This window comes from Malus domestica, chromosome 09, assembly GCF_042453785.1.
Source record: "Malus domestica chromosome 09, GDT2T_hap1".
Taxonomy (NCBI): domain Eukaryota; kingdom Viridiplantae; phylum Streptophyta; class Magnoliopsida; order Rosales; family Rosaceae; genus Malus; species Malus domestica.
In genome coordinates this window covers 25,993,931-26,066,019 of record NC_091669.1, presented here as the reverse complement: position 1 = coordinate 26,066,019, position 72,089 = coordinate 25,993,931, and the positions used below count along the sequence as shown (strand labels likewise).

The following is a 72,089-nucleotide window of genomic DNA, read 5'->3' as shown; positions in this document are numbered from 1 at the left end:
TAAGCCGCTAACTTAGCTTCTCTCACAGCTTTCTTCGCCTCTTGCTTCGCTCTTCTATACCTTTCACCATTTTCATCAGTCCTATCCTTGTATAAGGCTTTACAACATTCCTTCTTAGCCTTCACCTTTGTTTGTACCTCCTCATTCCACCACCAAGATTCCTTTTGGTGTGGAGCAAAGCCCTTGGACTCTCCTAATACCTCTTTTGCTACTTTTCGGATACAGCTAGCCATGGAATCCCACCTTTGGCTAGCTTCCCCCTCTCTATCCCACACACACTGGGTGATTACTTGCTCTTTGAAAATGACTTGTTTTTCTCCTTTTAGATTCCACCATCTAGTCCTTGGGCACTTCCAAGTCTTGTTCTTTTTTCTCACTCTGTTGATATGTACATCCATCACCAACAAGCGATGTTGATTAGCCAAGCTCTCCCCCGGTATAACTTTGCAATCCTTACAAGTTATACGATCCCCTTTCCTCATTAGAAGAAAATCTATTTGTGTTTTTTACGACCCACTCTTGTAGGTGATCACATGTTCTTCTCTCTTCTTAAAGAAGGTGTTGGCTAAGAAGAGATCATATGTCATTGCAAAATCCAAGATAGCTTCCCCATCCTCATTTCTCTCCCCAAAACCATGGCCACCATGAAAACCTCCATAGTTGCCTGTCTCCCTGCCCACGTGTCCATTTAAATCTCCTCCTATAAATAACTTCTCCGTCTGAGCAATTCCTTGCACCAAGTCTCCAAGGTCTTCCCAAAATTTCTCCTTCGAACTCGTATCCAACCCTACTTGAGGTGCGTACGCACTAATCACATTGATGAGTTATTGTCCTATTACAATCTTGATTGCCATGATTCTATCTCCTACCCTCTTGACATCTACAACATCTTGTGTCAAGGTCTTGTCCACAATGATGCCAACACCGTTTCTCGTTCTATTTGTGCCCGAATACCAAAGCTTAAACCCTGAGTTTTCTAGATCCTTTGCCTTAAGACCAACCCACTTAGTTTCTAGATCCTATATTCCACGTTCCTAAACGCATTCTACTCTCTTGAACTCGACCCTTCTGTCCTAGCTTCTTCACCATCCCCCGTCTAATAGGATCAAAGTACTTCTTTTGTGTGTCCTGTGTAAAGTTGATAGGAGCATATGCTCCCAAACAACTTTGAGTGGAGTCGTTCGAAAAGAAGTTTCTATGGCCCCCTTGCTCATTTAACACTGCATCCGGGTGCCGATGGAGATACAGCGACCCTTGCTCACTTATCACTGTACTCGGGCCACACAGCGCGCCACTTACGGGTGGCGTCCTAGCTTTAGCGCGATTTCGTTCTGGATTCATTGTCATAAGGATTCGACGTAACTGTGGAGTGCCGGCTGTCGACTACCTGACGCCCTCCCCCTCCTCCTTTATCCGGGCTTAGGACCGGCAATGTAAGATAAACTTACACAGGCGGAGTTGAGGAAAGAAGACAGTTTTAACAAATTTTAGAACCTAAACAGATGGCATATGCCACAACTAGAAGGCTCTTCTACTATTTTGGATGACCAAATATCATGTGCAAAGCCAATATTGCAACCAGGTTGAAATTTCATTACTCAACGCAAATAGGATTGATAAATTAAGGTCATTCAAAATGTTGCACAATCAATCACTCTACTTTCTTTTCAATAAATGATTTCACAGTTCCCATCCATCTAATGAACTCAGTTTTATCTTTGTTCTTCATGTATTCGTGCAAGAAAATAGTCAAATCATCGTTTATACTCCTCGCTTCCAAGAATTCATAAAGTGAGTCTTGCAACTCATCATCAAGTTCCCTGTACACGAACCACAAAAACAAATAAAAAGTAACATTTAGAGAGCAGAAGAAAATATTTTGAGACCCAAGTATAAATCAGCTTTCAGACTCTATACTCTATAAATATAGAAAAAAAATATACAAAAGGAAAAAGAACAACAACCACAAACAAAAACAAAAGACGGGAGACAAGGGACAAGACACAAAAGAGTTCTACAAAATTCAGATGAATCCAAGAATTTGTCTCAACCTCTAACAGTTTTTTATGTTACTAATGTTCCTCAGATAGTAATATATAAATAGGAGATTAAATAGAATGTCATACTTGAACTCAGGACCCGCATAAGGCTGAGCTGGCATCTTCTCAGGTTTTCGGATGAAAAGCTTGTTGATCTCTGTACTATCTAGCCAAGCTGAACACATGATCTCCAACACATTGCCGCCTTCCTTCTTGAAGATATTAACAATCATTGTAATGTGAAGCTGCACATCGTTTCCAAGGCCAGCAACACCTTTGGAATTCGGAGCAGGAACAGATCAATCAAACATGGTGGCTTCAATCGTAATGTCCTCTTTCTCTCCAAATTTTCTCTTCAAGCTTATCCATTGCTCACCAGGCCGGTTGTCAACTGTAAACGACTTGAATTTTGTAACTTACTGAAAAGCAGAAGGAATTCAGAATTAAAACCCGAACAAATCAACTCCCTAATGAACAAAGGGAATTTTTTTTCTAGAGATTATTTAAGAGAACTTAAACTCCTAATTCCAAAAACTAACCGCTGACCATAAACTTGTGATTGTCGAATCTAAGTACGGTCCTTGGAGGGAAGGATATTTAGATTCGGCCTCTTAATCCTATGATCTATTATCTCAGGAAGAAATAACAACATCTTGAATACAATCTATGATCTCACGTTGAGGATTGCAATTCATAATTATGTCAAAAGTTTATCTCAAGCTTATGTGGTAGCTTGTTTCTGGCTCGGTCTTAATTAACGAAAACTTGTCATTATATTTTATAAGATTTTACCAGACACCAATTGAATTGACTCCCCCATGCAACTTTGAATATCAGAGTGCGCAACGAACAAGACTAACAAAATAAGAAATATTATTGATAACAAACGAACTGAGAATGCCGAAACGGCTATAAAACTCTAAGAGACTACATTGTGGCTAACTTGTTTTTCGAAAGAGTTACAAAGTACCATATATATAGAAAACTAACCTAACTCTAATAGGCAAGGAAACGAAACCCTAATACTAACGGGCTAAGCCCAAATTCAAATAATAAATAAATAACTATTTTCCAACACCCCTCGTCAAACTCATGGCGATACACGACATGGGTTTGCCAAAGTAGATGCGGAAGCAAAACTCCAAATTTCAATGCCGATGCCGATGCCGATGTCAAATTTCCATTCCAAGTTCAAGCTACCATGCCCAATGCAAGAATACATGGGCCACAAAACAACCATATTTTTTCCTTCCTTTTTTCCCCAATTTTTTTTTCTTCCTTCTTCTTCCTTTCCGTGGTTCTTTTTTTTTTCTTTTCTTTTCTCCTTCGTCCCCTTTTTTTATTTGATGAGGAATCTTCTGTTGGAAATGTGCCCTAAAACCAATCATGTGATGATACTTTACGGACATTTCACATGTTAAACTAATCTAGTTTAATATCAAGGGCAAAGATTATTGTTTTAAGCCGTCTCATATAAATGTTATATGCTTAAACGATAAGTCCAAGGAATATGTAATTAGGAGAATGTAATTTAAACAAGTTAGATTTATGAGACCATTCTCTTTCGTATACATATCCTAAACGTTCCTGATCATAGGATTGCCAATTGGGCATTGACAGTCCGTTAAGATCAGTACGTGCTGTGTCTTCTCTCATGGAGAGTGACTGGTCTCGAGTCATTGGTGTGATTGACACCAAGACAAGCATGTAGGTGCTCAATAGCGAATGAGTGCACTGAACACGATCAACGAGGAGTTCTCATACTCATGTCACATGAGAACTCATGGTTGGGATAATGCAAAGTAATCCTTTGACCTAAGGCATTATAGTTGTCTTGTGGTTAAGTCCTTGATCTTTGACTATGTCAAAGTCACTCCATTCGAGGGTGTCCACGGCATAGTTGGGGTTAAGCCACTTAGCCATGGAGGCAAGTGAATGCGCAACAAGGGATCTCTAACCTTCAAACCGTTTGAGGGAGAATACTCTTTAATATGATTAAGAATCTCTGGCCAGAGTATGAATGAGATTTAGGAAGTCATTCCAAATCACATTCAAGGTAATCATATAAGTAAATGAATAACATTGGATAGTAGACATGAATAAACTATCAAACCAAACAATGTGGTCAAGAGTATTGTATTAGAGAAAGACCGTATTGCATTGTAATCCTAAACTGAATAGGTTCTCCACCTCTTCTGATTAGCTTGGGTAACCATGACATACTGCTAGGTGTCACTCATGGTTTGTGGAAGCCCTAAACGTGTATAATCACTAAAGGGAGAATTGAAAGTAAGTTTCAATTCACAATCGATCGTTAAGAGTAACAATCGCCCACTGCCTCGCTAAAAGGAACCTAATGGATCGTACACCGTGTAAGGTAGAGATTGAAGAAACAACGGAGATGAGTAAGGATAATTAAATGGTTTAATTATTTATTTATGGCTAGAATTAATTAATATGTTAATTAATCAAACGAATAAGTTCGTTATAGACTTAGGGTTAGTTTTGGACCGCAAGGCCCAATGGGATTTGAATGTCAAGCCCATTAACTCAAGTTGTATGACAACTTGAATAAACAAAGGGCTTGAAAGCCCAATAAACCCTTAAGGCCGGCTATTTAGAGGAGGGTAGTGAACTTGCTTTAATTACAAGTTTGCCACTCCAATGAAGGAAGGTATAAATATGACTTTATAGCCAAAATTCATTTAGGGTTTCTTTTGGGGAAAGGATGAGAACACAAGCTCTCTTTTCTCTCTAAAGAGGCAGGCCACCCTAGAGGAAAATAGCTACCAATCTTACTTCCTCTAGGTCACTCATTTCTTCTTAAAATCTTACCTTGGTGTGGAGACTTACAGGTTCTCAATTTTGAGAACTTGGAGAAACCTATTCTTCCATCCAAATCCATGGATCTAAGAAGCAAGGAATGAAGGCCCTATCTCTTGGGTGATTATCCTTTGCTTTTGCAAAGAGGAATCTACAAAGGTATAAATTTCTCAACTCACTTTCTTTTGAGTTGAGTCTTGGTTCACCTAACTACTAGGCTTTGAATTTCATGGGTAATGTTTTGTTTTTGAGTGCATGCAAGCATGATTCCGCCTTTAATTTGTTAATTGCATGCTATAGATGTTGCTCAAATGAACATGTTTTTCACAAAATTTCCTTCAAGTGGTATCAGAGCCTAGGTCTAGTAGTTGGTGAATCCTTTTGGGTTTTGTAGTTCATAGTTTTTTTTATTTGAATGTTGTAATTGTTACAAGCTTTATTCTTGCTTCTTTGAATGTAAATTTTGTTAGAAAATTTGCCATCTCAAATGTTGTAGATGTAGTTCATATGAGCATGAATTTTGGAGCTAAATATTTGGTGCCATGGTTTTGGGAAATTCGGCCAAATCTAAAGGGTGGATTTTTGGGTTCATGTTTGTCTTGTTAAAAGTGTTTTAAGGTGACTTTTGGAACCCCTATGTACCCTAGTATGGTTATATGTTATTTCCCTTAAGTTTGAGTGTTTTTGGGATGTCTTTGGGTGAAAAATGTTCATGGAGCTTTTATGGGTTTTTTCATGAATGTTCTTCATTGTTCTTGATGTTTTAGCCAAGAACAAAAAGTTTGGTGTTTTGATTCAAAGTTTTGATTTATTTCATAAAGTCTTTGTTTTGTGCTTTTTCAAATGTTTAAATGTGATTGAAATTTTGAAAGGTGATAGAAATGGTGATGGGTGTGTAAGAAGTACTTCTCTTACACACACACCACTTGCATGAATTTATGTCACACACCTCTTGCACCACTTGCACCACTTGCATGACTTTATGTCAAACCTACAAATCAACACACACATCACTCCCTTCACTCTCTATAACCGGCCACCCTATTAAAATAGGGTTCTTTTGGGGCTTTTATGCAATTACATAAAGTTTTGATACTTTTGTGTATTTGCAGTTTGACCCAAAAGTTTACGTATTTACGTAAAGGCCCAAAATCATTAAAGGACAAATTGTTTTGTTCTTTTAATGAAGTTTTTGAATTTATTGAAATTTTTGGGTTCTAGTTGTAATTACATGAAGTAATGGACTTTTTTGTTTTTACAAAATGAGCTCAAAAGTTTAAGTTTTGCAACATAGCCCAAAAAGTTGAGGTTATTGCATTTTGGCCCAAATTAGGTTGAGAACAAAATGGTTTTGTCTCTTTAAATGAGAATTGGATTTTCATTTCATTTAGCTCCATTTAAATCAATTCTATGGATACAAAAACCAAATGACAATGTTGCATTCAAAGTTTAATTAGTTAAAGCGTTAATTAATTAAAGGGTGATTATGAACCTAAGCCTACGATAATTGAGCTATGTGAAAGGCCGTCTCAAATTTGTTTGAACCATGGGAATGTGTAGATTAGATTTTGGTTGTAATTTGATATGATCAAATGTTGTAAAAGAGCATAAGCTCTTCTTTACTTTAAAGTAATTTGTTTTGATCAAATGTTGTAAAAGAGCATAAGCTCTTCTTTACTTTGAAGTACTCATTTTCTTGTTTTATTTGATATGCATGAAATTGGAGTAGTTGGGTCCAACGCCCAATAGGAGAAACACGCCTTAATATGATTAAACGCGTAACTAAAATCAATCACCATCCCTAGACCGAGATTCAACACGAGGCTCGTGTTGGATCTAATCAAAGGTTCTTAGTCATCCTAAGGCCCTAAGGCAACTATATAGTCCATCAATGAATGCAAACCTTATGTTAGTAGTACCATATACTCTTGCTTTAAAAACCGTTTTACAAGCTTAGTGGGAGTATTATATACTACTAAATCAATCACATGGACCAATAGTTGTAATAGGACCAAATTGTTTTAATAAGATTAAAATGAATGCTTATATGTGATGAGACCTAAAACCCTCAACCAAACCATTATTAAGTTGATAAGCGTGAGAGTGCTTTGTACACTCTTTCGTGGCCTTCCACCGTGGTAGGCTCTGATCGTTTGTGACTCGTACACCGACTTCACCCTATAAACCCTTAAGGCCGGCCATTTAGAGAACGGTAGTGAACTTGCTTTAATTACAAGTTTGCCACTCCAATGAAGGAAGGTATAAATATGACTTTATAGCCAAAATTCATTTAGGGTTTCTTTTGGGGAAAGGATGAGAACACAAGCTCTCTTTTCTCTCTAAAGAGGTCGGCCACCCTAGAGGAAAATAGCTAGCAATCTTACTTCCTCTAGGTCACTCATTTCTTCTTAAAATCTTACCTTGGTGTGGAAACTTAGAGGTTCTCAATTTTGAGAACTTGGAGAAACCTATTCTTCCATCCAAATCCATGGATCTAAGAAGCAAGGAATGAAGGCCCTATCTCTTGGGTGATTATCCTTTGCTTTTGCAAAGAGGAATCTACAAAGGTATAAATTTCTCAACTCACTTTGTTTTGAGTTGAGTCTTGGTTCACCTAGCTACTAGGCTTTGAATTTCATGGGTAATGTTTTGTTTTTGAGTGCATGCAAGCATGATTCCGCCTTTAATTTGTTAATTGCATGCTATAGATGTTGCTCAAATGAACATGTTTTTCACAAAATTTCCTTCATCTTCTCCTCTGCAAGCAAAACTTTTTTTTTTCTCTTTCATTTTTCTTTTCCTTGCAAACAATCAATACCAACTAACAAATCTAAAACGAACGACGACGGAAACGAGCAAACAGATAACAATTTGAAGCAGATTAAATCCCGAAAGATCAAACCTGCTCTGATACCAAGTTGAATATCAGAGTGCGCAACGAACAAGACTAACAAAATAAGAAATATTATTGATAACAAACGAACTGAGAGTGCCGAAACGGCTACAAAACTCTAAGAGGCTACATTGTGGCTAACTTGTTTTTCTAAAGAGTTACAAAGTACCATATATATAGAAAACTAACCTAACTCTAATAGGCAAGGAAACGAAACCCTAATACTAACGGGCTAAGCCCAAATTCAAATAATAAATAAATAACTATTTTCCAACAACTTTCAGTACCCAGAAACCTAGTCTAAAGGAAAAGTTAACAGACTTTGGAATACATTTCATTTGTGCTTTTGGATTGTGCCATTTTCTTAACAAGTAACCATTTTTGCCCCAAAACAGATAAATGCTTTTGAATTTATCAGGTTGATAAAATTCCTCCATCACACTGATATGAGCATAGTTATACGACTTAGTTAGCTTGTTCTTGTGCAATTATGTTGTTATTTCTTAGTTAATTTAGTATGTCAAGCCATTTTCGTGTGTTTGTAGGTCCAAAGGGCTAAAGTAAAAAGAAAGTGCTTTTTGGAGCTTTTCGAAGCAGTTTTGGGCTTGTAATGAATATCACATGCATGTAGCAAGAGGGATGGACAAAATTGAAGACCAAAAGAGGCTAGGATTATGCTGAAGTTATGAAGAAATCAATTCAAGAAAAGAAAGTCAAAGATCAAAGCAAGAAAGAAGGAATGTTAGCCGAGTTACCTTATTTGGTCCTAACCTTTCCTATTCCTATATCACTTAAATTCCAGCAGCAAGAAGGGTTCCAAAATAGTTTGGGACACTTAATTATATGTTTCTAGAAGGCCTAATCCCATTCCTACTTTGATGCCGCACCAAATCTGCAAGGATCATTCCTTGCCGCACAAGGGGAACACTTTCCCTTTCTTTTTAGGTTCCTTTCCCTTTCCTAAGTCCTTTGCCACACCTTATTTCTGTTTCCCTTTGGATTTTGACTTTGACTTAGCCTTTCCTAATAGATTTAGAGTAATAAATCCTAAAACATTAATAAAAACTTTCTTTCCTTTTCCCTTGATTTTTTGCCGCACCTTAGCCTTTATTCTCTAGGGTTTGGACATATTTTGCTATAAATACAACCCCTTACCATGACCTTTGAACCATTCAGAAACTCACCCATTCCCCACCATACAAACCACCACTCAAACCTTCACCCAACCCTTGTGTCACAGCAAAGAAGAGGAAGGAAGACTCTTGGACATGCTTGCCAGTCAAGTTGGATTGCTAGAACGCTTTTAGGTGTTTTCAATCCTTTGTTTTCAATGTCTAAATTTATGTATCTTTGTTATGTGAACATGAGAGGCTAAACCCCTCTTAGCTAGGGGGAATTTCGAAACCATGAATATACTTGCAATATGATTTGATTACATCCAGTTGTAATTTCATAAATTGTGAATTCAATTTACTTATCTGTTTGAATTAAAACTTATTTGTGTATGTGGGTTGAGAGTGCACACTTAATTTGCATGCATAAATCTGATGCTAGGATATAAGGGAGTTTCACCTAATCGTTATGAACTTATATTCATAAGTAGTGGAGGTTGCTAGTCACAATCGTGTTAAGTAAATTCCTGGCATATGTATCATGCGCTTTCATAGTTACGAATGTCTTGTCAATACTTATGATTTTCATAGAACTTAATGATCTTTGATTGTATCTCTATTATGCGCTTTCATGTAAGGAACTTTTGAAGAATAATTTGATTGCAATGCGCTATTTCCATCCAATTCAATGACATAAGGAAAATCTGAGGGTTAATTTAAGCGTACCTAATTAACCTGGGGTGTTGAGATTTATGGTTTATTGAAAGAACAACTGGAAATTGATTTTGTATGCAAGTGTGTCATGTGTGGAGAAGGACCCTCTAGCTAGCCCATCATCCATAGTTTTTCCCAAATTCGTGCAAATCTATCTAGTTTTAGTTTCTGTTTTGTTTTTACTTTATTTTCGTCCAAAACCAAATCCCCCTTTACTTTAGTATGTCTAATTAGTTAGAATCTGTTTTAGTTTGTGTTTTTAAGTATTTTGAGTCAAGTAAAAACCAATTTTCATCCAAATTCATGTTGGAAATGTGCCCTAAAACCAATCATATGATGATACTTTATGGACATTTCACAAGTTAAACTAATGTAGTTTAAATATAAAGGGCAAAAGGTTATTGTTTGAGTCGTCTCATATACATGTTATATGCTTAAACGATAAGTCCAAGGAATATGTGATTAGGAGAATGCAATCTAAAGAAGTTAGATTCATGAGACCATTCTTTCGTATACATATCCTAAACGTTCCTAATCATAGGATTGCCAATTGGGCATTGACAGTCCGTTAAGATCAGTACGTGCTGTGTCTTCTCCCAGGGAGAGTGACTAGTCTCGAGTCATTGGTGTGTGTGACATCAAGACAAGTACGTAGGTGCTCAATAGAGAATGAGTTCACTGAACACGATCAATGAAGAGTTCTCATATTCATGTCACATGAGAACTCATGGTTGGGATAATGCAAAGTAGTCCTTTGACCTGAGGCATCATAGTTGTCTTGTGGTTAAGTCCTTGATCTTTGATTATGTCAAAGTCACTCCATTCGAGGGTGTCCACGACATAGTTGGGGTTAAGCCACTTAGCCATGGAGGCAAGTGAATGCGCAACAAGGGATCTCTAACCTTCAAACCGTTTGAGGGAGAATACTCTAGGATATGATTAAGAATCTCTGGCCAGAGTATGAATGAGATTTAGGAAGTCGTTCCAAATCACATTCAAGGTAATCATATAAGCACACGAATCACATTGGATAGTAGACATGAATAAACTATCAAGCCAAACAATGTGGTCAAGAGTATTATATTAGAGAAATACCGTATTGCATTTGTAATCCTAAACTGAATAGGTTCTCCACCTCTTCTGATTAGCTTGGGTAACCATGATATGCTGCTAGGTGTCACTCATGGTTTGTGGAAGCCCTAAACGTGTATAATCACTAAAGGGAGAATTGAAAGTAAGTTTCAATTCACAATCGATTTGAAATGGTTTTAATCGCCCACTGCCTCGCTAAAAGGAACCTAATGGATCGTACACCGTGTAAGGTGGAGATTGAAGAAACAATGGAGATGAGTAAGAATAATTAAATGTTTTAATTATTTATGGCAAGGATTAATTAATATGTTAATTAATCAAATGAATAAGTTCGTTGAAGACCTCGGGATAGTTTTGGACCTTAAGGCCCAATGGGCTTCGAACGTCAAAGCCCATGGACTTAAGTTGTATGACAACTTAATGAATAAAGATTCACAAGGGCCCAAAAGCCCAAATCCCTCAATTGGCTGGCCATGTTAAAAGAATGGCTTTTTGGTTCTTTAGGTCACTTATTTGAAGGGACTATATAAAGGACTTTATAGCCTAAATTCATTAAGGGTTTCACTTGGAGAAAATTGGAGAGAACATGTCTCTCCCTTTCTCTCTAAAGAGGCCGGCCCCCTTGGAGGGATTAGCTAGCAATCCAACTCCTCCAAGGTCACTCATTTCTTCTCCAATCTAACCTTGGTGTAGAGACTTAGAGGTTCTCAATTTTGGGAACTTGGAGAACCATTTCATCCATCCAAATCCATAGATATAAGATGCAAGGAATGAAGGCCCTCTCTTTGGGTGATTAGCCTTTGCTTATGTACAGAGGAATCTACAAAGGTATAATTTCTCAACTCACTTTGATTTGAGTTGAGTCTTGGTTCACCAATCTACTAGGCTTTGAATTTCATGGGTAATGTTTTGTTTTTGAGTGCATGCAAGCATGATTCCGCCTTTTAATTGTTAATTGCATGCTATAGATGTTATTCAAATGAACATGTTTTCACAAAATTTTCCTTCAATTCACTCTTAGTGTCTATTTTGAGTCAATTAGCTTGTTTTGTGCTGTTTTGAGTCAATTGAGTTGTTTTAATGTATTAGAATCTAGTTTTGCATTCTTTGAGTCTAGTTTAGTGTTCCAAGCTTAGTTTTACGTTTTCAAGTCAGTTTCAATTGTTTTAGCAATCCCTCCTAATCCCCTGTCTAGAACGATCCCTACTTACATATATACTACAATTGTCAACAAGAGGGTTTAATTTGTGTGCTTATATATTTCGCATCAAATTTTTGGAGCCGTTACCGGGGATTAGCAACTTTGCTAATCCCTTGGATATTTTCCTTCCATTTATTTCAATTTGCTTTAGTTTCTGACTTTGTTGTGTTTTCTTGTTTTTAGGTACTACTTTATGACTAGAAGTTCTCAACCTGTTCGTGAGCATATTTTTGACTTTGACAATGATTTTGAGAGGACTTTGAAAAGAAAGAGGAATCAACAAGAATCTAATCCATCTAGCCCTGACCCCGTTCTTGAAGAATACGAAGTACAAGTGGAAGAGGAGGCCACGGCTCAGATTTTAGAAGAAGTACAAGACATGGCAGCGGACAATCGAACAATCAAGGAGCTTTCTACTTCGGGATTGGACAATGCTACACCCTTATGCATTCAATACCCCATGGCAGCTCAAGGCAAGACCGAGGAGTTTGAATTGAAGTCCAGTTTGTTGCACCATATCCCGAAGTTTCATGGGCTGTCCATGGAGGATCCAAACAAGCACTTGAAGGAGTTCAAAGTGGTGTGTTCAAGCATGACTCATGTCAACGTCGATGGAAGCATATTGAAGATGAAGGCTTTTCCCTTTTCTCTCTTGGAAAAGGCTAAAGATTGGTTGTATGAACTAGCCCCCAGAACTGTCACATCTTAGGAGAGCATGAAACGAGCGTTCTTTGAGAAGTTTTTCCCAACTTCTCGAGTCATTCTTCTACGGAAAAGGATTAGTGACATTCAGCGAAACCAAGGTGAATCATTTCCAGTGTACTACGAGCGATTCAAGACCCTTGTTGCCTCATGTCCTCAGCACCAAATGAAGGAGGAGCTTCTTCTTTAATATTTCTACGAAAGGCTTCTACCAATTGAACGCCAAATGCTAGATGCCTCAGTGGGAGGAGCTTTGGTGGACAAAACACCCGTGGCTGCCAAGACCCTAATTGCCAATCGAGGCTTAAATGCACAACAATATGAACGCGTTGGACAAAGAGAGGCCCCACGACAACAACCCCAAGTTAATGAGGTAAGTGCAATTTCTGAAATTCAATCTCAATTAGCTAACCTCACTACTCTTGTGTCACAGGTTGTGGATGGATCAAAAATGCAAAATGCAGCCATATGTGGAGTGTGTTCGATGCAATGACATCTCAATCACCAATGCTCTCAATTGATTGAGAATGGAAGATGGGAAACCCTCAATGCCATGGGTTTTCAAGGCCACAATTAGCAACATAATGACCCTTACTCCAACACTTACAATCTGGGGTGAAGAGATCATCCAAATTTCAAGTGGAGAGAACCACAACAACCTGCCCAACAAGGAGGATTTCGGCCACTACCCCCTGGGATATACCCAAAACCCTACGCACCAACGCAACCTTAACCACAACCTGCCCAAACCAATCCAGGTACATCCATAGATAATGATCAAATTGTTCAATTACTAACCTCTTTGGTGCAGGGGCAGCAAAATCAAAACAAAACAATGCTCAATCAAGCTAAGGAGGTGGACGAGTTGAAGAAACAAATGGGCCAAATGGCAGAGTTCATGGGGCAATTCAAAGAGCAAGGCAAACTGCCTAGCACAACCATTGTGAATCCAAGGGGAGGATTTGAATCCGCCAAGGCCATTACGTTGAAAAGTGGAAAAGAAGTTGGAACGGACCCCCAACTATCAAAATCTGCCCAAAAAGAGGATGAGAAGTTGCAATTTGAAGAGGAGAACCATAACAATGCCACGGCAAGGAATGCATAACCCTTGCCGCAGCCTCCTACACTTCCTAATCCACCCAATCTGTACACCACAGGTAAGAAAGGTTCAAATTCTATTAATTCTAACCCTATTCCATCCAATGTACCTTTCCCTCGCAGATTTATGCAAACACAGAAGGAAGAAAGTGACAAGGACATTCTTGAGACATTTAGGAAGGTAGAAGTCAATATCCCACTCTTAGATGCAATCAAACAAATCCCGAAGTACGCTAAGTTTTTAGAGAAGCTTTGTAAAACAAGGAAACGGATTCGGTAGAAAGAGGTGGTACATGTGAATGAGAATGTCTCTGCAATGTTGCAAAGAAAACTACCACCTAAATGCAAAGATCTAGGTAGTTTCACTATCCATTGTGTCATTGGTAATACAAGGTTTGAACATGCTATGCTAGATTTAGGTGCATTAATTAATGTTATGCCATATCCTGTTTATGCATCTATGAATTTAGGAGAACTTAAAAATGATGGTGTTATTATTCAATTAGCCAATCGATCTAATGCCTACCCAAAATGGGTTTTGGAAGATGTTTTGGTGCATGTAGACCACTTGATTTTTCCTGCCAATTTCTATGTGCTTGACATGGAGGATTCAGCCCATTCTCCACCATCGTCAATCTTACTTGGATGGCCATTCATGAAAACAGCTCAAACCAAGATTGATGTGGCCAAGGGAGCGTTAACAATGGCGTTTGGTGGCGATATGATTAACTTTAAAATTCTTGAATCTCTAAAGAATTCTAATGATGTTCATTCTTGTTTTTCCATTGATGTAATTAAAGATGTAGGGCAGGAAAATTCAACACCAATTAAGAAGGATGAATTTCGAACCACCAAAGATGAGGGAATTGGAGTGGAGCACAAAGAACACGCCACTAACCTCAAAATGCACAATCTGGCCGAGAGCACCATAGAAGAATTTGTTGACAATGTTGCCACTTCATTGCAACATATTGGTGAGGCATCTAGTCTGATTTCAATTCCCATTTCAACTAATAGGTTGTTACCTTCTTTGGTGCAGGTCCCCAATCGAATCCACGATGGTGGGAGCATTTACATTGACTTTAGGAAGCTAAATGCCACAATCAGGAAGGATCAGTATCCTCTTCCATTCATATAGCCAAATCAAGGGCAATTCGAGGAGCATGTGATGGAGGAAACACCCCCTATGCCGTGGGGTCTAATGAAGCATAAATGAAGGTCTTCGTCTGGCTGCACGACGTTAAAGCAAGCGCTTCTTGGGAGGCAACCCATGCATTCAACAAAGGAATGATGGAATTTTCACTCCAAAACCATATTTGCGTTCCTAAAACCCTTCTCTTTACTGTTTTATTTTGCTATGTTTGTTCATTGTTTGTTTGTTTGCTTTTGTGTAAGTTTCTGTTTTGAAACATTGAGGACAATGTTTGATTTAAGTGTGGGGGGTAAACAAAGTATTTTTATTGAAAATTCGTGGGTTTTTATCACCTAACCCCTTTAGAGTTGTTTCTCACTGTTTTAAGTGTTTTTAGTGCATTTTGAGCTATTTTAGTGTGTTTTGAAAAGAAAATTCGAAAATTTGAAAAAAAAAATTAGAAAAAATTTTGAAAAACAAGCCAAAAAGAGTTGTTTTTGTGTGTTTGTGTCTTAGGGTACCTTCCAACACACTGATGAGGATTTGGTTTTTAATTGCATGACTGTTGATGAGAGTTACAAACATGGTTGGAAGTTTGATATGCTATTTGGTTAATACTTGGTTATAGTTGATGTTTACAAATTCACATGTAATCACAAAGGAAAAAAAATCAGGTTTTGTAACATGCTTGAAGGAAGGAACTCAAAATAACGCTACAACCCTGTGCGACTTGAGCTTAAACGTTATTTGGAGAGTTATTAATTTGTGCATTCTTGTTTTCTAAGTCGTTGCATGATCTCATTATTCTTTGCTTGGTTGCTACTTAGAATGCGTTTTTCATCATTATAGTTCCAAATACTAGAACTCATGCCCGTTTCATTCAAAACTTAAAATTGAGTGCATAACACATAACAAGATGAAGTTGTTTAGTAGTTACCACCAGAGCCAAAAAGCCTTCATCCCATGCATTTGTTTTGTAGGTTTAACCCCTTTGAGCCTTGTTTAGCCTATTTTCTTTGTTAGCCACATTATCCCTACCTAGCCTAGAATAGGACTATCCATACCCTTGTTCTTAAAGTATAAGTGGAGCATAACTTAGAGAGAATTCACTTTGATCAACATTTATGCAGAAAAACAAGTGTGGGGGAAGGGTTTTCAAAGTGTGTGTTTTGTGTGCCAAAGTGAAATAAGGCACGGGTTTGAAAAAATAAAAGAAAAAAAATATATGTGAAAAAAAAGTGGAAAAAGAAAAAGAGTTCTAAATAAGTGAGAATGAGCTCACAAGTGTTGGTTGTTGAAGAAAGGGTCCAAAAGATTGAATCTGGCCCTAACTGTTTTATGAATCTTCTCTTTGTGTTTAAAGTGGATTTTTGCATTCAAAATTGAATTCTAAGTGTCAATTTCATTACTTTGCTCACTATTGCTTTAAGAACATTTGTCTATCCTTACCTTTCTTTGTTAGCCAACACCCTAGCCTCGTTACAACCCTTAGACTTCAATATTGGGTGTTATGTGTTTCAATCTGTGGAGTGTGAAATTGGTATGAGCATATGGAATCTCTGGTTCTCATTTCTAAGTAGTGGCATTCCGTTCATGAGATCATATATATACATGCATTAATAATTCCAGAAATTGCTTTCTTTGTTATAAACATATGTGAGTACTAGTTTTCATGTTTACATCAATCTTCTCACATATACCTAGTATAAGGAGTGTAGTCAGAAAATCTTGTGTGAAAATAAGAGAGAATCTGGTGAGGAATTGGGGGAATTCTCTAAGACATGTTACTACATTGAAAATGTTGTTTTAATTGATTAAATGCAAGCTAGTGAATGGTAACTATGATTAAGTGTATGCTCGAGGGTAAGGATTGCTAAAATTCATGTGAGTAGTGATCTTTGGCATGTCATGTTCATTGGAAATCCTTGAGGCAAATGTTGGAAGGTCTAGGTTATGTTTTGTTATGTTTTGTTTGTTTTATTTGTTTTGTTTTGCTCGAGGACTAGCAAAAGCTAAGTGTGGGGGAATTTGATAGGAGCATATTTATACGACTTAGTGAGCTTGTTCTTGTGCAATTATGTTGTCATTTCTTAGTTAATTTAGTATTTCAAGCCATTTTCATGTGTTTGTAGGTCCAAAGGGCTAAAGAGCAAGAAAGTGCATTTTGGAGCTTTTTGGAGCAATTTTTGGCTTGGAATGAATATCACACGCATGGAGCAAGAGGGATGGACGAAATTGAAGACCAAAAGAGGCTAGGATTATGCTGAAGTTATGAAGAAATCAATTCAAGAAAAGAAAGTCAAAGATCAAAGAAAGAAAGAAGGAGTGTTAGCCAAGTTACCTTATTTGGTCTTAACCTTTCCTATTCCTATATCACTTAAATTCCAGCAGCAAGAAGGGTTCCAAAATACTTTGGGACACTTAATTATATGTTTCTAGAAGGCTTAATCACATTCGTACTTTGATGCCGCACCAAATCTGCAAGGATCCTTCCTTACCGCATAAGGGGAACACTTTCCCTTTCTTTTTAGGTTCCTTTCCCTTTCCTAAGTCCTTTGCCACACCCTATTTCTGTTTCCCTTTGGATTTTGACTTTGACTTAGCCTTTCCTAATATATTTAGAGTAATAAATCCTAAAACATTAATAAAAACTTTCTTTCCTTTTCCCTTGATTTTCTGCCGCACCTTAGCCTTTATTCTCTAGGGTTTGGACATATTTTGCTATAAATACAACCCCTTGCCATGGCCTTTGAACCATTCAGAAACTCACCCATTCCCCACCATACAAACCACCACTCAAACCTTCACCCAACCCTTGTGTCGCAGCAAAGAAGAGGAAGGAAGACTCTTGGACTTGCTTGCCATTCAAGTTGGATTGCTGGAACGCTTTTAGGTGTTTTCAATCCTTTGCTTTCAATGTCTAAATTTATGTATCTTTGTTTTGTGAACATGAGAGGCTAAACCCATCTTAGCTAGGGGGAATTTTGAAACCATGACTATACTTGCAATATGATTTGATTACATCCAGTTGTAATTTCATAAATTGTGAATTCAATTTACTTATCTGTTTGAATTAAAACTTATTTGTGTATGTGGGTTGAGAGTGCACACTTAATTTGCATGCATAAATCTGATGCGAGGATATAAGGGAGTTTTACCTGATCGTTATGAACTTATATTCATAAATAGTAGAGGTTGCTAGTCACAATTGTGTTAAGTAAATTCCCGGCATAAGTATAATGCGCTTTCATAATTACGAATGTCTTGTCAATACTTATGATTTTCATAGAACTTAATGATCTTTGATTGTATCTTTATTATGCGCTTTCATGTAAGGAATTTTTGAAGAATAATTTGATTGTGATGCGCTATTTCCATCCAATTCAATGACATAAGGAAAATCTAAGACTTAATTTAAGCGTACCTAATTAATATGAGGTGTTGAGATTTATGGTTTATTCAAGGAACAACTGGAAATTGATTTTGTATGCAAGTGTGTCATGTGTGGAGAAGGACCCTCTAGCTAGCCTATCATCCATAGTTTTTCCCAAATTCGTGCAAATCTATCTAGTTCTAGTTTCTGATTTGTTTTTACTTTATTTTCATCCAAAACCCAATCCCCCTTTACTTTAGTGTGTCTAATTAGTTAGAATATGTTTTAGTTTGTGTTTTTAAGTATTTTGAGTCAAGTAAAAGCCAATTTTCATCCAAATTCACTCTTAGTGTCTGTTTTGAGTCAATTAGCTTATTTTGTGATGTTTTGAGTCAATTGAGTTGTTTTAGTGTATTAGAGTCTAGTTTTGCATTCTTTGAGTCTAGTTTAGTGTTCCAAGTTTAGTTTTACGTTTTCAAGTCAGTTTCATTTGTTTTAGCAATCCTTCCTAATCTCCAGTTTAGAACGATCCCTACTTACATATATACTACAATTGTCAACAAGAGAGTTTAATTTGTGTGCTTATATATTTCGCATCACACACACCACATAAACTAAATTTCCCAACAACCCAATTCTCGAAACAAACCCTAAGAATGTTGCCTTCGAAGGCCGATTTGCGCATTTCGGAGATGTAAGTTCGTCGGCATTGCGGTGGTTGGAGCGAAGGGCTTATGAGAGACTTGTTTTTCATGTGCCAAATGCAAACGTGGGTATTTTCTGAATTGGAATTTTGGAAGATGAAGAAAAAGGAAAGGATTTTCTCAAGGATCGGATTAGGCGCGCCATGAAAGGAAAGTTTGGAATAGTTTGCAGTTTCAGACGTTTTTAGGGTTTAAGGTAGGTCCTGATTTCAACCAGATTTAGGGCTTACTGTCTTTGGTACAGCCCTTTTTAAAAAGTCCAGCCCAATTATGGTCATGTTCTAGACTGCGGTGTTATTTTAGAGGAAGAATTGGCTCTCTAAGGATTGAGGAGAAACTCCTTCTTAAGATACTTTGTAACTTATTTATATAATTTTATATTTGTGATTAAAATTGTTCATATTATAAATTACTATGTAAAGATTACACACCCCGTCCTAAAGGAGGGCATGCTGGCCGTCACATGAGAGTGACGTAACCATTTACACAGTTCGGAAGCTTTAAAGATACAATTACTAAGATGTAACACCCGAGGGTGAGTCCTACTTTTGTGAATTCTGTCAGAACACCGTTGGATTTCTCGTGGCCACCAAAGCTCTACTATCTTGAACCTGGAGGGGCTCAAAACAAAGTTAAGTGGGTCAGTAAAACAAAGTTTTTCGAAAATATTTCATTTAATAACATTTCTAACCTCTCACTGTAAAACATGTATACTTTCCCAGAAAATAACATAATATGCATATAATCTTCATATATCTCAAATCACAATTCTTTATCAAAAATCAGAAAGTATGCCATGCTATAAATGTCAATAACAGAATAAGAATGCAACATTATAACAGGTGAAATAAGGAATCAACACGCCTTGATTCTAGGATCGGGGTGTGTCAAAAGATCACCTTTACGAAAAATCAATTAAAATTTGGATCGTTTAGTCATCGAATTATATAAAAAAATTGACAGATTTGTAAAAGCATTATGAACCGTCTATCTACTTACTAAAACTGATTGATCTTAGTTTTAGTTTATTTTTTGTATATATGATCTTCATAGAGTGATTATAATATGAAATATTCTGATCATAAATAAAAAGTTATGTGATAGGCCACGAAGTATTTGAGAGGAACTTCACTTTAATCATAAGGAGTCTAGCTCTTTTCTGTCTTTTTTCGTCTAATTGTCAGATTGAATCAAACGGAAACAATAGACAAGATTAAACAAGGGATGTATAAAGAGAGAAAAATAGTGTGGTATTATCATTTTTCCTAAATTACCAAGACAAATACACCATTATTCTCCTTCGATCTATTTAATTTAATACCCATAAATAAATAGAAGACTGTAAAGGTGAAAATAAGTGTGGAATCACTTCCACTTATTTAACAATAAAATACGATACAATCGTTTCATGATTAATCCATGAACGACGTGGATAAATCTCTCTTTACTCTTTTTCAGTTTTTTGGCTAAAATATACGTGAGATTGGCATAACTCTTCACTTTGATTCCTGATAATGAAAATCAATAGAAGTAGCCTCTCAGTTTGTCCACTATAAATCATTTTGTCCTTTAGTGAAAAAATCTGTCAATATCCTTGTTAAGTGTGGCAAATGGTTTGACAAAAATACTCTTAAAATGGTGGTTACGTGGTCGGTCATGTGACAATTTAACGTGAATATTGACAGATTTTTCACATGAGGACCAAACTAATTTACGGTGGACAAATTCATGGACTACTTCAATTGATTTTCATTATCATGGACCAAACTGTGAAGGCTAAGTCAAAGGTTCTGCCCAGAATCCCTCCTTTCCTACACTAAATCCCATGGCAGAGCTCCATTTTTTGGCTGCGCTCCTTAAGTTTTTTCCTTGGTTTCTTGCGCGATCTTAAAATGGTAGGGTTCTTCGTGCATGTTAAAACGAGGTGTGCGGCTCAAGGTTGAGTATTGTCAATGCATGAATCTAGCGAACTAGGTTTTAAATCTGGTTAGGTTTGAAGTGTTTGAAATGGTTTGTAAGGAAAAGGTAAGGAATTATCTCTTACAGCCTTCCCACATGAGATTAAAGTTGTGGTAACACACCCTAACCTGGAATGTTCATTAGGACTCCGAATCGAGATGTGTTGGCCGACACCTGGAAGATGACGAAGCCATAAAGTATAATGATGTGGAAAATATGAATAAATTTAAACCTAAAAGTACCTAAAGACAAGAAGGCGCTGTGAGTGGGGATGAGCTCATTTCACACGCGACATCAGAGCATAAGTAAAGTACAATAGTGTGGGTAAGGATCATACCCTCGAAGGTAGCCACCTATACTGAGATCTGCCACGAATCCTCGTTGATACGAACTTTCAGCATCTAAAACCTGGAGAGGCGCAAAACAGAAAACGTGAGTGGGCAAAAACAAAGCTTTTTCAAAACCATTTCTCTTTTCCAAAAATAATAACCTCTCACCATAAAACCCGTATAATTTCCCAGAAAATAATACTACATATATACGTAAAAACAATGCATAAAGGCAGTAAAAACCAAGTATGCCATGTCATAGCATTTCAACAATGAAATATGTAAGCCAGGTGAAATAAATCAATGTAAAATGATATGTCAGCCGGAGTCACCTAACGTGACCTGTACGACTGAACCTATAACTCATTAACCAATTCTTGCACACGAGTCGGAACCACCTAATGTGATCTGTACGACAAGCTGGGTGTAAATAGATATGCTCAAGTGCTACAATCAAGTGAAGGCTATGCAATAAATCACAAGTCACCTACAAGTCGGAACCACCTAATGTGGTCTGTATGACAGGCTGGCACCTACCTTGGATCCAAGGTAAGCGTACGGTACGGGAGGTGAACGATCACATGAAGGCTGGCCCTGGCCCAGGGTGGAGCACTAACATGGGGGTGCAGGATAATGAGCACTAAATGCATCTAAACATAACCATACACACTACAACACTATCATCAATATGCACTCACCTGAAGCTTACTTGGGCATCCGCAGTATCATGCAATAATATGCATATCTATACTAATGCATATACTACAATGTAATGCAATTGACGTGGCATTTAAAACGTAAATCCATTTAAAACAATTTCTGGGAAAATGGAAAACATATATACATATATACAGAAAACCAAAAACTCACTCACCTGGAGACCGCGCTACAACTCCCTAGCACAAACATCAAGGCGTTATGAACGATCATCACCTAGAACAATTATCAAAACATGTCTTAGAATTCTTGTCAATAGAACATGTAACTTACATATCTTATTCAGGAAGATCCGTACGTCGGATTCCCGATTCGTAAGTTTCTAATATCCTCAAATATTACATACTACAACGTATCAAAGTTTGGTGACGATCCAACGATCGGATCGTTGATTGCTATAATAATCAAGCAGCGGACCTTAATGGAACTACTTTCAAACGACATAAATTCATTAATCAAACGTCATCAATGGAATCAGGGTATTCAAATTTAGCCTAGGAAAGTCAGGGGAAGTCTCGACCCACGCACCACCGCACATGCTGGTCGGCCGCCCCTACTCGCCGAAAATTCAACTATTTCTAAAAATTCCCAAATTTTACAGAAATTCCCAAACTTTCATACCTGTGACTAAGGTCAATTTGGCTTGGAAAAGCCTCAATTTCATGAAAATCCACCAGAACCCTAGGTTTGGGGTGTTTTGATTCGTCCTTAAATCAACTCCGCCGCTCCACCAATGATTGGGCATTGTATCTAGGCTCAAGGGAAGTATATTGGTGGCGGCAATTGAGAGAAATCATTGCAGAAATGGTGGATAGCCACCAAGAACACCATGGTGCCGCCGGTGCTCTTACCACAAAACCAAGACCAAATCTTGTCCAATTTGTGCAGAAAATCGAAGAGGAATGATCGATGAGAAGTTCCCAAGTAGTGGGTCGGTGCAATTCGCCGGAATTTGACCGAGGAAAGCATCGAATTTCATGCATTTCCGCCGGGTTGGGTATGGGTCATGGTGAACCCGACGGTTGTCCTCCTCCTCTTCTTCTCTCATTTTTCTCTTCTCTGATTGATCACCCTCACATCTCTCCTCTTCTGATTCGCCTCACCCCTCCCTCTTTTCTCTCCTTTATCCTCCATCTCCACCGCCCAACTTTCTTCCTTTTAATCTGGGCCACACACGTGGCCTTCCTAATTTGACTCCAGAAATCTGGAGCATTCTAGAAAATAACCAATTTACTAAAATACTCGTGGCTTTAAACGTTAATAACTCCTTCGTTATAACTCCAAATTACGATCCGTTTGCTCTCACGTGTCTGTAATGACGAGTACTACAAGGATACACCAAGAAAATGAATCTTGCATGACACAACACGGCAGTCAACATGAGGTCAACACTTTGCCTCGAAGGGCATTTTCGTAAATTCACTTATTAAAATTATAAAAATCATCATTTTTAGGGACGGGTCATTACATGTGGGCTTGGATTTTGGTGCTCCCAAGCAGCCCAAAATTTTCATAAACTTTAATTCCGTACAAGACCAATGGACTTTCATAACGGTCCACACCACAAGTCACTCGATAAGCCATGTTATGTGGCTAGAGGGCAACTTAAGCATGTTGGGTTTTGGCGTGATTCGGTGTTTATGTATTAATATTATAAGCTTGTTTGATATAGGTTGAAATAATGAATAAACATGGTATTGCATGAGCTTAGCGTGATTTTTCGAATGTCCAAGTTGTGAATTATCATTTTATTGGTATGGCATGATTGTGAATTTGCAAACCCGTCATGTTGCACTCGACGCATAATTTAAGCTTGGTTTGTGATGAATATAGAATGATTGGGCTTTCTAGTGAAAAATTTTGGGTTCCAACAACTACTTCTTTATCACTAGCAGAAAAAGTGAAAACAAAAAATAATAAATGAGTTGGTTATCAAACTAGATTGAAGTGTTTTCAATTTTCATTTTTGCATTATTCCATACACATTCCTCTTAACATTTTCCCATCATCCTATTCCTTCACTCTTTTTCATTCCTCCATTATCCCACATACATTCCCTCTATCTCTATAGCGGAAAAAATGAAAACTAAGATTGCTCATGAATTGCAAGTTTTGTTCCATTTGCCTCTATGAACTTCCAATATGACTCTGAACCCTCTAATCTTTTAGTTCGTGCAAATGGCCCCTTGTCTTTTGTACTAATTTTCTTGGTGAATGTAACATTTTGTTCATGTATATGCCGTTAAAAGTTGGTCATGCATATTGCACGTAGTGGAATTAATAGAAAATTTGCAATAGAATTAACGATGGAGGGAATATTGAAACGAATTGAAAGTATAGAGGGTTCAACATAAAATAAAAGTTCAGAAAACAAAATGAAGCAAGGTGAAAAATTCACTTAACACAGGCATTCTTTACACTCTAAAATCTCAAGTATTTACAATTTCGAACTGTGTATAACTTTTGCTATGTTTGGATAGGGGCACTACTAAAGTATGACTAATGAAGTACTCAAATACTTACTACAAAGACTCTGAACAACGAACTTTCAAGGTACCATTTCCAAATTGATTATTTGTGGGTTACCTTAGTTTAAGTCCCTCGTCCAAATACATTATGAGTGGTTAATTTGAAAGCGGAAAATAACTATTTATTAGCATTACATATCCCATATATATGTCGAAAACAATAATACATGCATCCCCCAATGCGGGGATGCACATATTCCTCCATTAGTGAATAATGTATCTGACCGAATAAAGGCAACGATTGAAATTTTCAATTTCTTATTCTGCATTTGAAGATCACTTCTACAAAAAATCATTTCAATTGGAAATCTTCTAGTCCTTCAAATGTATATAACAAATCGACAGTATAGGTACCAAGTAATATATTCATGATGAACCGTCCATTTATTTGATACGTCTGGATGATAAAACGATCCCCATTCGAATGCTTTTTGTAAGAGTAATCTTTAAATGAAGATTAATAAATTAAACTGTTCCTATCGTTAATTTGTAGAGTCAAGATGCATTATTCACAAATGGAGGATATGTGCATCCCTCACGTGAAGGGATGCAAGTATTATCCTGGAATGTAACCTATGACTGCATAACATAACATGATGCTTTGTTATGAATACATAAAGTAATAAAATTTGGCAGGTGATTTATGCACACTTTTTTTTCTTAAACTAAAATTAGAGCCAAAGCCTCAACTAGTGACACATGCAGACTTCAAAAAAACAAAACAAAAAAAAAAAAAAAGAAGAAGAAATTTGTGACCTATTCTCAAGGAAGAAAATATCGGTAATATCGGAAATATCGGTAGTCCGAAAACACGGAAATATCGATGGAAATATCGGGATAATATCGATATCGATAAAAATTACATGGAAACCACGGAAATTGTAAGAAAAACTTGGAAATTTTTAATGAAACTTTGTAGGATGTTTATTTAGTCAATTATCTATTAGTTTATCACAAAAAATTGGAAGGAAATGCATTGCATGATGGATTTAACTGATTTAAATTGATTATATAGCGAGCTGGCAAACATTGTGAGTGTAGAAAATATGTAGTAATTAATGAAAGAAGTTTAAACACACCATAATCATTTATATATAATTAATTAGTACAATATTTGGAGGTTTTATTTAGGATATTAAAAAAAAAAAGGGAGTGAATAAAATGATGAAGAATAATGTGCCGAATTTGACAATTTAAATTTCTTACACATAAGCATGCGTCTAGGCGTTGAAGTTCCAAATTATAGTATATCAATTAACAATTGAAAATCAATACATTGAATAAGACTAAACTTTAATTTGGATGCCGATTATGTTTTTTCAAGTTGATATAAAGTAAAAGTATTGAATTTTGGAAGCCAGGAGTGTGTCAATTGAATTTTGGGCGGCGTGCAAGGTATCAATCTCTTCGTCTCTTCGAGGGCTACAACTTTCCTTTTTGTTTCACTCAATTTCGTTGCGTATTGAAAAAGTTATACTCATTTGAATCTTACCCAGTTTCCGGCGACCTCAGTAGCTTTCGAGGCAATTTCCGGCAAAACCACAATGAGTCAGATGTCGTTTGAGGTACCATTCTCTTCGTCTCTTCGAGGGCTACAACTTTCCTTTTTGTTTCACTCAATTTCGTTGCGTATTGAAAAAGTTATACTCATTTGAATCTTACCCAGTTTCCGGCGACCTCAGTAGCTTTCGAGGAAATTTCCGGCCAAACCACTGCGAGTTGGCCGGTGTTAAAGGTATCAATCTCTTCGTCTCGTCGAGTAGTACAACTTTCCTTTTTGTTTCACTCAATTTCGTTGAGTATTGAAAAAGTTATACTCATTTGAATCTTACCCAGTTTCCGGCGACCTCAGTGACTTTCGAGGCATTTTCCGGCCAAACCACGACGATTCAGACGTCTTGTGAGGTACCATTCTCTTCGTCTCTTCGAGGGCTACAACTTTCGTTTTTTTCTTGCTTGATTTCGTTGAGTTTTGACAAAGTTATGACCGTTTAAAGTGGGTGTAAAATTTCGGCCGAAATTTTGATTTTTTCTCCCATTGGGCGAGTCCCACATCGCCCATGCAAGGAAGTGAGCAAGCCATTTTTCCTATAAAAGCCACACTCCGCTGTTGAGATATCCAAAGCTTGTTTGGTTTTTGGGCCATGATCAAGTGAAGTATGTGTTGAGTTTACTTAATATATTTAAGTATTTTTTTAATAAAATATTGCGATATTATCGATAATTTTGAAAATATCGTGATATTTTCGATATTATCGATAATATCGCGATATTTTAACGAAAATAGGTTGGATAGTTAAAAAAAATTCGGAATTTCAAAAAACCGATAATATCGGCGATATTTCGCCGATATTATCGATTTTTTCTTCCTTGCCTATTCTTAAAAATTGGACTTTTGCTTTTTGACGGGGAAGATGACTAAACAATTGGACAAATTTACCCTTCTCTCTTTTGCTTAGATGGAAAGCCCCACAAGCAAATATTTTGGATCCCCAAATTTACCCTTTCTCTCAAAGCCAAAACCGAAAAAAAAAAACATTGGTATTGTTCCCTTTTTCCTAAAAGGGTTTAATTGAAAAACAAAAAGAGAAATTTTATTTGAAGTCATATAAATTATTTCTACACCCAACTTAAATTTTAATTATAATTATGAAGTGTCATTTTTTACATATTACATAATTACTATAAAATACAAGATGTAATTAACAATAAAACTAAATTTTATCAATAAACCCACATCTAATAATCAAATTATTACTATCACCCATCTAAAACCGACATAAATTGTGTCGGATATAACCGACAGAGAATAAATTAATAAAGAATAAATAATAGCATTTTATGTCCGATAAAACCGACAGAACTTGTGTCGGTTATAACCGACAAGGAATATATTAATAATAAATAAGACCATTTTCTATCGGATAAAACCGACAAAAAAATATAAAAACAGACAGAACTTGTGTCGGTTATAACCGACATGAAATTTATTAATAATAAATAAGACCATTCTCTGTCGGATAAAACCGACAACAAATAGATGAATAAAAAAAATATATATAAAAGTGACATGCAACATTATCCCTTCTCCTTCTCCTCGTCATTCTTCTTCTGCTCGGAATGACCCAACATGCTTGAACCAGATTCTGCAACAATGAGCTAATAAGGTACACCATATTCTTCACTTCCTACAGTTCATCCTGAAAATACAAAGCAATGAGGATCAAATTGGTTAACCATCTTCGTCCACTGATTGATGAAATGGCGAAGAGTATGATTTGGCACCATGGATGGATTGTGAAGCTTCTGCATTGTGACAGGACATGAGAGATTACCTGAGGAAAGCCATTTTTCGATGCTCGCCTTGTCGTAGGTTTGGCCTGTGCAGAGAGTGATTGGATTTTTGAACAAGTCTACATTGATTGGGCATTTGAACAAATGGGGAAATTCTCATTTCTTCAACTTGTTCATTCATATATGGACAATGGATGAAAACCCAACTTGAACAAATTTACAAATGCGCGTGTGTGTGGTGGGGGGGGGGGGGAGAATAACATTACCAACATGCAAAACATGAATTAAATCATAGGTGGAAGCATGTGGAAGGACTTACAGCGCTTTGCTTGTCTCTGTGCTCAAGGGATTGCATAGCTTTTGCCTGGTTCATCCATGGTGATTGAAGCAAGAAGGAGAAGGAAATGAAGAGAAGAAAAAAGGGGGAAGGGAGAAGCATCGGCGCAAGGAAAGAGATGGAGGGGTTTTATTTTGAAATATTGTCATTACTGTCGGTTAAAATTGACAAATTTTGTTTTTTTAAAATAAAAACGGACATAAAAGTTTCATTACTGTCGGTTATAACCGACAGAAACAAAATGACGGCAAAAATCCCCCCAAAATTCCCTCCGAAAATTTTAAATTCCCCCCCCCCCAAAATTTTGTTACGATTTTAAAAAATAAAATAATAATTGTTTGGTTTAGTAAATAAATAAATAATATGTATTTAAATAGAATACGTTTTTAAAAATTAAATAAATAATTGTTTGGTTTAATAGATAATTTTTACACTTTTGGTTTAATAGATAATAACCTATGTAAAATATGCGATAAAGAAACAAAAAGAGAATTGTACAATGAAAATGTCATCACACAAACTAAATATTGTCTAATCAATACTTGAAAAACATAAATAAAAATTTAACACAAATTACTTTTCCCACTTCAAAATTTAGGCAAATTTAACGGAGATATGCATTCTGCGAAAATAGATTCCATGATCTAACCGTCAAACTTGTTTGTAGATACTACAAGATCGCATACGTAAAAAATCGCAAAAAAAAACATTCAGATATTAGGTAACAAAACAAAAGTTTTTTACGGTTATGAATGAAAAATCACAATTTAACGGTTATTTTAGCTTCGATTTTAATGATGTTTTACAGCAACACTCCTCGACCTTATAAGAATGCAATGAATAAATTTGATCTTCAATTTAAAATATTTACACTAGTGGATACCACAAAATCTTATTTTATACTTAATGGAAGTATAATACTAACTCAAAGTGTTTGTTTAATCTACCGTTTTGACGCGATATGCATCTTACGAAACTTTTTTCAACGATCCAACCGTCAAACTTATTTGTACACACTCTGAGATTGCATACGTAAAAAATCACAAAAAATAAACATTCAGAGATTAGGTATCATAACAAAAGTTTTCAACGGTTATAAACGAAAAATCACAATTTAATGGTTATTTTAGGTCCGATTTTGATGATTTTTTTTAGTTACACTCCTTGACCCTATAAGAATATAATGAATAAATTTGATCTTCAATTTAAAATATTTACAGTAGTGGATACCATAAAATCTTATTTTATACTTAATGGAAGTATAATATTAACTCTAAGTATTTGTTTAATCTACCATTTTGACGCGATATGCATCCTACGAAACTTTTTTCAACGATCCAACCATCAAACTTATTTGTACACACTCTGAGATGGCATACGTAAAAAATCACAAAAAACAAACATTCAAAGATTAGGTAACATAACAAAAGTTTTCGACGGTTATAAATGAAAAATCACAATTTAACGGTTTATTTTAGCTCCGCTTTTAATTATTTTTTACAACTACACTCCTCGACCCTATAAGAATGCAATGAATAAATTTGATCTTCAATTTAAAATATTTACACTAGTGGATACCACAAAATCTTATTTTATACTTAATGGAAGTATAACATTAACTCTTAAGTGTTTATTTAATCTACCGTTTTGACGCGATACACATTCTACGAAACTTTTTTCAATGATCTAACCGTCAAACTTGTTTGTACACACTCCGAGATCGCATATCTAAAAAATCACAGAAAACAAACATTCAGAGATTAGGTAATAGAACAAAAGTTTTCGACGATTATAAACTAAAAATCACAATTTAACGGTTATTTTAGCTCCAATTTTAATTATTTTTTACAGCTACACTCCTCGACCCTATAACAATGCAATGAATAAATTTGATCTTCAATTTAAAATATTTACATTAGTGGATACCACAAAATCTTATTTTATACTTAATGGAAGTATAACATTAACTCTTAAGTTATTTAATCTACCATTTTGACGTGATACACATTCTGCGAAACTTTTTTCAATGATCTAACCGTCAAACTTGTTTGTACACACTCCGAGATTGTATATCTTAAAAATCACGAAAAACAAACATTCAGAGATTATGTAACAAAACAAAAGTTTTCGACAGTTATAAATGAAAAATCACAATTTAACGGTTATTTTAGCTATGATTTTGTTGATTTTTTACAGCTACACTCCTCGGCCCTATAAGAATGCATTGAACGAATTTGATCTTCAATTTAAAATATTTACACTAGTGGATAATCTTTTATACTTAATGGAAGTATAACATTAACTCTTAAGTGTTTGTTAAATCTATCAATTTGATAGGATATGCATTCTACGAAACTAGTTTCAACGATCCAACCGTCAAATATGTTTGTATATACTCCGATATAGCATGTGTAAAAAATCACAAAAAAAAAAAAACATTCAGAGATTAGGTAACGGGACCGTATGTGAAAAAAAAATATTTAAACCATTTGTTGATTTATTTATAATCAATATAACATTTTAAAATATGAAGCAAAAGAATTGAAAAACTTACAAATTAAGGGGAGAAGAAGAGATAGATTGAAGATGAAGAGAAAACGAGTAAAATGAAGATGAGGAAGAAAACGAAATCTGAAAGAACAACAAATTGAAAAGTGTTTGGTGTAAAGTGAATTTTTATCAATTATAACCAACACAATACTAAAATAATAACCGCCAGAATACTAAAATAATAAAATAATCAATTGTTGTCGGTTATAAACGCCACCGTTAACCTAAAAACCGCCACCAGTAACTTAAAAACCGCCAGAATCTGTCAAAAATATTTTTTTTTTAAATTCAAAAATACTGTCGGTTATAACCGACATGAGTTTTATAATATCCATTAGTAATTATCCGTCAGGAATTTATGTTGAATATAACCAACAAGATTTTTCTAATATCCATCACTAATTAAATGATTTGTCAGATATAATTTATCCGACATTATTTTTCTAAATCCGCCACCATCATCCACTATCTAAAGCTAATATTGTAGTAGTGGACTTCCCAGTCCATCCTATAGAAAATTGAGGCAATCACTCCAACGTTAAGGCAAAGGAGACATAAGATGTAGATTATGTACTAGTTAAAATTGGTCAAGCACAAACCAGATTGATGATATTTATGTAAATATTCATAAAACTAAATTCAAATGGCAAAGAGCATAGGCACCCATAGAAAAATTATGGGTTATTGCTAAAATGTGGTAAAAAGTTAAAGGAAAAAAAATAACAGAAACTTTTGAATAGCAATTTTGTCAATCATCTTTAAGGCCCCGTTTGGCACACCGTATAAGACATCGGATAGTACTAATAATACGGAGTACGGTGTTTGGTGTCCAATTGTATTAAATAGCCAACGGATTAAACAATCTGGTCCCACCTACTTTATACGGTAAACACCCACTTGTTTATCCTCTCCAAAACCATGGGACAGTTTAGTCGGGTCCTTCCTCTCCAAACGCAGCCATGTTTCTGCTCTAGCATAGCCGTCCTTCTCGATGATGATGATGTTGCCTCCCACCTGGTCCTTAGCCTTCGTGACTATGACAATCAGAACAGCGTCGCCGTGCTTGGTAGCCAGCACCTGAGCGACGTAGAGCCCACTGATTCCACCGCCCACCACCACGCAGTCAACAGAGGTGAACATCTTCTTCTTCGTTTCCCCTCCCTTTATTCTTCCCCCTCCTTCCCATAAATCCCAAAACCCAATTCCTTAGTCGGCGAACCTGCAAAGCAGAAACTAAAAAAAAAAACGATGGAATTTGAAGAAGAAGAAGAAGAATACGGGAAGAAAGAGAAGGATTGGGAAATTCAAAGATTTGAAGAAGAAGAAGAAGAATACAGGGAAGAAAGAAGAAGAAGAACCCGATTGTAGCTAAATGGTTATGGTTCGCTGAATTCAAAATAATACTATATCATTGTACTAAATGGTTATGGTTCAAATTCCATCATATTCTTCTTCTTCTTCCTCCTCAGTTCTTCCAGCGAACCCAGTCCTCCTTAGTACTTTTGCTGGGCTGATTTGTAGCTAAAAAAAAAAAAAAGGATTGGGAAAAAAACGATGAGAATTTGAAAGGTGGGTTTTGCTGGGTTTCTTGTTGCTGCCTTTGTGGTGGGGTTTCGTTCAGGGAGCAGACGGGGAAGAAGAAGAAAGGATAGAGAGGGAGGGATTTTGGGGGGGTTTGCGGCGGAGAGATCTGGGAACAGAAGAAAGGATTTCCGTTTTTTTTTTTTAATTTTATTTTAAGTTTGATTCCTCCTATCCGGTATAATACCAAACACAGTATAAATAATACGGTTATTAGTCCGAAACTGCACCAAACGCCCGACTAATTTAGTCAGTACTATCCGGTGGCTATTTATCCTATCCGACAGAAATAGTCAGTACAGTCCGAGCTGCCAAACGAGGCCTAAGTGTTTTTTTTTTAACATCAAAGGGAGGAGTGCAAGAGATTCAATCAAGTGTGAAAATCACCGGCCAAGTTTTTTTTTTAGGGTAAAAGACTGTTTACCACCCTCATGTTTCGTGGTTTTCAACATTTAGTACATCAAGTTTTTTTCGTCCCAGAATCATACCTAAAGTGTAAATTTTGGGACAGTCTCATACATCTGTTAGTCAAACTGTTAGTTCTCCCGTTAAGTGATGACGTGGCGTCCTGATTGGACGCCACGTGTCATTAAAAAAATAAAAAAATTATTTAAATAAAAATAATATTAAAAAATATTTAAATAAATATTTAAATAATAAAATAATAATAAAATATTTTTTTTTCCTTCTTATTTTCTTCTTCTTCTTCTTCTTCTTCTTCTTCTTCTTCTGGGTTCGGTTCTCTCTTTTTTTTCTTTTTTTTTTTTTTTTTTTTTTCCTTCTTCCTCCTCCTCCTTCTTCTCCTTCCTCCTCCTTCTTCTCCTTCTTCTTCCTTCTTAAGAAGGAAGGAGGAGAAGGAAAAAAACAGAAAAAAAAAAAAAAAAAAAAAACCGAACCCAGAAAAGAAGAGGAAGAAGAAGGAAGAAGAAGGAGAAGAAGAATGAGGAGGAAGGAGAAGGAAGAAGAAGAAGGAGAAGGAAGAAGAAGAAGGAGAAGAAGAAGGAGGAGGAAGGAGAAGGAAGAAGAAGGAGAAGGAGGAGGAAGGAGAAGGAAGAAGAAGGAGAAGGAGGAGGAAGAGAAACCGAACCCAGAAGAAGAAGAAGAAGAAGAAGAAGAAGGAGGAAAGAGAAGGAAGAAGAAGGAGAAAGAGGAGGAAGAAGAAGAAGGAGAAAGAGGAGGAAGAAGAAGAAGAAGAAAAAAAAGAAAAAAAAAAGAGAGAAACCGAACCCAGAAGAAGAAGAAGAAGGAGAAGAAGAAGGAGGAGGAAGGAGAAGGAAGAAGAAGGAGGAGGATGAGGAAGAAGGAAAAAAAAAAAAAAAAAGAAACCGAACCCAGAAGAAGAAGAAGAAGAAGAAGAAGAAAAAAAAAAAAAAGAAGAAGAAGAAGAAGAGAAGAAGAAAAAATATATATTTTATTATTATTTTAATATTTTATTATTTAAATATTATTTAATATTATTTTTATTTAAATAACTTTTTTATTTTATTTTTATTTAAATAAATTTTTTATTTTTTTAATGACACGTGGCGTCCAATCAGGATGCCACATCATCACTTAACGGGAGAACTAACAGTTTGACTAACAGATGTATGAGACTGTCCCAAAATTTACACTTTAGGTATGACTCTGGGACGAAAAAAACTTGATGTACTAAATGTTGAAAACCACGAAACATGAGGGTGGTAAACAGTCTTTTACCCTTTTTTTTAACATTGTAACAAAGATTTGAAGCCGAATATTGATATAAAAGTTGTAATCATCCAAAAGGACACAATGAAGAGAGTAAAATTGCTGATGGAATTGGCAACAATATGACCGCAAAGGGTGATGGGCCAGACATCAATCCCATACCTAAACTTGTATATATAAACCTGTCAAACAAAATTGCAACTGATGTTTTTCTAACAAATGCGAAATATAACAAGATTAAAGAAAAATTGCAAGTAGCCTTTGACCTTGAAGTCTCGAAATCAAACTCAGTAAAAACCAAAATCAGGGAATGCATAAATCAGAATCTAAATCATATTGATTTGGTTATTCTGTAAGAGAAAAAGTTATCACAAATTCACAAGAAAGAAGACAAATTCAACAAGTTAGTAGTATGGGTGTAAAGATAAATTTACATATTGAATTGAGTTTATGAGGGCAGTTTAGGTGTGACAACCCGTCCCAAATTTTACTATTTTATAAATCTTAAAATGTGAATTCACGAGAATACCCTAGATGTGAGGGTATTGACTTTCGTGGACCAACGTTTAGTGAGACGTACGAAATATTTCTATAGCGATCCAAAGCGGGTATATTACTATCTTATGTCTTTCTTTATATCCGTGCATTCAAACCATTTTAAAAAAAGAAGGTTATTTGATGGAGGAAGAAGGAGAAATGGAAGAGAAGAAAGAAATCAAGGCATTGGCTGCCCAATCAGAGTTGAGGGAGACGGACCAGTTAGGAGAAGAGGGGAGAGAGACGGACCAATGGGAAGGAAGAGAGACGAGACAAAGGAGAAAGGTGCAGAGCACCCAACCTGAACCCTTTCGGTAACCCATTCACCTGCACCCAACTCGGTTTCGAAACCGATGGAATTCTGGCAGTTTTGAACTATTTTTCAGGCTAATTTCATCCCATTTCCACCAGCAATCATCACCATACCTCTTCCCCTTCATTCTTCTATCAAGATTCGATGAAAATTGGATCAAATCTGTGACATTTGGCGAAGCTGACACCGACAAGTCTTGTGTCGATTCTCCCATTTCTGAAGCAATTTCTTCCAAATTCCACCACCAGTAGACTTCCCTTGAAGCATAGAACAATGCCCAATCATTGGTTGGAGTATCAGAGTCAAATTGGGGATGAATCAAGAACACCCATTTCTAGGGTTTCCAGCGGATTCGAGGCAATTTGGAGCCTTTCCAGGCCAAATTGGACTTGGTCACAGGTATAAAGTTTGCTATATACTCTTTGAGATCTTCATTTCTGTAATTTTTGAGAATTTTTAGAAATAGTTGAGTTTTCCGACGAGCCGGGACAGCCGACCGCCACCCGCGGCGGCTGGAACGACGGTGCATGGCCAGGGGGCCGTCGATGTTATTCTTAGGCTAATTATATGCCTTGAGCTCAGTTTTTGTAATTGTGTGACGTAGGTTGATTATTGGAATCTAAATCCTCTACATTACTTGGTAAATATATGAATCGACGATCTGACTGTTGGATCATCACCAAACTTTAATATGTTATAGTACGTAATATTTAAGGATCATATAAACTTACGGATCGGAAATCCGACATACGGATCTTCTCGAATTGGAGTTGTAAGTTCATAAAATAAAATGTTGACTGCCATTCGGTTTTGGGCAATTAGCGGAGATCGAACCGTTGGATCGTAATGAAACCTTAGGATGTTGTTCAAGAAGTATAATGTGGATCTTTGGACGCAACAGATCAGAAATCCGTGATGCAGATCTTCCGAATTGAATTACGTAGTGATGTGTTTTATGTAAATTATGTATTCTATCGGTTAGAACTCTGAGATGTGATTTGATAATTGGTCACATGCGACGATAGTTCGTGATGTCTCGATAGGCATGCTAGGAAATCGTAGCGCAGACCTCAGATGAGTGTGTCTTTTCCTTTCTATCGTATATTATATATATATATATATATATGATTGACAATTGACAAAAATGGTCAGAAATTGATTATTGCATATAATTACTGTTAATGCTTTGAAGTACTAATGCGAACTACGAATGACTTGATCCTTGATTAGGGTACGTAGACAGTCTAACGAGACGTTAGACGCAGCCATACCATAAATGAGACTAAATAATCGAGACAATAGCCTTGTTTGAGAAATTGAGCAATATGAAGGAATCTGGTGAAAAATGCGAGATTTAACCTTACGTCTCGGTGATTAAATGTTGATTATAAATCAATGTGTGAAGAAACGAGAAATTGTAGTTTTACGTTTTATAAATGCCATGCCATAATTAGTTTATATTTTAGTATGTAATTTGGTACAAATCCGCATAGTGTTTCACACAATACGGATGTTAAGGTAAGTTCAGGTGAGTATATAATGTTGGTATGATTGAGTAATAATTGGTGATGAACGGATGTGAGTGGAGTTTATAAACCTGCACCCCGGTGTTAGTGCTCCCGCCCGTGGTCAGGGCACTGTCCTTCACGTGATGTTCACCTCCCGCACCTTACGCTCACCTTGGATTCAAGGTAGGTGTACAGGCCTGTCGTACAAACCACTATAGGTGACCCGCGATTATTCGCATAGTCTTCACGTGATCCTAGCACTAGAGTGTATTTATTTACACCTAGTCCTGTCGTACAGACCACTATAGGTGGTTTCGACTCGTGTGCAGGGATATGTGATGAGCTAGCATATGTAATGAGATATGTAATGAGCTAGCATATGTAAGGAGATATATGATGAGCTAGCATATGTAACGAGATATGTGATGAGCTAGCATATGTAATAAGATATGTGATGAGATATGAATAAGTCGTATATATCACTAGAGGTGACTTTGACTTATAAGCTAGCATTGATTGATGAGATATGGTTGTAGTCGCACAGGTCACCATAGGTGACTCCGACTGGCGTGCTAGTATGGGTTATTAAGGACTTGATTATTTATATTGCTGATGAGATGTTGTGACGTGGTATACTTCTGGATTTAATGTTAGTATACTTTTAATTTCATATTTATCCGTAGTATGATTTTTTGGAAGCTAAATAGTTGTTATGATGAGGGATTATATTGTTTAGAAGTCTTTATTAAAGCCCTATTTTCTGACCACTCACTCTTGTTTTTATCCCTCCAGGTCTAGTAGTAGAGCTTTCGTATCGACGAGGATTCTTGGAAAGTCTTGGTATTGGAGATTACCTTCGATGGTATGATTTTCAATCCACTCTTATGTACTTTACTTATGCTTTGACGTTACGTGTGAAATGAGTTCATTTCCGCTCATGGCGCACTCTTGTATTTATGCACTTTTAGGTTTAAATTTATTCACATTTCTCCACATCATCATACTTTATGGCTTCGTCACCCTCCAGGTGTCGGCCAACACAGCTCGATTCGGAGTCCTAGTGGACATCCCGGGTTGGGGTGTGTCATTAGGTAATAAAATTGGGTTTAAAAAGATATTAATAGTTTAATTAAAAATAATATGGGTGTGGAGAGTAAGTTGGGTGTAAAAAGAGATTATACGGGTTCAAATAAAATTTCCCAAACAAAAATGTTATTCTTACCATTTAATTGTAGTATCACTTGTACCATCTCTGTAATAGAGATTAGACTCACATGTATTGACGGACTCTATTCCCATTAGAAAGATAGTACAAATAATAGTATAGCTAGATTATAAGTGTAATGGAAAAAGAAACCCACTATGTTCCGTAACCAGTGTATGTTACTTTCTCCCAAACAATTCAAATTTTTGAAAGTGGGATGAGACTGAGACCAGCTCAGATTTGTAACCAACTAAGGATAACCCTTTTCCCCCCTGTAACTCCAGTCAAATCCAACCCCAATTATTCCACAGATCCCAGATCTATATAACACTGTACCAACCATTTTCTGATTAACCATCAACCATCAGCAAAGAGCGGCAGCAGCAGCAGCACTTCCTCTCACTTTCACTTGTGGAACCCATCAACCATCAAGGCATCAGCCATCAGCCATCAGCAGAAGATTCTCAAAATTTTCCTCTCCCACTTGAACAATTAGCAGATCAGTTAAAAACCCATTATTTTTTGGAAGCAAAGAAGGAAACCCATGATTTAGAATCCGAAAAGCAACTCGGAAATTGTATTGTAATTCAATGGCATTCTTGGTGGAGGATGTTGTTGTTGTGCAGCTGAAAATGTTTCTTGGTCTGTGAATGCAGCAGCAGAAGCGAAGAGGAAGAAAGGAGAGTGAAAATGTTGTGTAAAAAGAGTGTGTGCAGAAGTGCCATTGAGGAGGAGGAGGAGGACAGTGGATCGGTGCCTGTGTACCTCAATGTATACGATCTCTCACCTTTTAATGGCTACGCTTATTGGCTTGGCCTTGGAGTTTACCATTCTGGTGTACAAGGTTAGTTCTACCAACTTTACTTTGTGTTTGGCTGGTGATAAAATATACATAATTGTGTTTGGCAGATGAGAAAATGCAGAAAAGAGTTGGGTTTAACCTTTTGGTTGCTGTGTCTTTGGCCATGGATTATGTGTAGTTTAAGATGTATGTTCTTCAATTGGATTAGGTAGTGGATATACATACATCCCATTTGCTTTTAAATTTTGATTCAAAAACAAAAGTCCAAGGTTTTGAATGATTTAGCAATACAAGATAAAGGATTGATGTGAGTCATTCAAGTCCTCGAATCCGAAAATATTGTATTGTTAGTGTGATAAACAACTGCTAATTTCCTTGCCAACTTCTGGTAAGAAATCGAAGGTTCATGAATTATTTTCCACTTTAGTTTCCAGTTACAACAAGCTCTACAGGATATTTGAAATGTTTTTCCATTTTATTGTATTTTTTCCATGGTTATTGAGGTTTTTGATTGGATTTACTTGTGCAGTGCATGGTGTGGAGTATGCATTTGGAGCTCACGAGTATCCAACATCTGGAATTTTTGAAGGAGAACCGAAAAAGTGTGATGGGTTTACATTTAGGAAATCGATTCTGGTCGGGAAGACGATTGTTGGGCCTTTAGAAGTGAGGGCAGTGTGGGAAGGTCTTGCAGCGAAATACAAAGGAAATGCCTACAATTTGGTCACCAAGAACTGCAACCATTTCTGCAATGATGCATGTATCACATTGACTGGAAATCCAATTCCAAGTTGGGTTAATCGGCTTGCTAGAATCGGTAAGAACTAAGAAGTTCTTTTCTTTTGTTCATTTAGTTTATGCGGATCAAACATTTTAGTTATAAAACCAGAAGGGCAAGTTTTGATAACATGAGCTTGGAGCTCATCTAAGAAGTAGTAGTAGCTAGAATGCACTTAGTGTTGAGAATGAATCCCACTCCCACATTGATGGAAGGAGCGGAGGGATCTTGCATGGGTTTATACATAAGTGGGTTACTCCCCATATTGCCAATTGGTTTTATGGTGGAACATCAACTTTCTTCAAGGTATCATAGCAGGTTGTCCCATGTGTGATGCCCAATGACCACACGACGTGCTCCACGTCACCCCGTTTGTTTTGTCCACGTGTAGGCTTGAAAATTCGCCACACATGAGGGGCGTGTTGAGAATGAATCGCACATGGAGAAGGGACCTTTCTTGGATTTGTAAGTAAGCTGGGTTACTCCCCATATAGCCAATTAATTTTAGGGTAGAATCTCAACTTTCTTCACTCTTCGAAAAAATGATCGTCTTGAAATCATTCTTTTCAGAAAATGCTGCATTCTACTTCTTAAAGTTTTACGTTTTTAATACTATTGGTAACCAATCACTCCTTAATATGCAGGCTTCCTCTGCAATTGTGTTCTTCCAGTGACTTTAAAAAATTTGGCCAAAGTTCATAGAATCGAAGATAAGGCCGATGACGGAGATAAGAACAAGTTAACAAGCCAGTCAAACAATGTGGCAATATCTTCTAATTCTCCTTCATCTTCACCATCCTCTCCTTCTGGCACTACATTGCGCAGGGGTAGAAGCAGAACAAGACGCCCACGTCCTCCCTCTTCGCCTTTGATTATTGCTTCTTCATCCTCTTGATGGTTGAAATTTGCAGCAGAGTTTATTTATTTTCTAGAAAATTGCTTAAAGATAAGAGGCAAAGTCAAGTTCTTGTTTCTGTTATCTTTTGATTCTTTTCCTGCCCCTGCAAGGTTTCCTAAGTTGGCCTTGTGTGATTTTCTTCTACCTGGCTCAAGTGACTTGGCAAATTCTACCACTTGGACATCTTTGCTCTTAGGATGATGAATTGATAATGAACTTACTCAGTTGATTTCATCGAAAACATGACGATAAATGTCAATAACCCTCCAACAAATTGTCGACACATTATTGCAATTCCGTTCTTTTGTGGTTTGTATGTGTTACTTTAGGAAAGTAAAGTATTTACCAAATTTGTGAAGATTAAAGAAAGTGAAGGGTCGTAGATGTGAGTTAGGTCAGTTAGTTAGGGTATTATACTAACACTTTGAAAGGTGTGTCTGGTTTTCTTGAAGAAGGTTCACTTTGGAATAAAGGAAGCCTACAACTAGGAACATTGTGCTCCCTCTCATACGAGAGTATGGGTTAGAAACTTAGGACCCAAGTGCTTTTGTTTAAAGTGGCTTTTCCTATAGGAAAGAAAGTTGAATGCCCCACAATATGCCCTTCACGTTCTCTTGCTATTCCTGGTTTGGTATTCGAAGTGAAATTTCTGTCTCTTTCTTTCTTCCTCTAGTTTCTTCATCTTATTGTCATATTTTCCCCGTCTTTTGACTCAATGAGGTTTACAAATATACAACTACTTCAGGACTTGTTGGACCAAATTAGAAAATTCTTGTGTAAAGTGGAGGCACTGTTTACCCTCTTACACCGAAGTTTGAATTTTTTGTCTTTGACTCCATTCCGATCCTACCGATAAATATCAAACATTTGCACAGGCAAATTTGTGTTTTTGTTGATCAATGGTTGTATTTGATACGCCTAATTGTCTCTCCGCGCAATACTCCTGAAAAAATAGTTGAGAAATGCACATAAATAAAACTTTTGTCAAAAGTCGAACATTTTACAAAAATTCAATCAAAAGTCAACTTCTGTCACTAAAAGGGCACTAAACAGGCAATGAAACGCGTCTTATTGATATTTTAGTCTCTTTATTATTTCTTTACCGTCCGTTTAGTGAAATCAATTCTTTTTTATTGAAAATTTTCAAAAAGGTCGTGTATTATAATATCAAAAAGTGATAAAACGAAATTTCGAGTTTCATAAGTGCTTTTATTCTATCAAACACCTTCATGATAAAATCTCTTCACACTAAAGTAACATAATTCAGTGGCTTCAACTTGATCAACTCAAGTAACTTACAGCATTAGTTGGACATTCAACAGAATAAACTATGGAAGCTGTGCTATAAGTTTATAACATTCAACGAGATTTTAGCAACTATATACATATCACAAACATGCAATTTCCAAAGGTAAATCCTATATTTGCAAGAGAATAAAATGAAGAAAAATAAAGTCCTGAGGCCATTTGATTGTGTCTTAACTGTCCTGCAAAAAGGCCAATCACAGTAAAATTCAGGGCCGGTGCCAAAATAACATCTCACTGAAAAAAACAAGGATTCGAAGAGTGCTTCACCAAGAATTGTAGGGTTTACAGCAGAGGCTCAGGTTCACCGAAAATTATCAGCACTGGCTCTGCTTATCTTGTATCCAGTCAACAAAATTGTCGAGGATCAAAGGCCATGCAAGTTCAGGGTCGTAGTTGCTAAGGTCTGGAAAACTTATCTGTGCAAAGGCTTGTAATGATAAAATACTAGCTAACATATAGAGCAGCATTTAAGAGATAAGACGTGACTAGTAGTGAATATGTGGACAGGCATGCGATATAGTAGTCAATAAGGAAAACGAAAAGAAACAAAGCAGGTGTTCAAATAAGCGACCAACGTGTAAGATTACCTCATTGCAAAACCGGTAAAAGCCCATCCACTGATCCATATTTATGACTTTGTAATCATTCTGGATCTGCGTTTAGAAAACAAAGCAATTAGAATCTTACATTTACAGTCAGTTCTCTTTTCAGTGAAGGTGGTAGTTACGCCAATGTGAATAGATACAAGATATTGGACTACATATGAAGAAATTGAGAGAAAAGGATCCCCATCATCTTCACTAAAGATTTAGAACAATTGCATATTTAAGAATCACTTCCCCGACTAAACGGAAAACCAGTTCATTACTAAAGCAATATTTTTCAGCTACTCACCTTTAGATACTGAGTAAATAAGTCAACCTGCAAATGGTATTGAGATCCTAAAACAATATTTAATAACTCGCATATGCTGTCTATATCTATGCTCTTCTGTTTCTCCTCTGTAAATGACAAAAGAAAATTACAGATGGCTGATATTAATACATATACGAAAAGGTAAAAGCAAAAGGAAAAATCAATTACGTTACAAGATTTAACCATAAAAGACACATTGAGCTTGTTACCTGTTAAACAATATTCGAATGCATAGGAATAGAAATCCACAAAGTTTGATGGCCTCCTGACCTATTCATAATATAATAAAAGGAAAACTAATGAAAAGGGCTTGAAAACTTTGAGTTTTAATGATAAGGACAAAATAAAGGGTAAAGTGAATAGTATTAGGTTTGACATTTTAATGTAAAAATGTGGTTTTTCGTTAAAGTGATGTCAATGTGGTTAAACAATTAAATTGCCATAGTAAAGGAAAGCAATTTTAAAAATCTACCTCTTTCTCTAGCTCTGGAAGTGCCTTCTTTAATTTATTTACATTGTCCACCCTTAGTCCTTTAAGACCTACTCGCCACTCTTCCTATCAACGAGGAGATTGGCAACGTCATGAAACAAATGGAACGGTTAGAGTAATGACTATGAGAACGTTCCACATCAAGTTTCAATTTTTACCAGAAAAGTATATCAAGAAATATGCGACTTCTAATAGAACAAGAATCGAACGGTTAAGTATGGAATTGACTTTGGATTTTACATTGTGGTCAGCATTATTGGAGCATAAAGTCCACACGAACTACATTTGACCAAAAAAAAAAAAAAAAAAAAACACTACATCCCCCGAACAAAGTAATCCTTTAAAAGGTTATTCACCACTGTAAAGCTTGACAACTTAACCCGAGTGTCATTTGATCTGTGTATATATATATGTAGCTGAGTGTCTATATGTTCGTATAGAGTATACAGATTTGTCTGTATGGACACATGTCCTCATATGTGTACATATGCATGTAAATAAATATAATACACACGCACACATATTTATGTATATATTTTCCTTATTCCTATAGCTTCATAAAATAGGACTCCATTCCCCTTTGAAGCCAAGGACTCCATGTATATACATATAAATCTCTTCGAGTAAACACACCCAGACGTGTAAAACAACAACAAACCTTTGCACTAGACCTGGCATTCGTGTCGTGTCTTCTGTGTTCATGTCATACCCGATATCTTAACGGGTCGTGTCGTGTAACATCCGTTAAAATAAACAGATAAAATGACCCGACTCGTTACCCGTTAAGGAAAATATATTTTAAACCAATAAATAATCAAATGAAAAACATAATACTAAATAAGTATATACATACTATATTGTCACATTCAAAACATAAAAACATATTTTTCTTTTAAGTATATTTTCACTTACCTAAGTCTTTAATGATTTTTTAATTAATGTAGAAGTGTGAAAATATATAAAAAAAATATATAAACGCTCGTAATGACAAGCTTTACAACTTTCATAAAGAGCTTAACTTCGAAATTCACCACTATAATCATATAAATCATAGATCAAAATTTAACCGTTGATTGTTGTTTACATTTACGCTTTATTGTTCTCATCAAATTTTTTTTTTTTTTTTTTCAGATTTTCTTTTTTGAAAACTTGATCTATCAGAGGATGCAGGAAGATGAACGGTTTGGATCGTTGATATTATATTAAGAGTTTTACGGTTAGTGAAAATATTACTTGATGTTTATAAAGTTTCTACAAACTACATGACATCGACTCATATTTCAGTTAATCGTAAATATCGAAACGTGATATCAAAGATCTGAACCGTTCATCTTCTTACATCAGCCAGGTGATCATGTTTTCAAAAAAGAAAATTTTAAAAATGAAATTCAGTAAGAAGAATAAAGTGTAAATGGCAATTGACGGTTAAATATAAATTTAAGGTTTATGAATTATAGTGTTGGATTTCAAAGCTGACCTCATCATGAAAGTTGTAAAGTTTGTCACTATGAGTGATTGTATATTTTTTTTTTACATTTTTTACACTTCTACAATAATTATTATTAATTTTACCCTCAAATAAAAAACATTATTCATGAAGGTTTGGAGGATTTAAAAAATCTAAACGATAATATAGGTGTAACCATTATCTACTCGTGGAGGAATAATGATGAATCACGAGTGTTTATATATTCTTTCACATTTTTCATACTTGTATGTATGTCTTCTTAGTTCTTGCCTATACAAATACTATATTAGTTTATTTTAATTTTGGACAACATGTTAAGTAAAATTTATCCTAGTCATAATAAAAATAAACACTGACTAAAACTTTTTTTTTTTAACTTATATAGAATAATAATACAAAACTATATATTTAGTATAGAATATATTGTATATATTAATATGGCTATTATATTTTATAATAAATCCTTTAGTAATTAAACTTTAAAATTATCAAAATAATTGTTTTCTTAACGGGTCGAAACGGGTTATCCACGTGTTACCCGCGTGTATACCCATTCAGAACCCGTTATTAACGGGTTCTTAACGGGTCACCCGATAATGATCCGATAAGTTATCGTGTTAACCCGAAACCCGTTATTTTCGTGTTGTGCCATCGTGTCATGTCAGAAACTGCTGGGTTTACTTTGCACTAACCTTTGCATTTGGACCTTTCCACTTTAACAAGTGCCATGTGTCATTTTTACACAAAAAGCAAGGCATTAATGAATTTGAAATTATACTTTTTTTTTTCCATCTTTAATTCCTAAACAAAAGCATTAAAGTTCTTTTTCTTTTTTTTGGGTAAACAATGACACATGGCATTTGAAAAAAAAGTGAGAAGGTCCAAAACTAAGAGAAAATCCAATTATCAAAAACAATTTAACAAGGTAGAGGTTAGATGCTAGATGAATGAAATAAATTGTGGAACCATACAACAAATTGATAAATGGAGTAAGTGATAATTCCATGACAAAAAACAAAAGAACGTAAAAGTACTTTGATATGCAGATGAGAAAGTGCTGCTTACCAAGGTAAAGTATCCTTGTTTTTCAGCTTTCATTTTCCTGGCATACATAGTCCATTAGCTTTGACAATTCAAATCAAGGATATATCGAAGTGAGGACCAAATTACTCCAAACCGAACTTACCAGGCAAGCATCAAGACCCTTACATCGGTATGGTCAACTTCCAAATCTGAACAAAGACGTTCGATTCCCTCTGGGCTGTTCAAAGAGCACGAAATAACTAATAAGTCATAAGGGAACATCAAATTTTCCACTAGCAAAGGTGTGCGTGCATTTAAAAAGTACGGCTTCTCCATGGGAAAATTTTATTAAGGTGGAGTTGATACAAATATGATTACAATTTGATTCTAATTGAAATGCTATAAAACAATACTAGTTTTCTTCTCCCTTCTATAAGAAAAAAACAATGATTTCGATGTTTTATCTGGTATTTGAACATAATGCAATTCTATTGGTGCCTGCAGATTTTCTGGACAGAGAGAATTGGGTCATTCAATAACAACCCTTTCTGTTGAATAATAATCACAGGGAAGTGATTTTCACACACCCTTTTTAGCTTCTTAGACACCCTTCTTTATTTATGGCCATCAAATTGAAAATCAAACAGAATCAACGATCAAGATTAAACAGGAGTGAGGTAGAGGGTAAAAAGGGTGCACTTCCCTAAATATAAGATGTCACCATGAGGGGAATAACCAACAATGTTCTTATGTTACTACAAAGATGGTGATCCATCCGTTTCCATTCACTCCCTAAAAGATGCCCCTAAAAATTAATGAGATGACAAACTGTTCAAACCCCAATACTTTATTCATCCTGATATCAAAATATTCTCATGAAATTCTCAACTACCATCTGGAAAATGCACTAAATCTGTGAAAAGGAAAAATGTAATAACATTTTGAACAGCTGCAACAAAAGTAATAACAAAATCCACAAATTATGACAAGTATCCTGTGCAGTAGACTTACTCAATCAAACCAGAAGACGCATTTTCATATGAAATAAAGACAGCATCAATACGTTCCAACTCTTTATTAGCTGCTTTAATGGCTGAACAGATTAAGATTAAAGTAGTTATAAGCACAGATAATATGGAACGCCAACTCAACAAAATGTGTAAGCAATATTCAAATAGGTTACTATTTAAAGCATTAGAAGAACACATTGTACAACTACTAATGTCTGTAGTATTGCAATAACAAAACCAGATAGCCCCAAATCCGAAATGTATTTCAACTTAAAGCAAGGTTTATTAAGTAATGTGTGGTTCAGGGAGTATCCAAGACTTGAGTAGGATAAATTTTACAAAGCTCCTGAGGGGCGTGCAGCATAAACCAGCTGACTGAGAGTTTGAGAACCCTAGGTGGTTCTCTTCCCATCTGTAACCCATGAGTGGGGGTGTAGAAAATACTGAAGAGGCTTCGAAACCTTGCCTCTCTATTTGAGAGGTCATCCGTGTGTTCCAACCACTGAAAAGCCATCGCTGAAGTAAGCATTATTTTCCCACAATTCTCATTGGGCCCTGTTAATCATGGTTAAGAAAAGATGGAAAGTTTTGCCACAAGACTAAAGATCTGATGAAACCTGTCTAAAATGCAAACGTTTGACAGAATGTGATATTGGCAATTAGTTTGGGCTGCTCAGTAACTTTTCCATCTTCGTCTTCTTGACTAAAGGAGCGTGCAAAGATGGAGATGTTAAAAAGAAGAGAGCAAAGAAGGGTTCTCAGATAAAACAACAACAACAAAGCCTTTTCCCACTAAGTGGGGTCGGCTATATGAATCCTAGAACGCCATTGCGCTCGGTTTTGTGTCATGTCCTCCGTTAGATCCAAGTACTCAAGTCTTTTCTTAGGGTCTCTTCCAAAGTTTTCCTAGGTCTTCCTCTACCCCTTCGGCCCTGAACCTCTGTCCCGTAGTCACATTTTCGAACCGGAGCGTCAGTAGGCCTTCTTTGCACATGTCCAAACCACCGGAACCGATTTTCTCTCATATTTCCTTCAATTTTGGCTACTCCTACTTTACCTCGGATAACCTCATTCCCAATCTTATCCTTTCTCGTGTGCCCATACATCCCACGAAGCATCCTCATCTCCGCTACACCCATTTTGTGTACGTTGATGCTTCACTGCCCAACATTCTGTGCCATACAACATCGCTGGCCTTATTGCCGTCCTATAAAATTTTTCCTTGAGCTTCAGTGGCCTACGACGGTCACACAACACGCCGGATGCACTCTTACACTTCATCCATCCAGCTTGTATTCTATGGTTGAGATCTCCATCTAATTCTCCGTTCTCTTGCAAGATAGATCCTAGGTAGCGAAAACGGTCACTTTTTGTGATCTTCGCTAGATTGCTCCGGTCATTAGTGTGGATAAGTATATAAATGGATAGAGATAGGAAAGCAAACACAAGATGTACGTGGTTCACCCAGATTGGCTACGTCCACGGAATAGAGGAGATCTCATTAATTGTGAAGGGTTTACACAAAAGCAAACACAAGATGTACGTGGTTCACCCAGATTGGCTACGTCCACGGAATAGAGGAGTTCACATTAATTGTGAAGGGTTTACACAAGTACATAGGTTCAAGCTCTCCTTTAGTGAGTACAAGTGAATGATTTAGTACAAATGACATTAGGAAATATTGTGGGAGAATGATCTCGTAGCCACGGAACTTCTAAGTACCGGAGTGTGGTATCGTCTTGACTTGCCTTATCTGTCTCATAGGTAGATGTGGCATCTTCTCTGGAAGTACTCTTCCTCCATCCAGGGGTGGTATCTGTAACTGGTGGAGATGCACAAGGTAATGTATCAATTTCACTTGAAGCTTACTTGTAGTTTCATGCTTGGTCAAGCGCGATACAAACCATGTAGTAGGAGTCCCCCAAGTCGCCGAGCTAGGGGATCTGCTGAAAGAGGTGACAGACAAGGTAAGCAATCAGAGCTCCGGCTGATTGTTCACATTCTCCCTATCTTGCAGGCCGCATGAAGGATAAAGAGAAGAAAAATGAGGAGAGATGATATGGGATACTTTTGCTTTTGAAGAAGTAACTTTCCACAGGCTTATTCTTGAACTGGGCTGGAGGGTTTTCTGGTTTCCTCCAGAGTATAAGGCCGACTGAAGAATTTGAGGGTCAAAACAAGTCCATCAAATCTAGAGTACGTTCGACCCTGCTGATATGGGATACTTTTGCTTTTGACAGAGTAGTGGATGTATCGGCACGTGTGCTGTTACGCTTGTCTCCACATGCTTCCTTGTATCCTTCTCACTTGCCCTATTTGTTCCTCAGGCAGATGCGGTATCTTCCCTGGAAGCATAAGATGTTGAAGATGAGTACTCGAGAGCAATGCCAGGTAAGTAATCAGGTAAGGGGTTCTAGGCAGTCAGTTCCTGGCTGGAAGCTTGATTCCAAGTGCTGACTGATTGCTCTCTTTCTCCTTGTCTTGCAGGTAAGAACAAGGCCAAAGGAAAAGACAGGGAAAAAGCATGATATGGGATACTCTTGCTTTTAACCCTGATGATATGAGATATTCTTGCTCTAGTATAGCTTGTTTACAGAGGTATTATCGGGGGGAAAGAAAGCTGAATATTTCAAGAGGCTTCGTTGGGAGTGCCCTCTCAGATAAGAGAAAGGGTTGAGCATTTTTGCAGGTCTGCCTGTCCGTTAGGGATGGAGGTCGACATATATAGGAGTCTCCCTAACATCAAGTAATAATGCTATTCCTTTACCCTGCTTGGTTATAGCACGGTAGTGGGAGCTGCCAGCTTCACATGTTTTAACTCTGTCAGAGCACTTTGAAAAAGTGGTCTGTGGTATCTGGAAAGCTGATGTTGCGTGTGAAGATTACAGACAAGCTTTATCCAAGGAGATCCAGCTCTTGAAGTTGGGAAAGTGGTGCCTCTTCGATTTTCGAACAAGCAATCCTGTCGGGGATCTGGCTCTCGAGATTCGGAGAACGATGCCTCTTCGATTTTTGAGAAAGCAATCCTGCTGGGGGTCTGGCTCTCGAGATTCGGAGAGCGGTGTCTCTTCGATTTTTGAGAAAGTAATCATGTTGGGAGTCTGGCTCTCGAGATTCGGAGGGCGGTGCCTCTTCGATTTTGGAGCAAGCAATCTTGTTGGGAGTGTTTTCTCGAATGTGAGTACAGGTTGGGCATGTTTGCTAGTATACCTTGCCACGAAGCACAGAGGTTGACACACCGGGACTTTCCAATTATCCAGCAGTGGTACTGTTCCTTTACCCTTGTGGGTAATAATATGGTAGTTAGACCTTCAAAATTTATGTGTTTAAACTTTGTTAGTGTTGTTTCTTTGCAATTCTTTTACCCTTCTTGGTCAGAGCGATGTAGTGGGAGCTGCAAGCTTCACGTGTCTCAACTTTGTCAGAGAACTTTGGCCCAGTTATCTGTGGTACCCCTGAGCTACTGTTGCGTGTGGGAAGTGGGTGATTGAACAGTACGATTCATGTGCTTTCTACTTCGTCAGAAATCTTCGACAGAATGTCCATAATTTCCGCAAAGCTGAGTGTGCGTGTGACAGGTGCTGACAAGGCTGGAAAAGTAGGTGCCTCTTCGATTTCTGAGATCGGCCCTCGTGGTCTCTGAGCATCCCAGCTTTTGAGAAAGCAAGCCTCTTCGATTTCTGAGATCGGCCTTCGTGGTCTTTGAGCAGCCCAGCTTTTGAGAAAGCAAACGCCTCTTCGATTTCTGAGATCGACCCTCGTGGTCTCTGAGCAGCCCAGCTTTTGAGAAAGCAAACGCCTTTTCGATTTCTGAGCAGGCGCCTCTTCGATTTCTGAAGCTTCGTCGAGTGCAGATTTTTATAGGGGCTGACATTAAGTTCCAAAGCACACTTGAATATCCACCAGTAGAAGCTCCATTCTTGCACTTCTAAGATCTTGATTTGTTCGACCTCTTCTCTCTTCAACACCTTTGAAAATGTCTGGCCCCTCCGACCGTCGTTTTGACTTGAACCTTGTTGAAGAGGCAGCCCCGCCTTCTCCAGACAACATATGGCGCCCATCCTTCGTCTCCCCTACTGGTCCTCTTACCGTTGGGGATTCTGTGATGAAGAATGATATGACCGCTGCGGTAGTGGCCAGGAACCTTCTCACTCCCAAAGATAACAGACTACTTTCCAAACGGTCTGATGAGTTGGCTGTTAAGGATTCTCTGGCTCTCAGTGTTCAGTGTGCAGGTTTTGTGTCTAATATGGCCCAACGCCTATTTGCTCGAACCCGCCAAGTTGAATCATTGGCGGCTGAAGTGATGAGTCTCAAACAGGAGATTAGAGGGCTCAAGCATGAGAATAAACAGTTGCACCGACTCGCACATGACTATGCTACAAACATGAAGAGGAAGCTTGACCAGATGAAGGAATCTGATGGTCAGGTTTTACTTGATCATCAGAGATTTGTGGGTTTGTTCCAAAGGCATTTATTGCCTTCGTCTTCTGGGGCTGTACCGCGCAATGAAGCTCCAAATGATCAACCTCTGATGCCTCCTCCTTCTAGGGTTTTGTCCAGTACTGAGGCTCCGAATGATCCTCCTCCGGTGCCTTCTCTTTCTGGGGCTCTACCGACTGCTGAGACTTCTCCTAAGCAACCTTTGTGAAGGCTCCCTCTTGTTTGTTTATTTTGACTCAAGTATATGTACATATTTGTAACTTATCGGGGATATCAATAAATAAGCTTTCCTTCATTTCAACGTATTGTGTTAAATACACCAAAGCCTTCTTCGCTAAGTTCTTTGAATTTTCTTTTGTTGAAGCTTGTATGATGAAGCTTTGTGAGTGGGGCATATAGGTTGAGGTAGTGTTCCCTTAATTTTCCGAGTGAGGAAAACTTCTTGGTTGGAGACTTGGAAAATCCAAGTCACTGAGTGGGATCGGCTATATGAATCTTAGAACGCCATTGTGTTCTGTCCTGTGTCATGTCCTCCGTTAGATCCAAGTACTCTAAGTCTTTTCTTAGGGTCTCTTCCAAAGTTTTCCTAGGTCTTCCTCTGCCCCTTCGGCCCTGAACCTCTGTCCCATAGTCGCATCTTCTAATCGGAGCGTCAGTAGGCCTTCTTTGCACATGTCCAAACCACCGTAACCGATTTTCTCTCATCTTTCCTTCAATTTCGGCTACTCCTACTTTACCCCGGATATCCTCATTCCTAATCTTATCCTTTCTCGTGTGCCCACACATCCAACGAAGCATCCTCATCTCCGCTACACCCATTTTGTGTACGTGTTGATGCTTCACCGCCCAACATTTTGTGCCATACAGCATCGCCGGCCTTATTGCCGTCCTATAAAATTTTCCCTTGAGCTTCAGTGGCATACGGCGGTCACACAACACGCCGGATGCACTCTTCCACTTCATCCATCCAGCTTGTATTCTATGGTTGAGATCTCCATCTAATTCTCCGTTCTTTTGCAAGATAGATCCTAGGTAACGAAAACGGTCGCTCTTTGGTATTTCTTGATCTCCGATCCTCACCCCTAACTCGTTTTGGCCTCCATTTGCACTGAACTTGCACTCCATATATTCTGTCTTTGATCGGCTTAGGCGAAGACCTTTAGATTCCAACACTTCTCTCCAAAGGTTAAGCTTTGCATTTACCCCTTCCTGAGTTTCATCTATCAACACTATATCGTCTGCGAAAAGCATACACCAAGGAATATCACCTTGAATATGTCCTGTTAACTCATCCATTACCAACGCAAAAAGGTAAGGACTTAAGGATGAGCCTTGATGTAATCCTACAGTTATGGGAAAGCTTTCGGTTTGTCCTTCATGAGTTCTTACGGCAGTCTTTGCTCCTTCATACATATCCTGTATAGCTTGGATATATGCTACTCGTACTCCTTTCTTCTCTAAAATCCTCCAAAGAATGTCTCTTGGGACCCTATCATACGCTTTTTCCAAATCTATAAAGACCATGTGTAAATCCTTTTTCCCATCTCTATATCTTTCCATCAATCTTCGTAAGAGATAGATTGCCTCCATGGTTGAGCGCCCTGGCATGAACCCGAATTGGTTGTCCGAAACCCGTGTCTCTTGCCTCAATCTATGCTCAATGACTCTCTCCCAGAGCTTCATTGTATGACTCATTAACTTAATACCCCTATAGTTCATGCAATTTTGTACATCGCCCTTATTCTTGTAGATAGGCACCAAAGTGCTCATTCGCCACTCATTCGGCATCTTCTTCGTTTTCAAAATCCTATTGAAAAGGTTAGTGAGCCATGTTATACCTGTCTCTCCCAAAACTTTCCACACTTCGATTGGTATATCGTCTGGGCCTACTGCTTTTCTATGCTTCATCTTCTTCAAAGCTACACCCACTTCTTCCTTCCGGATTCTACGATAAAAAGAGTAGTTTCTACACTCTTCTGAGTTACTCAACTCCCCTAAAGAAGCACTCCTTTCATGTCCTTCATTGAAAAGATTATGAAAATAACCTTTCCATCTGTCTTTAACCGCGTTCTCTGTAGCAAGAACCTTTCCATCCTCATCCTTGATGCACCTCACTTGGTTTAGGTCCCTTGTCTTCTTGTCCCTTGCTCTAGCTAGTTTATAGATATCCAACTCTCCTTTTTTGGTATCTAGTCGCTTATACATATCGTCATAAGCCGCTAACTTAGCTTCTCTCACAGCTTTCTTCGCCTCTTGCTTCGCTTTTCTATACCTTTCACCATTTTCATCGGTCCTATCCTTGTATAAGGCTTTACAACATTCATTCTTAGCCTTCACCTTTGCTTGTACCTCCTCATTCCACCACCAAGATTCCTTTTGGTGTGGGGCAAAGCCCTTGGACTCTCCTAATACCTCTTTTGCTACTTTTCGGATACAACAAGCCGGCACCCTTTTTACCCTCTACCAAGAAAATTTTAAACAGATCCAATTTTTATATTTCTTTTCCACAAATCAGAAACTTTAAGCCTACTCTGTTCACTCATTGATTTTCCTGTTTAATAATCTAATTTTTTCAACAATTCAGAACCTTTAACCCTTTCATGCAACACAATATTCCAATACTTTCACTAATTCAACTAACCCACTTTCGGATTTTGGATTTCGACTAAACTTTAGACTTTCTTAATTTAAATTACCAGTATTCCTATAATTCAACAGAATTCAGCTCTTTCTAAAACCAATTTAATTCAATTCAATGCAAAGCATGAAGCTCCAATCAAACGTGATCTATACTAGCAAAAATCCATGATCATAAATAAGTTAAAAAAGGTACAAAATTCAACAAATTTAAAGACTTTAAAATTGAAACAAAAGCAATCGATACTAATACTACAAAACCAATCGTCAAAACATCTAAACCAAACAATTCAACGACAATTGAGCTAAATTAAAAAAGAAAAATGGAAAGATGGAACACGAACCTGAGCGTCTCATCTTGTTCACCCGAAATGAACCGGACAGATTACAATCAAGGAGCAAGCGAGCGCAGAAACCTCGTCGACCTCTCTGTCGTAGACGGGCGGGAGAGAGAGAGAGAGTGGTTGAATTGGGAGGCTGAGGCTCTGATTATTTTATTTCTGTAAGGCTGTAAGCCTCTAACTTCGGTGGTTTCCAAGTTGGAAGAGAACGGGATGATGACGTGGCGCCTTCAGATTGGATGGTAAGTTTTACTATTTTGGTGGGCGTCGTACGGTAGAAGGAAAAGTGAAAAAAAAGCAGACGTACAGATTGGTGGTTTCGACTTTTACGGTTGTTTGAAGGAGTTAAAAGTTACTTGTGTTAGGTTAGGCCATCTCCGACTAGATGACTCGTTTTAGGTCTATAGTCCTCGAACAAATAAATAATTTAATGAACAATGCAGGGTTATATTTCTTATCATCTCCAGCCGAGAGGTCAGAGGGTCATAGGCCAAACATAACCCTGTAACAAAAAACATCTCCAGCAGACGGGGCCAAAGGGTCATAGGGTTAAACATAATTTATTATTTAAATTTAAAAACTACTGTAGACATCGAAATTTCGGTGAAATAAATGTTGATCAATAATTAAAATTCCAACGTTCATCTGTCACATAAATTTTACACGTAGCATGTAACTCAACGAAAAATCGAAAATCATCTGAAAAGTCATCAAATAGGACACGTGTCAACACATGACAGAAATGATTTATTTCATCTGATTATTTAAATCTAAAAATCAAGTTTTGGAATTCTATAAATAGGAAGCCAATGCATTCATTTCAGAAAAACCAATTGATAACCAATTCACATCACACCAAAACCTTGAAGTTTTGAAACTCCAAAGCTCTCTTGCAAATCCCGAATGATCAAGAAAGCTCTCTTCGTTCTTCGTCAAATCCTCATTCAAGATCAAGCCCCAACGGCCATTGAAGAACTTCCGCCAAATCCTCCTTTAAGATCAAGCCCCAACGACCCTTGAAGAACTTCCACAATTCAAGATTAAACCCCGACGGTCCCCTTGAAGAAAGCGTTCATCGTTCATCACTTGTTCATCCTAAGATCAAGCCTTGAAGGCCCTTGGATCAACATCACAATCCACAAATCTGCACATTACGAAAGATCGAATCAGAGGTTAAATTTGTAGAAGAGATTGTAACCCCTAAATCATTAATACAAATATTATTTTGTACACGTGTTCTTGTCTTATTCATCACAGGAATTTCCGTGTTTACAAATTTGGCACGCCCAGTGGGACAATCTTTACCTTTCATCTCTATCTTTAAATCCGCAAAAAGCACAAATGGCATCAAGGAAGGTTCAAGCGATTCCTGTAACCAATGTGAAAAATAAGAGCGTCTTCGCCGTAAATGGTGTCACTTCGGGCATCATAACTCGAAGCAATACAAGAGCTCTTTCTGCCGCTTCTTCCACCCCTACATTAACTCTACCGATGGAGCAAGAGCATCAGAGGCACAAGCTCGTGATCACCCTGGCCTCACTAAAAGCACTAAGAGAGGAAAATTTGAAGAAGTACTCCGATTTCGTGCTTTTCGATGCCGACTCAAGTAGTAGCTCAGCAATGCTAGTCATGACCACTGGAGCGACTTCAATTGATGAGCAGCTAACTTAAATGAATGAAGCGATTGTAAGGCTAATACGGACTATGGAAGAAAAAGATTTGCAAATCGCTGCGCTCGCTAACCGACTGGAGGCACAGGACGGCGAGAACCCCGACCCAAAGGTTGATCCACCAAAGAAATGAGTCGGCGAAGAAGAGGAGCCTCCGATGGAGAAAGTCGATACAAAGCTATAGCCAGACCAAGTAGCAGCGCTCATGGGATCTTTCTCTATCCAGCAACTGCAGGAGATGATCACCAACACCATCAAGATGCAGTATGAAGGAAGTTTACACGACTCCGTACTATACTCAAAGCCCTACTCCAAGAAGATTGACACTTTGAAGATGCCGAGGGGTTATCAGCCACCAAAATTCATGCAGTTCGATGGAAAAGGAAACCCAAAGCAACATGTCGCCCATTTCATTGAAACATGCAACAATGCTGGAATGGAGGGAGACTATCTCGTCAAGCAGTTTGTGCGCTCGTTGAAAGGTAACGCCTTTGACTAGTACACCGACCTCGAGCCCGAATCTGTCAACAATTGGGATCAGCTAGAGAGGGAGTTCCTTAACCACTTCTACAACACTCGCCGCACTGTAAGCATGCTAGAGCTGACCAGTACGAAATAGTGGAAGAATGAACCTGTTGTCGACTACATCAATATATGGCGTTCATAAAGTCTGGATTGCAACTATTGACTTTCTGAAACCTCTGCCATTGAGATGTGCGTTCAAGGCATGCATTAGGGGTTACATTACAACCTTCAAGGCATAAAACCAAGAACATTTGAGGAGTTGGTAACTCGTTCCCACGACATGGAGCTGAGTATCGCCAATCACGAGAAGAAGGAGCCGATCACCGACTTAAAGAAGGATAAAGTGTTTGCCCCGAATGTAGACAAGACTGGGCAGAAACCTGTTAAGGAAGCTTTTACCATTAACACTACCCCCATCAAGACCTCATCTGCGCTTATCAAGATCTTCTCAAAGGACAAAGTAAATGAGATAAAGAGAGGTGAGCCTTCTCTCACCCAAGACAGGTACAAAAACACCTTGAGGGAATTGGAGTAGAAGGTGTACCATTTTCCTAACTCAGATATAGCCGCAATGTTAGACGACTCGCTAGAAAAGAAGGTAATCGAGCTACCCGAATGTAAGCCTCATGAGGAGATTAATCGCGTAAACGATCATAAGTACTGCAAGTATCATCTTATCGTGAGCCATTCTGTTGGTAAGTGCTTCATCCTTAAAGAACTCATCATGAAGTTAGCATAACAAGGGCAAATCGAGCTTGACCTTGAAGACACAGGTGCAACACATACTACTACAATTACGTTTGGATCCTTCGATCCCGTGCCTCTCCAAGTGACACCTGACCATTCTCGTCAATACTCAAGTTGCACGACACCTTTTGCACAACCATCACTGGGGGCAAGCAACCAAGATGCACTTACCAACGATGAAGAAGGATGAACCTTGGTGACCTACAAAAGGACAAGGAAGCCAAAACCACAAGCCACAAGGCCAAAGATGGAACAAGGGAGAAAACACCGCAGCTGCAACAATAGGAAACCCAAAGGAAACATAAGGGTTGTTAAGCCAACATACGCTGGAGAACCTATGGAGCAAGAGCCATGCATTCCCGTCTTTTTGCACGAGTACTTCCCGAATGACTTCTTCAAACAGTGCACTACCGTTGCTTGTCACATGGTAGATGTGGAGATAGAAGAGCCATCGAAAGGCAATGATATCACAGTAGAGGAAGATAGGACCCTCACACCCAAAGAAGGCATACCGACACACGTCAACATCAAGGCAGCATTACGATTGGCCAAGGGGATGCGAAAAGCACTAATAGCGGTCTTGGCGAGTCCTGACGACCATAAAGTACAAGACGGCAATAATGAAGGCTTGAAGCTTTGACCACATGAATGTGCCACATGCTGTGCCACCCATGATGTAATTAACTTCACTGACGAAGACTTACTGCTAGGATCAAGGCCTCACAACCGCCCTCTCTTCGTCTCTGGGTACATAAGGGAGCACAAAGTCAACCGCATGCTTGTGGATGGTAGATCAGCCATAAACATCATGCCAAAGTCAACAATGACCACAATTGGCATCAAGGTGGATGAACTATCCCTTAGCCGTCTGCTAATCCAGGGTTTTAACCAAGGAGGACAAAGAGCGATGGGCATGATCTGAGTGGAGATGACTATTGGTGAACTTAAATCAAGCACGATATTCCACGTGATTAATGCAAGAACTTCCTACAGCTTACTCCTAGGAATACCTTAGATCCACGAGAATGGAGTAGTGTCATCCACCCTCCACCAATGCTTAAAATTCTACCGGGAAAAAGTAAAGGTGATCCAAGGTGATACCAAGCCATTCACAGAAGTCGAATCACACTTCGCAGACACTAAGTTCTACATGGATGAAGACATGGTGCCCGAAGATCATCCAGAAGACATCAAATCCATAGGCAAAGGAACACCTAAAAAACAGGAATGGCAAGCCATGCCCAAGAAGCAAGAAGGGCAAGTCGTGCCATCTTTAAGCAAAAACGATGACGAGCCTGCTAAACCTGCAACAACCAAAGGGAGTATGATGCCTTTAGAAAGACCGAATACACCCATATTCCGATACATCCCGATGTCAAGAAGAAATAATGGTCAATCCCCGTTCGAAACCAGAGCAAGCAAAGCTAACACACAGTGGCACAAGGATAATGTGAAGTTGCTCAAGACGAATGCAGTTTTGCCTCTGACACAGCTAGGCGATGCTAAGGTTGCAAGGCTACCATAAGACTACCACAAGGCTTCATAAAAGCTTTGCCAAAGGGGTTGGAACCAAGCTTTCTTCCAACCAAGAGGACCGAAGAAGGTTTTGATCCAAACACCTACAAGCTCATGTCGAAAGCTGGGTACGACTTCGCTTCCTCTTCGAATCCTAGAAAGAAGGTTTCAAACACCGTCAACGACAAAGAACATAACCTCACCAAGACTCAAAAGAAGTTGAAGGAGCATGGTTACGGAGTTAACAACAACAAAGCTGGGCTTGGCTTCACACCAAATGCACCCGTGAAGATTTCAAGCAAAGCGAAAAACGCTAGCACTCAACACATCAGCGTGAGCGTTGAACAAAATCAAGAGGAGCCTAAGTCCTTCCTCCGACGTCAGTCTTCAATAGGATGAATCGTTCAAGGCCTAGAATTTCAGCATTTAATAGCATTGGTGGTCAAGACCGAACCTCCGTCTTTAAGAGGCTTAATGCGCTAACATCCTAAAGCTCTGTTTTTAAAAGGTTGTCAAAACCTAAGAAACAAAGCAACACAGCTAGCTCTCCTCCACGCCGGTCAGCTTTGGAAAAACTTGAAGACAATAAAAAGCCTTTTAGAAAGAGGGAGACAATGCCAAAGGAAGAAAAGCTCAATGGGTTAATAGAAAAAGGTGACATTCGAAGCTCGATTCCTTCAAGGATGAAGCACCAAGCAATCTTGGAGGTTGACACAAATGGATCACGAAAAGTAAGAAGGCGCACCATTATCCACATTGGACGATCTTCAAGCCAACAAGCTCGAGAGGACAACGGTGAAGAGGAGGTCCAAGATGTCTTCCACATCACGATCCAAGAAGGCAAAGAAGACGAAATCCTCGAGGAAGATGTCACTGCTATGCCACCACAGCTCAAAGATAGGGGGGCAAGCCACAATTGATCATCTCAAAGAGCTCAACTTAGGCATAAGCGAGGAACCAAAGCTTGTCTTCGTAAGTGCACTATTAAGTGCGGGTGAGAAAGAAGAGTATTACCAGCTATTATTAAAGTACAAAGACGTCTTTGCTTGGACTTACAAAGAAATGCCCAGCCTTAACCCTATCGTCGTTGTGCATCATCTTGCAGTCAAGCCCGGAACGTGACTGAAAAAGCGAACTCAAAGGCGCTATCGATCCGAGCTCATCCCGCAAATTGAAGCTGAAATTGATTGTATCATGTGCTTAAGCAATAAGGGAATCCAAGGGATGTATTTGATCTAAGAGACAAGTGATTTAAGTAAGTTAGATTATCGAGACCTTTCTCTTATGTTCATTCCTAAAACGTTCCTAGCCATAGGATTGCCAATTGGGCATTGACAATCCGTTAAGGTTAGTATGTGTTATGTCGACTCAAGCGTGAGTATGACTAGTCTCAAGTCATTTGGTGTTGGACACTAAGACAAACACATAGGTGCTCGAAAGAGTAATCGAGTACACTGAATCACGATCAAAAGAGAGTTCGAACATACATGTCATGTAAGAACTCGATAGTTGCAATATGCAAAGTAGTACTTTGACCTGAGGCATCATAGATGTCTAATGGTTAGGTCCTTGACCTTTGATCATGTCAAAGGCATTCCATTGGAGTGTCCACGGCATTGTTGGGGTCAAGCTATCTAGTCATGTAGGCATATGAATGCACAACAAGGGATCTCTAACCTTCCATGGTGGAAGGAGAATACTCTAAGATGTGATTCGAGAGTCTTTGGCCAAAGCATATGAATATGACTTAGGAAGTTTGTTCCAAATCTTATTCAAAAGAATCATATAGAGATGTATCACATTGGATAGTAGACATGAAACAAACTATCACTTAAACAATGTGATTAAGAGTATTGTATTAGAGAAGGACCGTATTGCATTGTAGTTGTAACTAGATAGGTTCTCCAACCAATTCTACTTAGCTTAGGTAACCATGACATGCTGCTAGGTGTCACTCATGGTTTGTGGAAGCCCTGATGATTAGCAAACACTAATTTTAAGGGAGAATTGAAATGTGGTTTCAATTCACAATCGATCGTTAAGAGTAACAATCGCCCACTACCTCGCTAAATGGAACCTAATGGATCGTACACCGAGTAAGGATGAAAGTGAAGAAATTAAATGAAATGGATATGCAATTAAATGGTTTAATTGAAGAATGGTCAAGATTAATTAATTAGTTAATTAATTTTACGAAAGGTTCGTATTGGGCTTTTAAGTTGGTTTTGGGTTTCGGGGCCCAAAAGTGTTTTGGTCCACAAGGCCCATTATGTTTAAGTTGTATGATAACTAAAACAAAATGGGCAATAAGCCCAATCACAACAAATAGGCCGGCCATGGTGAGGAGAGGGTGAAGGTTTGCTTAATTGCAAGTTTGCCACTCACCTAAGAAAAGTGTTATAAAAGCAACTTTATAGCTATTTTTCTCATTAGGGTTTTTCTTGTAGAAAAGAGGTGAAACCTATTCTCTCTTTTTAAACAAGGAGGCCGGCCACTTAGAGGAGATTTATCTAGCAATCTTTTCTTCTCTAAGTCATCCATTTCATCTTCACACCTCACCCTTGGTGTGGAGACTTAGAGACACCAAACCTTTGGTGTTTTGGAGATCATTTCCTCACATCCTCAAGGACCAAAGGAGCACAAAAGGAGAAGGAAATCACAAGCAAGATCCAAGGAGCTTGGAGGTGACTTGAAGGCCCTCCACTTGGGTGAATCCCTTGTGTAAACAAGGATGAGCTTCAAGGGTAAAGAATCTTTAAATTCTTCATTTTCTTTAATGTTGTTAAAGAGTCTTTTGGTTCACCATTCACTAGGCTTTGAAAGTCATGGGTTTTATGAATTGTTTTTTAATGCATGCCTACTTTAATGTGTTAATAGTTTACATATGTATTCAAATGTTCTTACTTGTTCTTAGCTAGGACAAAATTTTTCCTTCAAGTGGTATCAGAGCCTAGGCCTAGTTTATGGTGAATCCTTTTGGGTTTTGTGTATTTCATGATTTATGATTTAAGTGTTGTAAATGTTACAAGCTTTGTTCTTGCTTATTGAATAAGTTTTGTTTGAAAATTTTGCATCTCAAATGTTGTAGATGTAGTTCATTGAAGCATGAATATTGGAACTAAAATTTGGTGCCATGTATGTTGGGAAATTCGGCCAAATCCAAAGGGTGATTTTTTTGGTTCATGTTTGTCTTGTTAAAATGGTTTTAAAGTGATTTTTGGAACCCCTAAGTACCCTAGGATATTAGCCCTCTTTTGAGTAGTGAAAATTTGAGTTTTATTGTGTGAAAACATTCATGGAGCTATTATGAGTTTTCATGGGTGTTCTTCAATGTTCTTGAGTTTCTTACAAAGAACAAAAAGGTTTGGAATTTTGATTCAAAGTGTTTGGTGTTTTTCATAAAGTTTTGGTTTATTTGGATGGGTGATGGATTATTGGTGAGGGTTGATAAATGCCATTAAAGTTTTACAAAACATTTTCTTACACATAAACCCATCACCTTTATCTTCACCTAACTAATCCACTTGCATGTTCTACTTGCATAAAACTTTATTAAACCTTTGATTGTTTCACCAAAACCCTTTCACACTCTTTTACACTAAAAAACCGGCCACCCCCTAGTGGGGTTACTTTTGGGGCCTTTTATGCAATTACATAAAGTTTTGATAATTTTGTGTATTTGCACTTTGGCCCAAAAGTTTACGTTTTTACGTTAAGGCCCAAAAACTCTAAAGGACAAATTGTTTTGCTCCTTTATTGATGTTTTTACATTATTAAAATTTTGGGCTGTAGTTGTAATTACATGAAGTTGTGGACTTTTGTGTTTTTACAAAGTGACCCCAAAAGTTTATGTATTTGCATTGTGGCCCAATTGTTGTGGTCATTGTTTTATTTTGGCCCAAATAAAATGAGAACAAAATGGTTTTGTCTCTTTAATGAGAATTGGATTTTCATTTCATTTAGTTCCATTTAAATCAATTCTATGGATCTGAAAACCAATTGTTTAAAGTTGTTTTCTTAGTTAATGTGATTGATTAAGAAAAGGGTGATTATGAACCAAAGGCCTCGATAATTGAGCTATGTGATTGGCCGCTTTACATTATGAATGTTTGGGTTTAGTAGTGTAGAATTGAATGTAATTTGATTAGTTCTAATTTGTTGTAAATGGACATAAGTCCATCATTTGTGTTGTAAAAGGGCATAAGCCCTTCTTATTATTTCATGTATTCATTTTTGTTTATATGTATGCAAATTGGAATAGTTGGGTCCAACGCCCAATAGGAAATAACGGTTTAATTGGATTAAACGCGTAACTAAAATCAACAACTATCTACCTTAAACCCAAGGTCCAACACAAGGCTCGTGTTGGATCAAATCAAACGGTTCATAATCATCCTAATAGTTGTTTAATTTTAATTTTAATACGTATTTGTTTAATTCCAAATTTTTCCCATCTCTTTTTCTTACATCATTTTTCTCATCACTTCTTGTACATGTACAAGTTTGGATTTGTTTAATTTTAATACGTATTTGTTTAATTCCAATTTTTTTTGGCTCACCTTGTGATTTTTTCTAAGCTAGCTGATACTATGAAAAATATGGTATCAAGTTTCTTTATTTATAAGGTTTTAAATTTTTAAGCTAGCCCACCCGGTAAAAAATTCCTAGCTCCACCATTAGAAGAGAGTGAATGATAGTGAGAGATAGAGAGTGAGGAGAAATTGAGTGTGAGTGTGAGAGAGAGAGGGTTGGATTTGGGGAGAGGGAAAGAGAGGGGAGAGGTAAGAGAATATAGAGAGACATTGGGAAAATTGTGGAGGAGTTATTTTGGTTTTAAAAACCGGATCACTTGGCGTAATGAAAGATACAATTTTGCACTACGAAATATCGGTCGCACAAAGTCTTAAGAAAATTTTAAAAGAAAAATTTCCAGAGTCCCATTTTAGGCACCCACCCAAATTTTTAAGGTTTTTCGTGACAAAGAATTGGTAGTACAAAATATTAAAAAAAAATTTAAAATCAATTTTTCCGTGTCCCATTCACTGCACGCACCCAAATTTAAGGATTTTGCGCGACGAAATATTGGAGTTCATTGCGCAAAGTTTATAAACATAATTTTTATTATACCATTCAAAATATAAATTGAATAAAAAAAAATAAACAGGGTTTATGCGATGAAACATTAATATTTGACACGCAATGTTTTTAAAAAATAATAAAAATAAAATAATTTTATTTTCAATTTAAAATATAAATCAAATAAAATAAAAATGGTTTAGGCAACGAAATGTTGATTCGTCAAGCAAAGAAATAATAAGAAAATAAAGAAAATCATTTAATTTAACAATATAAAAAATAAAATTAATAAGGTTGAGGCGACAAAATATTCATATTCATCGTGCAAAGTTTAAAAAAATAATAAAAACTATGAAAATAATTTTATTTTACAATTTCAAATATAAAATTAAATATTAGAGAAAATAAATTGGATTTCGGCGACGAAATATTTGACTTTCATTGCACAAAGATTTTAAATAATAATTTTTATTTTATTTATTTTTTAAATACATTAACACATCCTGAATCGGAATGTCCACTAAGATTCCGAATCAGGCTGTGCTGGCCGACACCTGCAAGGTAACGAAGCCATAAAGTGTAGTGATATGGAAAATGTAAATAAATTTAAAACCTAAATGTGCCTAAATACAAAGTGCACTAGTGAGCGGAAATGAACCCATCTCACATGTGACGTCAGAGCATAAGTAAAGTACAGTAGAGTGGGTAAAGATCATACCCTTAGAAGTAGCCACATGTATTAACACTCGTCAATACGATCGCTCAGCAGTTCAAGCCTGGAGGGGCGAAAAAACAGAAAACGTGAGTGGGCAAAAACAAAGCTTTCGAAAACATATTTCTCTTTCTAAACATAATGACCCTTCACCGTAAAACCCGTATAGTTTTCCCAGAAAATAGCAATACGTACATATATAGAAATCATACTCGAGAGCAGCAAAAACCAAGTATATGCCATGTCGAGTATCTCAGTAATAAATATGTAAGCCAGGTGATCGGATCATATTTATATATATTTTTACTTCGAATTCACTCGTCTTTTCTTAGTTAGTTCCTTACATTTTTGAGCTATTTACGTTATTTTTGTGTTTATAGGATTTGTTATGCAAAGAAAATAAAAATAGCACAAATGAGTTTTAAATAATAAATTCGTCGAAAATTGCTTTAGTCGTTCTCATTCTGTCATGGATTATTGGTAGAATTATGTCACGGCATAAACAAAAGAAATGGTGAGAGTCGGTCAAAGAGGGAGCAAGAGAGCATCATGATTTATATTTTTTTTTACCTCGTTGACTCCCATATTCTTCACTTCTGAAAACAACAGGAAGCTGCTTTGCAGCTGGAAAGGAAGGAATCCAAGGTGGAAACGTGAGGAGTGGAAGGCAGGAGTATGCGGGAAAAGATGGAATAGAAAAATAAAAAAAAGGGGGAAAGCTGAGACACGGGGAGGTGGAAGGCAGATGCTGCTTTGGCAGCTGGGGGGCGCATAAAATAAGAAGAAAAGGCAGGAGGAAATAAGGGGAGAGGAGGAGGAAATAAGGGGAGAGAGGAGGACATAGAGGGAGGAGCTGCCTTTGGGCAGTTCGCAGAGAGCGCAGGAGGCGCAGAAAAACAGGGGGGGATTGACGCGGGAGGAAAGTTGCTTTGCAGCTGGGGGGCGGAAAGAAAGGAGGGCTGCCTTTGGCAGCGTGAGGATAGACGCAGGTCAGAGGGGAGAGAGGTTAGAGTGCGAAAACAGAGAGACAGAGGCAATGGGCAGGCACGGCAAGAGAGGGCAGACTGGATCAGAAAGGGAAGTCAGACAGACAGAAGCAACAAGCACTCTCCTCTCTCTCGGTTTAATCTTTCCAAACTTCTATTTTATTTCTATTTTAATAATGTGTAAATAAACTTATTTTGGCTAGAGGTTAATTCAAAGCCATGAATATATTTGTAATTTGAATTGATTACCTTCAGTTGTGATTTCTGAGTTGTGATTTAATTTGCTTAACTGCTTGATTTATAACTTATTTTTGTATGTCGATTAAGGATGCATACTTAATTTACATGCATGAATTTGATGCTAGAATATAAGTGAATTTCACCTAATCGTTATGAACTTATATTCACAAGTAGTGAAGGTTGCTAGTCACAATCACGTTAAGTGAATTCTTGGCAAGAGTATCATGCTTTTCATAGTTACGAATGCCTTGTCAATGCTTATAGTTTTCACAAAGTTTAATGATCTTTGATTGTATCTCTATTGTGCTTTTCACGTAGGGGACTTTTGAAGAATGTTTTGAATTGTTGTATGCGTTTTCCCGTCCAATTCAATAACTTAAGGAAAACTTGAAGATTAAAAAAGTGCTGTTCACGGTTAATCTGAAGTGTTGAGATTCACAATTTATTGAAAGAACAACTGAAAATCAATTTAGGTTGCATATGTGTCATGTGTGGAGAAAAACCCTCTAGCTAGTCCGTCACCTATCCTTTCACCTTAATTTCATGTTTTTGTCAATTCTGTAATTTATTTAAGTTTAATTTACTTCTCGTCAAAACCAAACACCCCCCATTATTAAATTATATTATTTAGTTAGTTTTCATTGTTGTTAGTCTTTTAATTTAATTTCCGTCCATTTCAGTTCCTAGTGTCTAAATTGAGTGTTTCCATTATTTTGAGTCATTCTAAGTGTGTTTCAAGTTATTAGAGTTTTTAGCCTAGTTTTGTGTCCTTGAGTCTTATTTAATATTTTTAAATTAATTTAGAATAGATTAGCAATCCCTCCTAATCCCCGGCCTAGAACGATACCCTACTTACATCTATACTACAATTGTCAAAAAGAGGGTTTAATTTGTGTGTCAAGTAATTCTCGCATCAAATTTTGGCGCCGTTGCCGGGGATTAGCAACTTTGCTAATCCCTTTATTTTTGTTTTTGTTTATGTTTATATTGGTGTTTGTGTATTTTACTTTTGATATTTGATTTATTTTTCTTTCTTTGATTTTAGGTACAAATGGAGCGAGACATGGCACTTGCGACCATTCAAGCTCAATTGGCACAGCTCACTGCTCAATTGACTCATAATGCCGAACGGACCACAATGCCAAGTGTCCCTACACTTGATGTGCCCTATGGGCAAGGATATCAAAGTCCTCAATTTTCTGCCAATGAAGATGTTTGGGGATATCAAGGTTATAACCAATCAAGGGGCAACATGTTTTCCAACGCTTGCAATTCAGATTGGAGAGGTAATTCATATTATATGTGGGATGAACCTCAACAATTTCAACAAGGTGGATATTGGCAGCAAGACGAGTTCTATTCAAGACATATGCAGCCACCACAGCATCCCCCACAACAATTCCAATCAAATCAAAGTATGCCCATGAATTATAATGAAATTCTTGAAGGACTAATTTCTGTGGCGCAGGGTTTACGAAAAGAAGAACAATTGCCGCCATCGGAAGAGTTCTATCAGTGGCCATATGAACCGTCACAGCCACCACAACAATCAACCCAATTCAATTCAGGTACATCCTTGGATAATGATACACTTAATAAGTTACTCACCTCTTTGAATCAGGGAGTAGAAAATCAAAACCAGGAGATGCAAGACCGAGTCAAAAGAGTGGATGAATTGGAGATGCAAGTTGGGCAGATTGTGGAATTCATGGCACAGATTCGAGATCAAAGTGAACTTTCCAACTCAAACATTGCAAATTCAAAAGCAGAAAGTGAAATCGATGAAGCCATCACTTTGGAAGGTGACATGAAGGATGAAGCTGTCCTAGAACCATCCAAACACAGCCCGAACATGGATGAATTGCTGCTGCAAGCAGAAGAGGAGGAGGACGACCTGGGCAGTTTAGAAGAATTCTTGCTGCAAGCTCCTCAAATCCCTATGTCATCCAACTCAGGTGAGGAAGTTATAAATTCACTTCATTCTAACATTATTCCACCGAATGTCCTTTGTCCTTGCAGGTTTTTTATTCCAAATTTCAAAGAGAGTGAAAAAGACATTGTGGAAGCTCTTCCAAAGGTGCAAAGTGATATCCTAATTCTTGGTGCACCAAAACAAATTCCCGATGGTATTGAAATGTTCAAAGAACCTTGCACACCAAGAAAAGGGATTCAAGAGAATGAAGTGGTTGAAGCATATCAAGAATACATCCAAGAGGCTGTGCATGAGACAATCAAGCCCAAAGCAGTTGAGTTTGATGACACGGGACACGCCACAACCATCATAGTAAACCTGGCCAAGTTCAAAGTCCCAGAAATGTTCACAAATGTGGTGTTTGTCATTGAGTTTATGTCGGAAAAAGAAAGTAAGCCATCTTCTCCAAATTTAATTTTAACTTATACTAACATGTTTCTGATTTTGATGATTCAGGCACCCACTCTTGAATTTAAACCATTGCCGAATCATTTCAAGTATCACCTCCCATTAAAAGATAAATTCCATGCTTTGGAGCCGAGGGGAGTTTAAAGGAAAGATTCGTCTGGCTAAAGACGTTAAATCAAGCGCTTCTTGGGAGGCAACCCAAGCATTCAACGAAGGGAGACTTTGGAATCGCTAACCAAATCAGATTTGAATTCTTACACCCTTATCTTTACTGCTTTCATTTTGTTTTGTTTAGTTAGTTGTGTTATTTGGTTAATTTCTGTAAGTTTGTGTTATTTAGTTTAAGTGTGGGGGAAGGTTAACCAAAGTCTTTCTACATTAATTTACATATAATTAAAAAAAAAAAAAACATTAACTTAAAAATATTTTACAATGATGTGTGAACTAATAGCATTCATTGGTCAGGTGGTGCTTCAGTAGTCGGCGGTGCTTCAGCAGTCGGCGGGGCAACAGAAGGAGGAGGCAACAGAGGTTGATCAATTGGAGCTTCACTACGCGGTGCCGCTTCAGAAGATGAAGGCAGATGCTGTTGGAACAGACCCACAAACTTCCAATGATCCAGTAAAATTTGACCATCAGTGTCCTGCATCTGGTCAATCTTCCTCTTCATGCTGGTGGCATAGCTGTGTGCGAGCTTATGCAATTGTTTATTTTCATGCTTGAGTCCTCTAATCTCCTCTTTGAGACTCTGTATTTCAGCCACCAACGATTCAACGTGACGGGTTTGAGCATATAGGCGTTAGGCCATGTTGGACACAGAACCAGCACACTGCACGCTAAGAGCCAGAGACTCCTTAACCGCCAATTCATCAGACCGTCTAGCGAGCAGTCTGTTATCTCTGGGAGTGACAAGGTTCCGGGCCACCACCGCAGCGGTCATGTCATTTTTCATCACCGAATCCCCAACGGTAAGAGGACCGGTAGGGGATATGAAAGATGGGCGCCATATGTTGTCTGGTGAAGGCGGAGCTGCCTCTTCACCAATGTTCAAGTCAAAACGACGATCGGACGGGCCAGACATTTTCTGAAGGTGGTGAAGAAAGAAGAGAGTCGGACTGATTAAGATTTTGGAAGTTTACAGGAGGGAGTGTTTACAAGAGGGAGCTCAAATGTGTTGTGGAACAAAATTAGCGCCTCTATAAAAAGAAGAAATCGGAGAGGCGTTCCTCAGAGAAGCGTCCTCTCGCAAATCGAAGAGTCGGGGCTCCTTTCTCAAAAGCCGGATTCTTTTCTCAAAAGAGGCGTTGCATTTCTCAAAAGCTGGGCTTGCTCAGAAACCACGAGCCGAACCCCGGATTTCAAAAGATCAATTTGTCCAGACGTGTCGTCACTTGTCACACGCAAATTGCTTTGCGAAAATCTCGGGCAGTTTGTCGAAGCACCAATTCAGAAATCGAAGAGGGAAATTCAACAGTCAAAGACACGCTAGCTTTCTCAAAAACTGGGCTTCAACCCACGGGCAAATCTTCTTTTCCAGATTTATCCGCACGTGTCACATGCTACCTCTACAATCGACGATGCTCAGAGCTCGAAGCGCCGATTCCAGATATCAATGAGGAATCTGCTTTGCGGAAATTACGGGCAGCTTTGTCAGAAAGCGCGTAATTTGTACTATTCATCCATCCACCGGCTGCCGACAATGAGTGAGAGAATAGTTCCGGTTGTGAAGAAAAGTCCTATAAGTATTTACCTTCGCCTTCCACAGCAAAGGCACACCCTCTCAGCACTTCTTCATCTCCGAGAATGCATTCCCAAATAACCCTCTCGAGTCACACTGTATTCCTCATTCCCTGGGATACCCCTGCAAACAACCCATCCAGAGCAAAAGTATTTCATATCATGAAGGTTGAAAGCAAGAGTATCTCATATCATGCTTTCTCCCTGTCCTTTTCCTTGTCTTTGTTTTACGACAAGGAGAAAGAGAGCAATCAGCCAACATTTGGTATCAATCTTCCGATCTGGAGCCAACTGCCTGGAACCCCTTCCTGATTGCTTACCTAGCCTTGCTCTCGAGTACTCATCTTCATCATTTTATGCTTTCTCTTCGTCTACCACATCTGCCTGGGGGACAGTAAGGGAAGTGAAAATGATACCTCGAAGCATCTGGAGACAATTCTGCTAGGGACAAGGAGAAAGAGAGCAAGAGGTGGGCACTTGGAAAGATTGAAGAAAGAAACAGACCAACACCTCTCCCTTGTGCCTGCCCGTTGTGCAGAAGAAACAAGCAGAGAAGAATGCAGCTCGTACAATCAACCCAGCACAAGGAGTCCGAGCTGAAGAACTAGAGAAGCTGCCACATCTGCTTGGAGAACAAATAAGGAACTGCAACATCACCAAAGAGCAAAGCTTCGCCGTACAATATCATCAAATCATCACTTGCAAGTAAAAAGCTAAGTGTCACCCTGTTCAAGAGGAAAGCTGTGGAAAGTCAACAAGCACGACCAATGATCACTTATTAGTTCTATTCATTGTCTTTTATCGTGATTTTCAATTTTTCGTTTGCAATTTTTTTTATATTTTCTTGTGTTACTAAACTGAATTATTTCTTTTCTTTGCAGGAACTTTTGGTTATTTCCACCCTTGAAGTTGATTGCAGAATTTTAGCTTGGGGGGTCATCCCTTGGTTTTACTGCAAACTAGGGAAGTTTTCAGTCCAATTGCTTTATGTTGTTTCTTATTATTTATTTATTTTATTTTATTTTTAATTGCATTATAGTGTTTTCTGACATTGGGGACAATGTCCAGTTTAAGTGTGGGGGTAGACATCTCTAGAATTTCATTTGAGGACGTGTTGTTGTTTTTTGTTTTCTTAATTAGTTTTGTTTTCTTTAAAAAAAAAAAAAAAAAATCGGAAAATTTAAAAATCCAAAAATATTATCTTGTTTCCCTTATTGTTTTGAATTAGATTTTTGTTAGTTTCCCGACCCAATGATATAATTGGATCAAATTTGAACCATGATCATCAAGAACTTAGTTAACATGTGTTTTGTGAAATTCCTAATTCTCTTGTTAGTTTTGTACATGTTTGATCATCTTTGAAAAACCAAATTCACATAGCCTTGTTAATGTGAAAATAAAGTATGACTTAAAGCTTCATATGTGAATTTAGTGACCATATACATCCTATGTGAGTTTTTGAGCTGATTGAAAGTGTGTGCATTTTTCATACACTCCTATTCTTTCATGTGTGATGAACTTATGTGAGATACATCTCTAGAACTTGCGTAACGATCTTTCGAAATGTTTGTCATTGATTGCATGAACTTGGAAATGATAGAGGCATTAGGTTTACCACTATGGCCCAAATAACCATGTTTCCCAAATAAAAATGATATCATTAGATTGCCAATTTGAGCCGTGTATGTTGAACCTTTTATTTCTTATCACCAAATATGTCTACCCTTATACCTGAAACATTTTTCCTTACCCTTTCCAAGCGAGCAATGTGAGATTGTCTTATGAGAAATGTTTGTGAAGTACTTTGAAGGTGTTTGGCAAAAGAATAAGTGTGGGGGTATTTCATGTTTGTATTTAAAAAAAAAAAGAAAAAAAAAAAGAAAAGAAAAAGAAAGATTGTATACAAAGAAAATAAAAAGTTTTTAAAGTTTCAGTTTAAGGGTGTGATTGGAGGTATCAGAAGAATCGTTGGAGAGCTTGAGTTCTTATAAATCTAAACAAAAGAATTGCTTGCAATGTAGCTTGGAACTTGTGTTTTCCTATTCTTTTTTTTCAATAACCTTATCCCTAAGCCTCATTACATCCAATAAAAGTCCTCTTGATTTAAGTTTTGCAATTATGATTGTGGAGATGAGATCTTTATGCAAGCTTATGGTAGAAATTTCACATTTGATTCTTTGAGCGAAACACATTAAAACTAAACACATGTGTGATTGAGTGCATATCTCGTGAGAAGGTCGCTAGTTTGCATATGATGATTTTAAAAATAAAAACTTGAAATTGCATTAGCATGGCTATCTCACACACTACACTTCAAGGATGATTTAAAGATTACTGCTAATATTTGAATTAGGAAGATGAACTTGGATTAGTTCCTTGATGCTAGCTATGGTTCTTGATGATTTGTTTTCTTGAATGAAATTCTATGAGGGTCACATAGAGGGAAGCTAATGTTTTTCATGTTATTACTTTTTCATGTTTTCTTTGTTTTGCTCGAGGACTAGCAAAAGTTAAGTGTGGGGGTATTTGATCGGATCATATTTATATATATTTTTACTTCGAATTCACTCGTCTTTTCTTAGTTAGTTCCTTACATTTTTTGAGCTATTTACGTTATTTTTGTGTTTATAGGATTTGTTATGCAAAGAAAATAAAAATAGCACAAATGAGTTTTAAATAATAAATTCGTCGAAAATTGCTTTAGTCGTTCTCATTCTGTCATGGATTATTGGTAGAATTATGTCACGGTATAAACAAAAGAAATGGTGAGAGTCGGTCAAAGAGGGAGCAAGAGAGCATCATGATTTATATTTTTTTTTACCTCGTTGACTCCCATATTCTTCACTTCTGAAAACAACAGGAAGCTGCTTTGCAGCTGGAAAGGAAGGAATCCAAGGTGGAAACGTGAGGAATGGAAGGCAGGAGTATGCGGGAAAAGATGGAATAGAAAAATAAAAAA

At 37.6% G+C, this 72,089-nt stretch overlaps 2 protein-coding genes and 1 pseudogene across 3 annotated transcripts; 1 reads left to right on the top strand and 2 right to left on the bottom strand.

Moving 5' to 3' along the window:
- Positions 1-1,589: 1,589 nt before the first annotated feature.
- On the bottom strand, positions 1,590-2,588 carry LOC103443953 (uncharacterized protein At2g39795, mitochondrial-like; annotated as a pseudogene).
- Positions 2,589-37,554: 34,966 nt separating this feature from the next.
- On the top strand, positions 37,555-40,148 carry LOC103443929 (deSI-like protein At4g17486). Its single transcript, XM_008382833.4, has 3 exons — positions 37,555-38,273; positions 38,761-39,048; positions 39,654-40,148. The coding sequence occupies exons 1-3, from the start codon at positions 38,120-38,122 to the stop codon at positions 39,902-39,904; spliced, it is 693 nt and encodes a 230-aa protein (XP_008381055.1). The 5' UTR covers positions 37,555-38,119; the 3' UTR covers positions 39,905-40,148.
- Positions 40,149-41,161: 1,013 nt separating this feature from the next.
- On the bottom strand, positions 41,162-53,786 carry LOC103443930 (uncharacterized). Of its 2 annotated transcripts, none has more exons than XM_029108426.2 (10): positions 53,546-53,786; positions 46,123-46,204; positions 45,275-45,349; positions 45,154-45,190; positions 42,603-42,686; positions 42,340-42,400; positions 42,110-42,216; positions 41,803-41,868; positions 41,483-41,631; positions 41,162-41,394 (listed from the first exon to the last, which is right to left on the bottom strand). In XM_029108426.2, exons 1-9 carry the CDS (start codon positions 53,556-53,558, stop codon positions 41,530-41,532), a joined length of 627 nt encoding a protein of 208 aa, XP_028964259.1. In that variant the 5' UTR covers positions 53,559-53,786; the 3' UTR covers positions 41,162-41,394; positions 41,483-41,529. The 2 variants fall into 2 exon arrangements, with proteins under 2 accessions (XP_028964259.1, XP_028964261.1); XM_029108428.2 differs by having other exon boundaries at positions 41,162-41,389.
- Between the last annotated feature and the right edge of the window lie 18,303 nt (positions 53,787-72,089).

Excerpts from the sequence above, each read along its gene's own strand:
- LOC103443929 (XM_008382833.4), top strand. The coding sequence starts at position 38,120 with ATGTTGTGTAAAAAGAGTGTGTGCAGAAGTGCCATTGAGGAGGAGGAG. Across the intron at positions 38,274-38,760 it reads TTACCATTCTGGTGTACAAG|TGCATGGTGTGGAGTATGCA; the intron begins GTTAGTTCTACC and ends TTACTTGTGCAG. Across the intron at positions 39,049-39,653 it reads TAATCGGCTTGCTAGAATCG|GCTTCCTCTGCAATTGTGTT; the intron begins GTAAGAACTAAG and ends CTTAATATGCAG.
- LOC103443930 (XM_029108426.2), bottom strand. Across the intron at positions 45,350-46,122 it reads GCGTCTTCTGGTTTGATTGA|CCCAGAGGGAATCGAACGTC; the intron begins GTAAGTCTACTG and ends CTCTTTGAACAG. Across the intron at positions 41,632-41,802 it reads TTTACCGGTTTTGCAATGAG|ATAAGTTTTCCAGACCTTAG; the intron begins GTAATCTTACAC and ends GCCTTTGCACAG.